Source organism: Hypanus sabinus, chromosome 4 (genome assembly GCF_030144855.1).
Source record: "Hypanus sabinus isolate sHypSab1 chromosome 4, sHypSab1.hap1, whole genome shotgun sequence".
Classification (NCBI taxonomy): Eukaryota; Metazoa; Chordata; class Chondrichthyes; order Myliobatiformes; family Dasyatidae; genus Hypanus; species Hypanus sabinus.
Genome location: NC_082709.1, coordinates 101,258,530 through 101,330,618, shown reverse-complemented (window position 1 = coordinate 101,330,618; position 72,089 = coordinate 101,258,530). Strand labels below are relative to the sequence as shown.

Below are 72,089 nucleotides of genomic sequence, written 5' to 3'. Positions count from 1 at the left end.
GTGACCACGTGGGTTTCCTGTAAGGAGTCTGTACGTTCTCTCCATGACCAGGTGGGTTTCCTGTAAGGAGTCTGGACGTTCTCTCCGTGAACACGTGTGTTTCCTGTACGGAGTCTGCACGTTCTCTCCATGACCACGTGGGTTTCCTGTAAGGAGTCTGTTCGTTCTCTCCGTGACCACGTAAGTTTCTTGTAAGTAGTCTGTACGTTCTCTCCGTGACCACGTGGGTTTCCTGTAAGGAGTCTGTACGTTCTCTCCATGACCATGTGGGTTTCCTGTAAGGAGTCTGTTCGTTCTCTCCGTGTCCACGTGAGTTTCCTGTAAGGAGTCTGTACATTTTCTCCATGACCACGTGGGTTTCCTGTAAGGAGTCTGTACGTTCTCTCCGTGACCACGTGGGTTTCCAGTAAGAAGTCTCTACGTTCTCTCCGTGACTACGTGGGTGTCCTGCAAGTGGTCTGTACGTTCTCTCCATGACCACGTGGGTTTCGTGTAAGGAGTCTGTACATTCTCTCCGTGACCACGTGGGTTTCCTTTAAGTAGTTTATACGTTCTCTCCGTGACCACGTGGGTTTCCTGTACGGAGTCTGTACGTTCTCTCCGTGACCACGTGGGTTTCCAGTAAGAAGTCTGTACGTTCTCTCCGTGACCACGTGGGTTTCCAGTAAGAAGTCTGTACGTTCTCTCCGTGACCACGTGGGTTTCCTGTACGGAGTCTGTACGTTCTCTCCGTGACCACGTGCGTTTCCTGTATGGGGTCTGTACGTTCTCTCCTTGACCACGTGGGTTTCCTGTAAGGAGTCTGTACGTTCTCTCCGTGACCACGTGGGTTTCCTATAAGTAGGGTGTACGTTCTCTCTGTGACCACGTGGGTTTCCTGTAATGAGTCTGTACGTTCTCTCCGTGACTACGTGGGTTTCCTGTACGGAGTTTGTACGTTCTCTCCGTGACCACGTGGGTTACCTGTAACGAGTCTGTACGTTCTCTCCGTGACCACGTGGGTTTCCTGTATGTAGGGTGTACGTTCTCTCTGTGACCACGTGGGTTTCCTGTACGGAGTCTGTACATTCTCTCCGTGACCACGTGGGTTTCCTGTAAGGAGTCTGGACGTTCTCTCCGTGAACACGTGGGTTTCCTGTACGGAGTCTGTACGTTCTCTCCGTGACCACGTGGGTTTCCTGTAAGGAGTCTGTACGTTCTCTCCGTGACCACGTGGGTTTCCTATAAGTAGGGTGTACGTTCTCTCTGTGACCACGTGGGTTTCCTGTAATGAGTCTGTACGTTCTCTCTGTGACTACGTGGGTTTCCTGTACGGAGTTTGTACGTTCTCTCCGTGACCACGTGGGTTACCTGTAACGAGTCTGTACGTTCTCTCCGTGACCACGTGGGTTTCCTGTATGTAGGGTGTACGTTCTCTCTGTGATCACGTGGGTTTCCTGTACGGAGTCTGTACGTTCTCTCCGTGACCACGTGGGTTTCCAGTAAGAAGTCTGTACGTTCTCTCCGTGACCACGTGGGTTTCCTGTAAGGAGTCTGTACGTTCTCTACATGACAATGCGGGTTTCCTGTAAGGAGTTTGTATGTTCTCTCCGTGACCACGTGGGTTTCCTGTAAGCAGTCTGTTCGTTCTCTCCTTGACCACGTGTGTTTCCTGTAAGTAGTCTGTACGTTCTCTCCGTGACCACGTGGGTTTCCTGTTATGACTCTGTACATTCTCTCTGTGACCACGTGGGTTTCCTGTACGGAGTCTGTACGTTCTCTCCATGACCACGTGGGTTTCCTGTAAGGAGTCTGTACGTTCTCTCCGTGACCACGTGGGTTTCCTGTAAGGAGTCTGTACGTTCTCTCCATGACCACGTGGGTTTCCTGTAAGGAGTCTGGACGTTCTCTCCGTGAACACGTGGGTTTCCTGTACGGAGTCTGCACGTTCTCTCCATGACCACGTGGGTTTCCTGTAAGGAGTCTGTTCGTTCTCTCCGTGACCACGTAAGTTTCTTGTAAGTAGTCTGTACGTTCTCTCCGTGACCACGTGGGTTTCCTGTAAGGAGTCTGTACGTTCTCTCCATGACCATGTGGGTTTCCTGTAAGGAGTCTGTTCGTTCTCTCCGTGACCACGTGAGTTTCCTGTAAGGAGTCTGTACATTTTCTCCATGACCACGTGGGTTTCCTGTAAGGAGTCTGTACGTTCTCTCCGTGACCACGTGGGTTTCCAGTAAGAAGTCTCTACGTTCTCTCCGTGACTACGTGGGTGTCCTGCAAGTGGTCTGTACGTTCTCTCCATGACCACGTGGGTTTCGTGTAAGGAGTCTGTACATTCTCTCCGTGACCACGTGGGTTTCCTTTAAGTAGTTTATACGTTCTCTCCGTGACCACGCCGGTTTCCTGTAAGGAGTCTGTACGTTCTCTCCGTGACCGCGTGGGTTTCCTGTAAGTAGTCTGTACGTTCTCTCCGTGACCACGTGGGTTTCCTGTAAGGAATCTGTTCGTTCTCTCCGTGACCACGTGAGTTTCCTGTAAGGAGTCTGTACGTTCTCTCCGTGACAATTCGGGTTTCCTGTAAGTAGTCTGTACATTCTCTCCGTGACCACTTGGGTTTCCTGTAAGGAGTCTGGACGTTCTCTCCGTGAACACGTGGGTTTCCTTTAAGGAGTCTGTACGTTCTCTCCATGACCACGTGGGTTTCCTGTAAGGAGACTGTACGTTCTCTCCGTGACCACGTGGGTTTCCTGTAATGAGTCTGTACGTTCTCTCCGTGACCACGTGGGTTTCCTGTAAGAAGTCTGTACGTTCTCTCCATGACAATGCGGGTTTCCTGTAAGGAGTCTGTACGTTCTCTCCGTGACCACGTGGGTTTCCAGTAAGAAGTCTGTACGTTCTCTCCGTGACCACGTGGGTTTCCTGTACGGAGTCTGTACGTTCTCTCCGTGACCACGTGCGTTTCCTGTATGGGGTCTGTACGTTCTCTCCTTGACCACGTGGGTTTCCTGTAAGGAGTCTGTACGTTCTCTCCATGACAATGCGGGTTTCCTGTAAGGAGACTGTATGTTCTCTCCATGACCACGTGGGTTTCCTGTAAGTAGTCTGTACGTTCTCTCCGTGACCATGTGGGTTTCCTGTAATGAGTCTGTACGTTCTCTCCATGACAATGCGGGTTTCCTGTAAGGACTCTGTACATTCTCTCCGTGACCACGTGGGTTTCCTGTAAGGAGTCTGGACGTTCTCTCCGTGAACACGTGGGTTTCCTGTACGGAGTCTGTACGTTCTCTCCGTGACCACGTGGGTTTCCTGTAAGGAGTCTGTACGTTCTCTCCGTGACCACGTGGGTTTCCTATAAGTAGGGTGTACGTTCTCTCTGTGACCACGTGGGTTTCCTGTAATGAGTCTGTACGTTCTCTCCGTGACTACGTGGGTTTCCTGTACGGAGTTTGTACGTTCTCTCCGTGACCACGTGGGTTACCTGTAACGAGTCTGTACGTTCTCTCCGTGACCACGTGGGTTTCCTGTATGTAGGGTGTACGTTCTCTCTGTGACCACGTGGGTTTCCTGTACGGAGTCTGTACATTCTCTCCATGACCACGTGGGTTTCCTGTAAGGAGTCTGGACGTTCTCTCCGTGAACACGTGGGTTTCCTGTACGGAGTCTGTACGTTCTCTCCGTGACCACGTGGGTTTCCTGTAAGGAGTCTGTACGTTCTCTCCGTGACCACGTGGGTTTCCTATAAGTAGGGTGTACGTTCTCTCTGTGACCACGTGGGTTTCCTGTAATGAGTCTGTACGTTCTCTCCGTGACTACGTGGGTTTCCTGTACGGAGTTTGTACGTTCTCTCCGTGACCACGTGGGTTACCTGTAACGAGTCTGTACGTTCTCTCCGTGACCACGTGGGTTTCCTGTATGTAGGGTGTACGTTCTCTCTGTGACCACGTGGGTTTCCTGTACGGAGTCTGTACGTTCTCTCCGTGACCACGTGGGTTTCCAGTAAGAAGTCTGTACGTTCTCTCCGTGACCACGTGGGTTTCCTGTAAGGAGTCTGTACGTTCTCTACATGACAATGCGGGTTTCCTGTAAGGAGTTTGTATGTTCTCTCCGTGACCACGTGGGTTTCCTGTAAGCAGTCTGTTCGTTCTCTACTTGACCACGTGGGTTTCCTGTAAGGAGTCTGTACGTTCTCTCCATGACCACGTGGGTTTCCTGTAAGGAGACTGTACGTTCTCTCCGTGACCACGTGGGTTTCCTGTAATGAGTCTGTACGTTCTCTCCGTGACCACGTGGGTTTCCTGTAAGAAGTCTGTACGTTCTCTCCATGACAATGCGGGTTTCCTGTAAGGAGTCTGTACGTTCTCTCCGTGACCACGTGGGTTTCCAGTAAGAAGTCTGTACGTTCTCTCCGTGACCACGTGGGTTTCCTGTACGGAGTCTGTACGTTCTCTCCGTGACCACGTGCGTTTCCTGTATGGGGTCTGTACGTTCTCTCCTTGACCACGTGGGTTTCCTGTAAGGAGTCTGTACGTTCTCTCCATGACAATGCGGGTTTCCTGTAAGGAGACTGTATGTTCTCTCCGTGACCACGTGGGTTTCCTGTAAGTAGTCTGTACGTTCTCTCCGTGACCACGTGGGTTTCCTATAAGTAGGGTGTACGTTCTCTCTGTGACCACGTGGGTTTCCTGTAATGAGTCTGTACGTTCTCTCCGTGACTACGTGGGTTTCCTGTACGGAGTTTGTACGTTCTCTCCGTGACCACGTGGGTTACCTGTAACGAGTCTGTACGTTCTCTCCGTGACCACGTGGGTTTCCTGTATGTAGGGTGTACGTTCTCTCTGTGACCACGTGGGTTTCCTGTACGGAGTCTGTACGTTCTCTCCGTGACCACGTGGGTTTCCAGTAAGAAGTCTGTACGTTCTCTCCGTGACCACGTGGGTTTCCTGTAAGGAGTCTGTACGTTCTCTACATGACAATGCGGGTTTCCTGTAAGGAGTTTGTATGTTCTCTCCGTGACCACGTGGGTTTCCTGTAAGCAGTCTGTTCGTTCTCTCCTTGACCACGTGGGTTTCCTGTAAGGAGTCTGTACGTTCTCTCCATGACCACGTGGGTTTCCTGTAAGGAGACTGTACGTTCTCTCCGTGACCACATGGGTTTCCTGTAATGAGTCTGTACGTTCTCTCCGTGACCACGTGGGTTTCCTGTAAGAAGTCTGTACGTTCTCTCCATGACAATGCGGGTTTCCTGTAAGGAGTCTGTACGTTCTCTCCGTGACCACGTGGGTTTCCAGTAAGAAGTCTGTACGTTCTCTCCGTGACCACGTGGGTTTCCTATACGGAGTCTGTACGTTCTCTCCGTGACCACGTGCGTTTCCTGTATGGGGTCTGTACGTTCTCTCCTTGACCACGTGGGTTTCCTGTAAGGAGTCTGTACGTTCTCTCCATGACAATGCGGGTTTCCTGTAAGGAGACTGTATGTTCTCTCCGTGACCACGTGGGTTTCCTGTAAGTAGTCTGTACGTTCTCTCCGTGACCATGTGGGTTTCCTGTAATGAGTCTGTACGTTCTCTCCATGACAATGCGGGTTTCCTGTAAGGACTCTGTACATTCTCTCCGTGACCACGTGGGTTTCCTGTAAGGAGTCTGGACGTTCTCTCCGTGAACACGTGGGTTTCCTGTACGGAGTCTGTACGTTCTCTCCGTGACCACGTGGGTTTCCTGTAAGGAGTCTGTACGTTCTCTCCGTGACCACGTGGGTTTCCTATAAGTAGGGTGTACGTTCTCTCTGTGACCACGTGGGTTTCCTGTAATGAGTCTGTACGTTCTCTCCGTGACTACGTGGGTTTCCTGTACGGAGTTTGTACGTTCTCTCCGTGACCACGTGGGTTACCTGTAACGAGTCTGTACGTTCTCTCCGTGACCACGTGGGTTTCCTGTATGTAGGGTGTACGTTCTCTCTGTGACCACGTGGGTTTCCTGTACGGAGTCTGTACATTCTCTCCGTGACCACGTGGGTTTCCTGTAAGGAGTCTGGACGTTCTCTCCGTGAACACGTGGGTTTCCTGTACGGAGTCTGTACGTTCTCTCCGTGACCACGTGGGTTTCCTGTAAGGAGTCTGTACGTTCTCTCCGTGACCACGTGGGTTTCCTATAAGTAGGGTGTACGTTCTCTCTGTGACCACGTGGGTTTCCTGTAATGAGTCTGTACGTTCTCTCCGTGACTACGTGGGTTTCCTGTACGGAGTTTGTACGTTCTCTCCGTGACCACGTGGGTTACCTGTAACGAGTCTGTACGTTCTCTCCGTGACCACGTGGGTTTCCTGTATGTAGGGTGTACGTTCTCTCTGTGACCACGTGGGTTTCCTGTACGGAGTCTGTACGTTCTCTCCGTGACCACGTGGGTTTCCAGTAAGAAGTCTGTACGTTCTCTCCGTGACCACGTGGGTTTCCAGTAAGAAGTCTGTACGTTCTCTCCGTGACCACGTGGGTTTCCTGTACGGAGTCTGTACGTTCTCTCCGTGACCACGTGCGTTTCCTGTATGGGGTCTGTACGTTCTCTCCTTGACCACGTGGGTTTCCTGTAAGGAGTCTGTACGTTCTCTCCATGACAATGCGGGTTTCCTGTAAGGAGACTGTATGTTCTCTCCGTGACCACGTGGGTGTCCTGTAAGTAGTCTGTACGTTCTCTCCGTGACCATGTGGGTTTCCTGTAATGAGTCTGTACGTTCTCTCCATGACAATGCGGGTTTCCTGTAAGGACTCTGTACATTCTCTCCGTGACCACGTGGGTTTCCTGTAAGGAGTCTGGACGTTCTCTCCGTGAACACGTGGGTTTCCTGTACGGAGTCTGTACGTTCTCTCCGTGACCACGTGGGTTTCCTGTAAGGAGTCTGTACGTTCTCTCCGTGACCACGTGGGTTTCCTATAAGTAGGGTGTACGTTCTCTCTGTGACCACGTGGGTTTCCTGTAATGAGTCTGTACGTTCTCTCCGTGACTACGTGGGTTTCCTGTACGGAGTTTGTACGTTCTCTCCGTGACCACGTGGGTTACCTGTAACGAGTCTGTACGTTCTCTCCGTGACCACGTGGGTTTCCTGTATGTAGGGTGTACGTTCTCTCTGTGACCACGTGGGTTTCCTGTACGGAGTCTGTACATTCTCTCCGTGACCACGTGGGTTTCCTGTAAGGAGTCTGGACGTTCTCTCCGTGAACACGTGGGTTTGCTGTACGGAGTCTGTACGTTCTCTCCGTGACCACGTGGGTTTCCTGTAAGGAGTCTGTACGTTCTCTCCGTGACCACGTGGGTTTCCTATAAGTAGGGTGTACGTTCTCTCTGTGACCACGTGGGTTTCCTGTAATGAGTCTGTACGTTCTCTCCGTGACTACGTGGGTTTCCTGTACGGAGTTTGTACGTTCTCTCCGTGACCACGTGGGTTACCTGTAACGAGTCTGTACGTTCTCTCCGTGACCACGTGGGTTTCCTGTATGTAGGGTGTACGTTCTCTCTGTGACCACGTGGGTTTCCTGTACGGAGTCTGTACGTTCTCTCCGTGACCACGTGGGTTTCCAGTAAGAAGTCTGTACGTTCTCTCCGTGACCACGTGGGTTTCCTGTAAGGAGTCTGTACGTTCTCTACATGACAATGCGGGTTTCCTGTAAGGAGTTTGTATGTTCTCTCCGTGACCACGTGGGTTTCCTGTAAGCAGTCTGTTCGTTCTCTCCTTGACCACGTGGGTTTCCTGTAAGGATTCTGTACGTTCTCTCCATGACCACGTGGGTTTCCTGTAAGGAGACTGTACGTTCTCTCCGTGACCACGTGGGTTTCCTGTAATGAGTCTGTACGTTCTCTCCGTGACCACGTGGGTTTCCTGTAAGAAGTCTGTACGTTCTCTCCATGACAATGCGGGTTTCCTGTAAGGAGTCTGTACGTTCTCTCCGTGACCACGTGGGTTTCCAGTAAGAAGTCTGTACGTTCTCTCCGTGACCACGTGGGTTTCCTGTACGGAGTCTGTACGTTCTCTCCGTGACCACGTGCGTTTCCTGTATGGGGTCTGTACGTTCTCTCCTTGACCACGTGGGTTTCCTGTAAGGAGTCTGTACGTTCTCTCCATGACAATGCGGGTTTCCTGTAAGGAGACTGTATGTTCTCTCCGTGACCACGTGGGTTTCCTGTAAGTAGTCTGTACGTTCTCTCCGTGACCATGTGGGTTTCCTGTAATGAGTCTGTACGTTCTCTCCATGACAATGCGGGTTTCCTGTAAGGACTCTGTACATTCTCTCCGTGACCACGTGGGTTTCCTGTAAGGAGTCTGGACGTTCTCTCCGTGAACACGTGGGTTTCCTGTAAGGAGTCTGTACGTTCTCTCCGTGACCACGTGGGTTTCCTATAAGTAGGGTGTACGTTCTCTCTGTGACCACGTGGGTTTCCTGTAATGAGTCTGTATGTTCTCTCCGTGACTACGTGGGTTTCCTGTACGGAGTTTGTACGTTCTCTCCGTGACCACGTGGGTTACCTGTAACGAGTCTGTACGTTCTCTCCGTGACCACGTGGGTTTCCTGTATGTAGGGTGTACGTTCTCTCTGTGACCACGTGGGTTTCCTGTACGGAGTCTGTACATTCTCTCCGTGACCACGTGGGTTTCCTGTAAGGAGTCTGGACGTTCTCTCCGTGAACACGTGGGTTTCCTGTACGGAGTCTGTACGTTCTCTCCGTGACCACGTGGGTTTCCTGTAAGGAGTCTGTACGTTCTCTCCGTGACCACGTGGGTTTCCTATAAGTAGGGTGTACGTTCTCTCTGTGACCACGTGGGTTTCCTGTAATGAGTCTGTACGTTCTCTCCGTGACTACGTGGGTTTCCTGTACGGAGTTTGTACGTTCTCTCCGTGACCACGTGGGTTACCTGTAACGAGTCTGTACGTTCTCTCCGTGACCACGTGGGTTTCCTGTATGTAGGGTGTACGTTCTCTCTGTGACCACGTGGGTTTCCTGTACGGAGTCTGTACGTTCTCTCCGTGACCACGTGGGTTTCCAGTAAGAAGTCTGTACGTTCTCTCCGTGACCACGTGGGTTTCCTGTAAGGAGACTGTATGTTCTCTCCGTGACCACGTGGGTTTCCTGTAAGTAGTCTGTACGTTCTCTCCGTGACCATGTGGGTTTCCTGTAATGAGTCTGTACGTTCTCTCCATGACAATGCGGGTTTTCTGTAAGGACTCTGTACATTCTCTCCGTGACCACGTGGGTTTCCTGTAAGGAGTCTGGACGTTCTCTCCGTGAACACGTGGGTTTCCTGTACGGAGTCTGTACGTTCTCTCCGTGACCACGTGGGTTTCCTGTAAGGAGTCTGTACGTTCTCTCCGTGACCACGTGGGTTTCCTATAAGTAGGGTGTACGTTCTCTCTGTGACCACGTGGGTTTCCTGTAATGAGTCTGTACGTTCTCTCCGTGACTACGTGGGTTTCCTGTACGGAGTTTGTACGTTCTCTCCGTGACCACGTGGGTTACCTGTAACGAGTCTGTACGTTCTCTCCGTGACCACGTGGGTTTCCTGTATGTAGGGTGTACGTTCTCTCTGTGACCACGTGGGTTTCCTGTACGGAGTCTGTACATTCTCTCCGTGACCACGTGGGTTTCCTGTAAGGAGTCTGGACGTTCTCTCCGTGAACACGTGGGTTTCCTGTACGGAGTCTGTACGTTCTCTCCGTGACCACGTGGGTTTCCTGTAAGGAGTCTGTACGTTCTCTCCGTGACCACGTGGGTTTCCTATAAGTAGGGTGTACGTTCTCTCTGTGACCACGTGGGTTTCCTGTAATGAGTCTGTACGTTCTCTCCGTGACTACGTGGGTTTCCTGTACGGAGTTTGTACGTTCTCTCCGTGACCACGTGGGTTACCTGTAACGAGTCTGTACGTTCTCTCCGTGACCACGTGGGTTTCCTGTATGTAGGGTGTACGTTCTCTCTGTGAGCACGTGGGTTTCCTGTACGGAGTCTGTACGTTCTCTCCGTGACCACGTGGGTTTCCAGTAAGAAGTCTGTACGTTCTCTCCGTGACCACGTGGGTTTCCTGTAAGGAGTCTGTACGTTCTCTACATGACAATGCGGGTTTCCTGTAAGGAGTTTGTATGTTCTCTCCGTGACCACGTGGGTTTCCTGTAAGCAGTCTGTTCGTTCTCTCCTTGACCACGTGGGTTTCCTGTAAGGAGTCTGTACATTCTCTCCGTGACCACGTGGGTTTCCTGTACGGAGTCTGTACGTTCTCTCCGTGTCTACGGGGTTTTCCTGTACGGAGTCTGTTCGTTCTCTCCGTAACCATGTGGGTTTCCTGTACGGAGTCTGTACGTTCTCTCCGTAACCACGTGGGTTTCCTGTACGTAGTTTGTACGTTCTCTCCGTGACCACGTGGGTTTCCTGTAAGGAGTCTGTACGTTCTCTCCGTAACCACGTGGGTTTTCTGTACGGAGTCTGTACGTTCTCTCCGTGACCACGTGGGTTTCCTGTAAGGAGTCTGTACGTTCTCTCCATGACAATGCGGGTTTCCTGTAAGGAGTCGGTACGTTCTCTCCGTGACCACGTGGGTTTCCAGTAAGAAGTCTGTACGTTCTCTCCATGACAATGCGGGTTTCCTGTAAGGAGTCTGTACGTTGTCTCCGTGACCACGTGGGTTTCCAGTAATTAGTCTGTACGTTCTCTCCGTGACCACGTGCGTTTCCTGTAAGGGGTCTGTACGTTCTCTCCTTGACCACGTGGGTTTCCTGAACGGAGTCTCTACGTTCTCTCCGTGACTACGTGGGTTTCCTGTAAGTGGTCTGTACGTTCTCTCCATGACCACGTGGGTTTCCTGTAAGGAGACTGTACATTCTCTCCGTGACCACGTGGGTTTCCTTTAAGTAGTTTATACGTTCTCTCCGTGACCACGCCGGTTTCCTGTAAGGAGTCTGTACGTTCTCTCCGTGACCACGTGGGTTTCCTGTAAGGACTCTGTTCGTTCTCTCCGTGACCACGTGGGTTTCCTGAACGGAGTCTCTACATTCTCTCCGTGACTACGGGGGTTTCCTGTAAGGAGTCTGTACGTTCTCTCCGTGACTACGGGGGTTTCCTGTAAGGAGTCTGTACGTTCTCTCCGTGACTACGGGGGATACCTGTAAGGAGTCTGTACGTTCTCTCTGTGACAACGTGGGTTTCCTGTAAGGGGTCTGTACGTTCTCTCCGTGACCACGTGGGTTTCCTGTAAGGAGTCTGTACATTCTCTCCGTGACCACGTGGGTTTCCTTTAAGTAGTTTGTACGTTCTCTCCGTGACCACGCCGGTTTCCTGTAAGGAGTCTGTACGTTCTCTCCGTGACCACGTGGGTTTCCTGTACGGGGTCTGTTCGTTCTCTCCGTGACCAGGTGGGTTTCCTGAATGGAGTCTCTACGTTCTCTCCGTGACTACGGGGGTTTCCTGTAAGGAGTCTGTACGTTCTCTCGGTGACTACGGGGGTTTCCTGTAAGGAGTCTGTACGTTCTCTCCGTGACTATGGGGGATTCCTGTAAGGAGTCTGTACGTTCTCTCCGTGACCACGTGGGTTTCCTGTACGGAGTCTGTTCATTCTCTCCGTGAGCACGTGGGTTTCCTGTACAGAGTCTGTTCGTTCTCTCCGTGACCACGTGGGTTTCCTGTAAGGAGTCTGTACGTTCTCTCCATGACCACGTGGGTTTCCTGTAAGGAGACTGTTCGTTCTATCCGTGACCACGTGGGTTTCCTGTAAGGAGTCTGTACGTTCTCTCTGTGACCACGTGGGTTTCCTGTAATGAGTCTGTACGTTATCTCCGTAACCACGTGGGTTTCCTGTAAGGAGTCTGTACGTTCTCTCCGTGACCACGTGGGTTTCCTGTAAGGAATCTGTACGTTCTCTCCATGACAATGCGGGTTTCCTGTAAGGAGACTGTATGTTCTCTCCGTGACCACGTGGGTTTCCTGTAAGTAGTCTGTACGTTCTCTCCATGACAATGCGGGTTTCCTGTAAGGAGTCTATACGTTCTCTCCGTGACCACGTGGGTTTCCTGTAAGGAGTCTGTACGTTCTCTCCATGACAATGCGGGTTTCCTGTAAGGAGACTGTATGTTCTCTCCGTGACCACGTGGGTTTCCTGTAAGTAGTCTGTACGTTCTCTCCGTGACCACGTGGGTTTCCTGTAAGGACTCTGTACATTCTCTCCGTGACCACGTGGGTTTCCTTTAAGTAGTTTATACGTTCTCTCCGTGACCACGCCGGTTTCCTGTAAGGAGTCTGTACGTTCTCTCCGTGACCACGTGGGTTTCCTGTAAGGACTCTGTTCGTTCTCTCCGTGACCACGTGGGTTTCCTGTAAGGAGACTGTTCGTTCTATCCGTGACCACGTGGGTTTCCTGTAAGGAGTCTGTACGTTCTCTCTGTGACCACGTGGGTTTCCTCTAATGAGTCTGTACGTTATCTCCGTAACCACGTGGGTTTCCTGTAAGGAGTCTGTACGTTCTCTCCATGACAATGCGGGTTTCCTGTAAGGAGACTGTATGTTCTCTCCGTGACCACGTGGGTTTCCTGTAAGTAGTCTGTACGTTCTCTCCGTGACCACGTGGGTTTCCTGTAAGGACTCTGTACATTCTCTCTGTAACCACGTGGGTTTCCTGTACGGAGTCTGTACGTTCTCTCCATGACCACGTGGGTTTCCTGTAAGGAGTCTGTACGTTCTCTCCGTGACCACGTGGGTTTCCTGTAAGGAGTCTGTACGTTCTCTCCATGACCACGTGGGTTTCCTGTAAGGAGTCTGGACGTTCTCTCCGTGAACACGTGGGTTTCCTGTACGGAGTCTGCACGTTCTCTCCATGACCACGTGGGTTTCCTGTAAGGAGTCTGTTCGTTCTCTCCGTGACCACGTAAGTTTCTTGTAAGTAGTCTGTACGTTCTCTCCGTGACCACGTGGGTTTCCTGTAAGGAGTCTGTACGTTCTCTCCATGACCATGTGGGTTTCCTGTAAGGAGTCTGTTCGTTCTCTCCGTGACCACGTGAGTTTCCTGTAAGGAGTCTGTACATTTTCTCCATGACCACGTGGGTTTCCTGTAAGGAGTCTGTACGTTCTCTCCGTGACCACGTGGGTTTCCAGTAAGAAGTCTCTACGTTCTCTCCGTGACTACGTGGGTGTCCTGTAAGTGGTCTGTACGTTCTCTCCATGACCACGTGGGTTTCGTGTAAGGAGTCTATACATTCTCTCCGTGACCACGTGGGTTTCCTTTAAGTAGTTTATACGTTCTCTCCGTGACCACGCCGGTTTCCTGTAAGGAGTCTGTACGTTCTCTCCGTGACCACGTGGGTTTCCTGTAAGGACTCTGTTCGTTCTCTCCGTGACCGCGTGGGTTTCCTGTAAGTAGTCTGTACGTTCTCTCCGTGACCACGTGGGTTTCCTGTAAGGAATCTGTTCGTTCTCTCCGTGACCACGTGAGTTTCCTGTAAGGAGTCTGTACGTTCTCTCCGTGACAATTCGGGTTTCCTGTAAGTAGTCTGTACATTCTCTCCGTGACCACTTGGGTTTCCTGTAAGGAGTCTGGACGTTCTCTCCGTGAACACGTGGGTTTCCTTTAAGGAGTCTGTACGTTCTCTCCATGACCACGTGGGTTTCCTGTAAGGAGACTGTACGTTCTCTCCGTGACCACGTGGGTTTCCTGTAATGAGTCTGTACGTTCTCTCCGTGACCACGTGGGTTTCCTGTAAGAAGTCTGTACGTTCTCTCCATGACAATGCGGGTTTCCTGTAAGGAGTCTGTACGTTCTCTCCGTGACCACGTGGGTTTCCAGTAAGAAGTCTGTACGTTCTCTCCGTGACCACGTGGGTTTCCTGTACGGAGTCTGTACGTTCTCTCCGTGACCACGTGCGTTTCCTGTATGGGGTCTGTACCTTCTCTCCTTGACCACGTGGGTTTCCTGTAAGGAGTCTGTACGTTCTCTCCATGACAATGCGGGTTTCCTGTAAGGAGACTGTATGTTCTCTCCGTGACCACGTGGGTTTCCTGTAAGTAGTCTGTACGTTCTCTCCGTGACCATGTGGGTTTCCTGTAATGAGTCTGTACGTTCTCTCCATGACAATGCGGGTTTCCTGTAAGGACTCTGTACATTCTCTCCGTGACCACGTGGGTTTCCTGTAAGGAGTCTGGACGTTCTCTCCGTGAACACGTGGGTTTCCTGTACGGAGTCTGTACGTTCTCTCCGTGACCACGTGGGTTTCCTGTAAGGAGTCTGTACGTTCTCTCCGTGACCACGTGGGTTTCCTATAAGTAGGGTGTACGTTCTCTCTGTGACCACGTGGGTTTCCTGTAATGAGTCAGTACGTTCTCTCCGTGACTACGTGGGTTTCCTGTACGGAGTTTGTACGTTCTCTCCGTGACCACGTGGGTTACCTGTAACGAGTCTGTACGTTCTCTCCGTGACCACGTGGGTTTCCTGTATGTAGGGTGTACGTTCTCTCTGTGACCACGTGGGTTTCCTGTACGGAGTCTGTACGTTCTCTCCGTGACCACGTGGGTTTCCAGTAAGAAGTCTCTACGTTCTCTCCGTGACCACGTGGGTTTCCTGTAAGGACTCTGTACGTTCTCTACATGACAATGCGGGTTTCCTGTAAGGAGTTTGTATGTTCTCTCCGTGACCACGTGGGTTTCCTGTAAGCAGTCTGTTCGTTCTCTCCTTGACCACGTGGGTTTCCTGTAAGGAGTCTGTACATTCTCTCCGTGACCACGTGGGTTTCCTGTACGGAGTCTGTACGTTCTCTCCGTGTCTACGGGGGTTTCCTGTACGGAGTCTGTTCGTTCTCTCCGTAACCATGTGGGTTTCCTGTACGGAGTCTGTACGTTCTCTCCGTAACCACGTGGGTTTCCTGTACGGAGTTTGTACGTTCTCTCCGTGACCACGTGGGTTTCCTGTAAGGAGTCTGTACGTTCTCTCCGTAACCACGTGGGTTTTCTGTACGGAGTCTGTACGTTCTCTCCGTGACCACGTGGGTTTCCTGTAAGGAGTCTGTACGTTCTCTCCATGACAATGCGGGTTTCCTGTAAGGAGTCGGTACGTTCTCTCCGTGACCACGTGGGTTTCCAGTAAGAAGTCTGTACGTTCTCTCCATGACAATGCGGGTTTCCTGTAAGGAGTCTGTACGTTCTCTCCGTGACCACGTGGGTTTCCAGTAAGAAGTCTGTACGTTCTCTCCGTGACCACGTGCGTTTCCTGTAAGGGGTCTGTACGTTCTCTCCTTGACCACGTGGGTTTCCTGAACGGAGTCTCTACGTTCTCTCCGTGACTACGTGGGTTTCCTGTAAGTGGTCTGTACGTTCTCTCCATGACCACGTGGGTTTCCTGTAAGGAGTCTGTACATTCTCTCCGTGACCACGTGGGTTTCCTTTAAGTAGTTTATACGTTCTCTCCGTGACCACGCCGGTATCCTGTAAGGAGTCTGTACGTTCTCTCCGTGACCACGTGGGTTTCCTGTAAGGACTCTGTTCGTTCTCTCCGTGACCACGTGGGTTTCCTGAACGGAGTCTCTACGTTCTCTCCGTGACTACGGGGGTTTCCTGTAAGGAGTCTGTACGTTCTCTCCGTGACTACGGGGGTTTCCTGTAAGGAGTCTGTACCTTCTCTCCGTGACTACGGGGGATACCTGTAAGGAGTATGTACGTTCTCTCTGTGACAACGTGGGTTTCCTGTAAGGGGTCTGTACGTTCTCTCCGTGACCACGTGGGTTTCCTGTAAGGAGTCTGTACATTCTCTCCGTGACCACGTGGGTTTCCTTTAAGTAGTTTGTACGTTCTCTCCGTGACCACACCGGTTTCCTGTAAGGAGTCTGTACGTTCTCTCCGTGACCACGTGGGTTTCCTGTACGGGGTCTGTTCGTTCTCTCCGTGACCACGTGGGTTTCCTGAATGGAGTCTCTACGTTCTCTCCGTGACTACGGGGGTTTCCTGTAAGGAGTCTGTACGTTCTCTCGGTGACTACGGGGGTTTCCTGTAAGGAGTCTGTACGTTCTCTCCGTGACTACGGGGGATTCCTGTAAGGAGTCTGTACGTTCTCTCCGTGACCACGTGGGTTTCCTGTACGGAGTCTGTTCATTCTCTCCGTGAGCACGTGGGTTTCCTGTACGGAGTCTGTTCGTTCTCTCCGTGACCACGTGGGTTTCCTGTAAGGAGTCTGTACGTTCTCTCCATGACCACGTGGGTTTCCTGTAAGGAGACTGTTCGTTCTATCCGTGACCACGTGGGTTTCCTGTAAGGAGTCTGTACGTTCTCTCTGTGACCACGTGGGTTTCCTGTAATGAGTCTGTACGTTATCTCCGTAACCACGTGGGTTTCCTGTAAGGAGTCTGTACGTTCTCTCCATGACAATGCGGGTTTCCTGTAAGGAGACTGTATGTTCTCTCCGTGACCACGTGGGTTTCCTGTAAGTAGTCTGTACGTTCTCTCCGTGACCACGTGGGTTTCCTTTAAGGACTCTGTACATTCTCTCTGTGACCACGTGGGTTTCCTGTAAGGAGTCTGTTCGTTCTCTCCGTGACCACGTAAGTTTCTTGTAAGTAGTCTGTACGTTCTCTCCGTGACCACGTGGGTTTCCTGTAAGGAGTCTGTACGTTCTCTCCATGACCATGTGGGTTTCCTGTAAGGAGTCTGTTCGTTCTCTCCGTGACCACGTGAGTTTCCTGTAAGGAGTGGGTACATTTTCTCCATGACCACGTGGGTTTCCTGTAAGGAGTCTGTACGTTCTCTCCGTGACCACGTGGGTTTCCAGTAAGAAGTCTCTACGTTCTCTCCGTGACTACGTGGGTGTCCTGTAAGTGGTCTGTACGTTCTCTCCATGACCACGTGGGTTTCGTGTAAGGAGTCTGTACATTCTCTCCGTGACCACGTGGGTTTCCTTTAAGTAGTTTATACGTTCTCTCCGTGACCACGCCGGTTTCCTGTAAGGAGTCTGTACGTTCTCTCCGTGACCACGTGGGTTTCCTGTAAGGACTCTGTTCGTTCTCTCCGTGACCGCGTGGGTTTCCTGTAAGGAGTCTGTACATTCTCTCCGTGACCGCGTGGGTTTCCTGAACGGAGTCTCTACGTTCTCTCCGTGACTACGGGGGTTTCCTGTAAGGAGTCTGTACGTTCTCTCCGTGACTACGGGGGTTTCCTGTAAGGAGTCTGTACGTTCTCTCCGTGACTACGGGGGATTCCACTAAGGAGTCTGTACGTTCTCTCTGTGACAACGTGGGTTTCCTGTAAGGGGTCTGTACGTTCTCTCCGTGACCACGTGGGTTTCCTGTAAGGAGTCTGTACATTCTCTCCGTGACCACGTGGGTTTCCTTTAAGTAGTTTGTACGTTCTCTCCGTGACCACGCCGGTTTCCTGTAAGGAGTCTGTACGTTCTCTCCGTGACCACGTGGGTTTCCTGTACGGGGTCTGTTCGTTCTCTCTGTGACCACGTGTGTTTCCTGAATGGAGTCTCTACGTTCTCTCCGTGACTACGGGGGTTTCCTGTAAGGAGTCTGTACGTTCTCTCGGTGACTACGGGGGTTTCCTGTAAGGAGTCTGTACGTTCTCTCCGTGACTACGGGGGATTCCTGTAAGGAGTCTGTACGTTCTCTCCGTGACCACGTGGGTTTCCTGTACGGAGTCTGTTCATTCTCTCCGTGAGCACGTGGGTTTCCTGTACGGAGTCTGTTCGTTCTCTCCGTGACCACGTGGGTTTCCTGTAAGGAGTCTGTACGTTCTCTCCATGACCACGTGGGTTTCCTGTAAGGAGACTGTTCGTTCTATCCGTGACCACGTGGGTTTCCTGTAAGGAGTCTGTACGTTCTCTCTGTGACCACGTGGGTTGCCTGTAATGAGTCTGTACGTTATCTCCGTAACCACGTGGGTTTCCTGTAAGGAGTCTGTACGTTCTCTCCATGACAATGCGGGTTTCCTGTAAGGAGACTGTATGTTCTCTCCGTGACCACGTGGGTTTCCTGTAAGTAGTCTGTACGTTCTCTCCGTGACCACGTGGGTTTCCTGTAAGGACTCTGTACATTCTCTCTGTGACCACGTGGGTTTCCTGTACGGAGTCTGTACGTTCTCTCCATGACCACGTGGGTTTCCTGTAAGGAGTCTGTACGTTCTCTCCGTGACCACGTGGGTTTCCTGTAAGGAGTCTGTACGTTCTCTCCATGACCACGTGGGTTTCCTGTAAGGAGTCTGGACGTTCTCTCCGTGAATACGTGGGTTTCCTGTACGGAGTCTGTACGTTCTCTCCATGACCACGTGGGTTTCCTGTAAGGAGTCTGTTCGTTCTCTCCGTGACCACGTAAGTTTCTTGTAAGTAGTCTGTACGTTCTCTCCGTGACCACGTGGGTTTCCTGTAAGGAGTCTGTACGTTCTCTCCATGACCATGTGGGTTTCCTGTAAGGAGTCTGTTCGTTCTCTCCGTGACCACGTGAGTTTCCTGTAAGGAGTCTGTACGTTTTCTCCATGACCACGTGGGTTTTCTGTAAGGAGTCTGTTCGTTCTCTCCGTGACCACGTGGGTTTCCTGTAAGGAGTCTGTACGTTCTCTCCGTGACTACGGGGGATTCCTGTAAGGAGTCTGTACGTTCTCTCCGTGACCACGTGGGTTTCCTGTACGGAGTCTGTTCATTCTCTCCGTGAGCACGTGGGTTTCCTGTACGGAGTCTGTTCGTTCTCTCCGTGACCACGTGGGTTTCCTGTAAGGAGTCTGTACGTTCTCTCCATGACCACGTGGGTTTCCTGTAAGGAGACTGTTCGTTCTATCCGTGACCACGTGGGTTTCCTGTAAGGAGTCTGTACGTTCTCTCTGTGACCACGTGGGTTTCCTGTAATGAGTCTGTACGTTATCTCCGTAACCACGTGGGTTTCCTGTAAGGAGTCTGTACGTTCTCTCCATGACAATGCGGGTTTCCTGTAAGGAGACTGTATGTTCTCTCCGTGACCACGTGGGTTTCCTGTAAGTAGTCTGTACGTTCTCTCCGTGACCACGTGGGTTTCCTTTAAGGACTCTGTACATTCTCTCTGTGACCACGTGGGTATCCTGTAAGGAGTCTGTTCGTTCTCTCCGTGACCACGTAAGTTTCTTGTAAGTAGTCTGTACGTTCTCTCCGTGACCACGTGGGTTTCCTGTAAGGAGTCTGTACGTTCTCTCCATGACCATGTGGGTTTCCTGTAAGGAGTCTGTTCGTTCTCTCCGTGACCACGTGAGTTTCCTGTAAGGAGTGGGTACATTTTCTCCATGACCACGTGGGTTTCCTGTAAGGAGTCTGTACGTTCTCTCCGTGACCACGTGGGTTTCCAGTAAGAAGTCTCTACGTTCTCTCCGTGACTACGTGGGTGTCCTGTAAGTGGTCTGTACGTTCTCTCCATGACCACGTGGGTTTCGTGTAAGGAGTCTGTACATTCTCTCCGTGACCACGTGGGTTTCCTTTAAGTAGTTTATACGTTCTCTCCGTGACCACGCCGGTTTCCTGTAAGGAGTCTGTACGTTCTCTCCGTGACCACGTGGGTTTCCTGTAAGGACTCTGTTCGTTCTCTCCGTGACCGCGTGGGTTTCCTGTAAGGAGTCTGTACATTCTCTCCGTGACCGCGTGGGTTTCCTGAACGGAGTCTCTACGTTCTCTCCGTGACTACGGGGGTTTCCTGTAAGGAGTCTGTACGTTCTCTCCGTGACTACGGGGGTTTCCTGTAAGGAGTCTGTACGTTCTCTCCGTGACCACGTGGGTTTCCTGTAAGGAGTCTGTACATTCTCTCCGTGACCACGTGGGTTTCCTTTAAGTAGTTTGTACGTTCTCTCCGTGACCACGCCGGTTTCCTGTAAGGAGTCTGTACGTTCTCTCCGTGACCACGTGGGTTTCCTGTACGGGGTCTGTTCGTTCTCTCTGTGACCACGTGTGTTTCCTGAATGGAGTCTCTACGTTCTCTCCGTGACTACGGGGGTTTCCTGTAAGGAGTCTGTACGTTCTCTCGGTGACTACGGGGGTTTCCTGTAAGGAGTCTGTACGTTCTCTCCGTGACTACGGGGGATTCCTGTAAGGAGTCTGTACGTTCTCTCCGTGACCACGTGGGTTTCCTGTACGGAGTCTGTTCATTCTCTCCGTGAGCACGTGGGTTTCCTGTACGGAGTCTGTTCGTTCTCTCCGTGACCACGTGGGTTTCCTGTAAGGAGTCTGTACGTTCTCTCCATGACCACGTGGGTTTCCTGTAAGGAGACTGTTCGTTCTATCCGTGACCACGTGGGTTTCCTGTAAGGAGTCTGTACGTTCTCTCTGTGACCACGTGGGTTGCCTGTAATGAGTCTGTACGTTATCTCCGTAACCACGTGGGTTTCCTGTAAGGAGTCTGTACGTTCTCTCCATGACAATGCGGGTTTCCTGTAAGGAGACTGTATGTTCTCTCCGTGACCACGTGGGTTTCCTGTAAGTAGTCTGTACGTTCTCTCCGTGACCACGTGGGTTTCCTGTAAGGACTCTGTACATTCTCTCTGTGACCACGTGGGTTTCCTGTACGGAGTCTGTACGTTCTCTCCATGACCACGTGGGTTTCCTGTAAGGAGTCTGTACGTTCTCTCCGTGACCACGTGGGTTTCCTGTAAGGAGTCTGTACGTTCTCTCCATGACCACGTGGGTTTCCTGTAAGGAGTCTGGACGTTCTCTCCGTGAATACGTGGGTTTCCTGTACGGAGTCTGTACGTTCTCTCCATGACCACGTGGGTTTCCTGTAAGGAGTCTGTTCGTTCTCTCCGTGACCACGTAAGTTTCTTGTAAGTAGTCTGTACGTTCTCTCCGTGACCACGTGGGTTTCCTGTAAGGAGTCTGTACGTTCTCTCCATGACCATGTGGGTTTCCTGTAAGGAGTCTGTTCGTTCTCTCCGTGACCACGTGAGTTTCCTGTAAGGAGTCTGTACGTTTTCTCCATGACCACGTGGGTTTTCTGTAAGGAGTCTGTTCGTTCTCTCCGTGACCACGTGGGTTTCCTGTAAGGAGTCTGTTCGTTCTCTCCGTGACCACGTGAGTTTCTTGTAAGTAGTCTGTTCGTTCTCTCCGTGACCACGTGGGTTTCCTGTAAGGAGTCTGTACGTTCACTCCATGACCACGTGGGTTTCCTGTAAGGAGACTGTTCGTTCTATCCGTGACCACGTGGGTTTCCTGTAAGGAGTCTGTACGTTCTCTCTGTGACCACGTGGGTTTCCTGTTATGAGTCTGTACGTTATCTCCGTAACCACGTGGGTTTCCTGTAAGGAGTCTGTACGTTCTCTCCATGACAATGCGGGTTTCCTGTAAGGAGACTGTATGTTCTCTCCGTGACCACTTGGGTTTCCTGTAAGTAGTCTGTACGTTCTCTCCGTGACCACGTGGGTTTCCTGTAAGGACTCTGTACATTCTCTCTGTGACCACGTGGGTTTCCTGTACGGAGTCTGTACGTTCTCACCATGACCACGTGGGTTTCCTGTAAGGAGTCTGTACGTTCTCTCCGTGACCACGTGGGTTTCCTGTAAGGAGTCTGTACGTTCTCTCCATGACCACGTGGGTTTCCTGTAAGGAGTCTGGACGTTCTCTCCGTGAACACGTGGGTTTCCTGTACGGAGTCTGCACGTTCTCTCCATGACCACGTGGGTTTCCTGTAAGGAGTCTGTTCGTTCTCTCCGTGACCACGTAAGTTTCTTGTAAGTAGTCTGTACGTTCTCTCCGTGACCACGTGGGTTTCCTGTAAGGAGTCTGTACGTTCTCTCCATGACCATGTGGGTTTCCTGTAAGGAGTCTGTTCGTTCTCTCCGTGACCACGTGAGTTTCCTGTAAGGAGTCTGTACATTTTCTCCATGACCACGTGGGTTTCCTGTAAGGAGTCTGTACGTTCTCTCCGTGACCACGTGGGTTTCCAGTAAGAAGTCTCTACGTTCTCTCCGTGACTACGTGGGTGTCCTGTAAGTGGTCTGTACGTTCTCTCCATGACCACGTGGGTTTCGTGTAAGGAGTCTGTACATTCTCTCCGTGACCACGTGGGTTTCCTTTAAGTAGTTTATACGTTCTCTCCGTGACCACGCCGGTTTCCTGTAAGGTGTCTGTACGTTCTCTCCGTGACCACGTGGGTTTCCTGTAAGGACTCTGTTCGTTCTCTCCGTGACCGCGTGGGTTTCCTGTAAGGAGTCTGTACATTCTCTCCGTGACCGCGTGGGTTTCCTGAAAGGAGTCTCTACGTTCTCTCCGTGACTACGGGGGTTTCCTGTAAGGAGTCTGTACGTTCTCTCGGTGACTACGGGGGTTTCCTGTAAGGAGTCTGTACGTTCTCTCCGTGACTACGGGGGATTCCTGTAAGGAGTCTGTACGTTCTCTCCGTGACCACGTGGGTTTCCTGTACGGAGTCTGTTCATTCTCTCCGTAAGCACGTGGGTTTCCTGTACGGAGTCTGTTCGTTCTCTCCGTGACCACGTGGGTTTCCTGTAAGGAGTCTGTACGTTCTCTCCATGACCACGTGGGTTTCCTGTAAGGAGACTGTTCGTTCTATCCGTGACCACGTGGGTTTCCTGTAAGGAGTCTGTACGTTCTCTCTGTGACCACGTGGGTTGCCTGTAATGAGTCTGTACGTTATCTCCGTAACCACGTGGGTTTCCTGTAAGGAGTCTGTACGTTCTCTCCATGACAATGCGGGTTTCCTGTAAGGAGACTGTATGTTCTCTCCGTGACCACGTGGGTTTCCTGTAAGTAGTCTGTACGTTCTCTCCGTGACCACGTGGGTTTCCTGTAAGGACTCTGTACATTCTCTCTGTGACCACGTGGGTTTCCTGTACGGAGTCTGTACGTTCTCTCCATGACCACGTGGGTTTCCTGTAAGGAGTCTGTACGTTCTCTCCGTGACCACGTGGGTTTCCTGTAAGGAGTCTGTACGTTCTCTCCATGACCACGTGGGTTTCCTGTAAGGAGTCTGGACGTTCTCTCCGTGAATACGTGGGTTTCCTGTACGGAGTCTGTACGTTCTCTCCATGACCACGTAGGTTTCCTGTAAGGAGTCTGTTCGTTCTCTCCGTGACCACGTAAGTTTCTTGTAAGTAGTCTGTACGTTCTCTCCGTGACCACGTGGGTTTCCTGTAAGGAGTCTGTACGTTCTCTCCATGACCATGTGGGTTTCCTGTAAGGAGTCTGTTCGTTCTCTCCGTGACCACGTGAGTTTCCTGTAAGGAGTCTGTACGTTTTCTCCATGACCACGTGCGTTTTCTGTAAGGAGTCTGTTCGTTCTCTCCGTGACCACGTGGGTTTCCTGTAAGGAGTCTGTTCGTTCTCTCCGTGACCACGTGAGTTTCTTGTAAGTAGTCTGTACGTTCTCTCCGTGACCACGTGGGTTTCCTGTAAGGAGTCTGTTCGTTCTCTCCGTGACCACGTGAGTTTCCTGTAAGGAGTCTGTACGTTCTCTCCGTGACAATTCGGGTTTCCTGTAAGTAGTCTGTACATTCTCTCCGTGACCACTTGGGTTTCCTGTAAGGAGTCTGGACGTTCTCTCCGTGAACACGTGGGTTTCCTTTAAGGAGTCTGTACGTTCTCTCCATGACCACGTGGGTTTCCTGTAAGGAGACTGTACGTTCTCTCCGTGACCACGTGGGTTTCCTGTAATGAGTCTGTACGTTCTCTCCGTGACCACGTGGGTTTCCTGTAAGAAGTCTGTACGTTCTCTCCATGACAATGCGGGTTTCCTGTAAGGAGTCTGTACGTTCTCTCCGTGACCACGTGGGTTTCCAGTAAGAAGTCTGTACGTTCTCTCCGTGACCACGTGGGTTTCCTGTACGGAGTCTGTACGTTCTCTCCGTGACCACGTGCGTTTCCTGTATGGGGTCTGTACGTTCTCTCCTTGACCACGTGGGTTTCCTGTAAGGAGTCTGTACGTTCTCTCCATGACAATGCGGGTTTCCTGTAAGGAGACTGTATGTTCTCTCCGTGACCACGTGGGTTTCCTGTAAGTAGTCTGTACGTTCTCTCCGTGACCATGTGGGTTTCCTGTAATGAGTCTGTACGTTCTCTCCATGACAATGCGGGTTTCCTGTAAGGACTCTGTACATTCTCTCCGTGACCACGTGGGTTTCCTGTAAGGAGTCTGGACGTTCTCTCCGTGAACACGTGGGTTTCCTGTACGGAGTCTGTACGTTCTCTCCGTGACCACGTGGGTTTCCTGTAAGGAGTCTGTACGTTCTCTCCGTGACCACGTGTGTTTCCTATAAGTAGCGTGTACGTTCTCTCTGTGACCACGTGGGTTTCCTGTAATGAGTCTGTACGTTCTCTCCGTGACTACGTGGGTTTCCTGTACGGAGTTTGTACGTTCTCTCCGTGACCACGTGGGTTACCTGTAACGAGTCTGTACGTTCTCTCCGTGACCACGTGGGTTTCCTGTATGTAGGGTGTACGTTCTCTCTGTGACCACGTGGGTTTCCTGTACGGAGTCTGTACGTTCTCTCCGTGACCACGTGGGTTTCCAGTAAGAAGTCTGTACGTTCTCTCCATGACCACGTGGGTTTCCTGTAAGGAGTCTGTACGTTCTCTACATGACAATGCGGGTTTCCTGTAAGGAGTTTGTATGTTCTCTCCGTGACCACGTGGGTTTCCTGTAAGCAGTCTGTTCGTTCTCTCCTTGACCACGTGGGTTTCCTGTAAGGAGTCTGTACATTCTCTCCGTGACCACGTGGGTTTCCTGTACGGAGTCTGTACGTTCTCTCCGTGACTACGGGGGTTTCCTGTACGGAGTCTGTTCGTTCTCTCCGTAACCATGTGGGTTTCCTGTACGGAGTCTGTACGTTCTCTCCGTAACCACGTGGGTTTCCTGTACGGAGTTTGTACGTTCTCTCCGTGACCACGTGGGTTTCCTGTAAGGAGTCTGTACGTTCTCTCCGTAACCACGTGGGTTTTCTGTACGGAGTCTGTACGTTCTCTCCGTGACCACGTGGGTTTCCTGTACAGAGTCTGTACATTCTCTCCGTAACCACGTGGGTTTCCTGTACGGAGTCTGTACGTTCTCTCCGTGACCACGTGTGTTTCCTGTAAGGAGTCTGTACATTCTCTCCGTAACCACGTGGGTTCCTTTAAGGAGTCTGTATGTTCTCTCCGTGACCATGTGGGTTTTCTGTCAGGAATCTGTATGTTCTCTCCGTGACCACGTGGGTTTCCTGTAAGGAGTCTGTACGTTCTCTCCGTGACCACGTGAGTTTCCTGTAAGGAGTCTGTACGTTCTCTCCGTGACCACGTGAGTTTCCTGTAAGGAGTCTGTACGTTCTCTCCATGACCACGTGGGTTTCCTGTAAGGAGTCTGTACGTTCTCTCCGTGACCACGTTGGTTTCCTGTAAGGAGTCTGTACGTTCTCTCCATGACCACGTGGGTTTCCTGTAAGGAGTCTCTACGTTCTCTCCGTGACCACGTGGGTTTCTTGTAAGGAGTCTGTACGTTCTCTCCGTGACCACGTGGGTTTCCTGTAAGGAGTCTGTACGTTCTCTCCGTGACCACGTGGGTTTCCTGTAAGGAGTCTGTACGTTCTCTCCATGACAATGCGGGTTTCCTGTAAGGAGTCTGTACGTTCTCTCCGTGACCACGTGGGTTTCCAGTAAGAAGTCTGTACGTTCTCTCCGTGACCACGTGGGTTTCCTGTACAGAGTCTGTACGTTCTCTCCGTGACCACGTGGGTTTCCTGTAAGTGGTCTGAAATTCTCTCCGTGACTCTGGGGTTTTCCTTTGGGTACTCCGGTTTGTTCCCACAGTCCAACGGTACCAGTTGGTAGTGTCATTGTAAGTTGTCCCATGATTAGACTAGGACTGCTGTGAAATGCCTATTCCGCACTGAATCGCAATAAAGTAAAACCCTGAATTAACACTAATCTAAAAATAGGACAAAATTCAATGACCCAGTCGGTCTTTGGATTGTGTGAGGATGTGAGGAAGGAGGACATCCCAAAGAAAATTCACAGATTGCACGGTTCAGGTGTATAGAGAATTCTTGCTGAGGATGATGGGGTTGAACACTGAATTCCAATATGCAGAGCTGTAAAAACATTGCACCTGGGCCCTAATTCATGATTTTCATAGTCCATTCAGTAATCTAATGGCAGAGTTGAAGAATTTGGTGCTAAATTGTTGAGTGTGTGTCTTCAACATGAGCAGAGGCCATATGGTGTGGGTTGTTAATGATGGTATTGTCTGCTGAAGATGCCCTCCGTGGTAGGGAGGTCAGTGCCCATGATGTAGCTGCCTGAGTTTACAATCCTTGCCAGTTTTTTCTGATCCTGTGCGTTGGTATCTCTATACCAGACAGTGGTACAACCAGTCAGAATGCTCTCCACAATATATCTGTACAAGTGTCCTTATTGACATACCAAATCGCCTGAAACTCACAATCAAATATAACAACTGGAGTGCCTTCTTCATTATTGCATCAATGTGTTGGACCCAGTTCCTCTGAAAGTACAAAAAAAACTTTGAGGCAAATAATGCATGCATTAAAAGTAATTAAAAGTAACCAAAAAGTAATGACACAAAAAATAACAAACATGGAGGCTATGTTTGATAAAATGACAAAGAAACAGGAAAAAATGGAAAAGAAAATTATAGATTTGGACGTCAGAACGGAAGATATGCAGGGAAGAATGAAGAAGATGGAAGATGATAATGACGCCTGGACATCAGAAAGAAAACAACTCATGGGAAAAATTGATAAACTTGAAAATTTTAGTAGACGCAACAATATTAAAATTGTTGGACTTAAAGAAGGTACCGAAGGAGAAGACCCAATAAATTTTTTTCAAAAATGGATTCCTGAAAAATTGGAAATGGGAGAAGAACCTTTAATTGAGATTGAAAGGGTGCACAGAGCTTTAAGACCAAGATCTCAAGATGATCAAAATCCGCGATCAATTTTGATAAGATGTTTAAGGTATCAGGATAAAGAAAAGATTTTGAGGGCGGCTGCCCAGGGTGCTAAAAGAAGAAAAGGTCCGTTGATGATAGCTGAGAAACCAGTTCTTTTTTATCCTGATATAAGTTATAACCTTTTGAAGAGAAAGAAAGAATTTAACCCAGCTAAAAAGGTTTTGTGGGAAAAAGGTTATAAGTTTTCAATGCGTCACCCAGCAACACTGATAATTTTTTTGGAGGAAGGAAAAAGATTTTTTTCTGACTATCAAGATGCGGAGGTGTTTGCACAAAGACTTCCATCTATTCGTTGATTAAAAGCGGAGATTTCTAAATGTAATGGTTAAAGACGAAGACAGAGAAAGTAAATGGAACTGATGGACATTTAAGGACGATATAAGGGAGAAAAGTAATATTTTAGAAATATTAATTGAGAATAGTATGTTTTTTTTTTATATATATATATCTTTCATGTTGCGGGGGGGCTGGGGAGCTTTGAATCGGTTACTGCGGGATTCACGTGTGTAATCATGGCGATTGCCATGACCCGTACAATAGAGGGGGGTAATGTTGTGTTTCTTTTTTTTCACAACATTAGTAGGGGGGTATTTTGTTTTTTTCTTTATTTTCTATTTTTCTTTTATTCTTTTGCCTGGATGATTGGTGGGGACACACATAGCAACATGGAGACTTCTAAAAAGTTTTCCCAGGATATAATGAGAGTTGAAAGATTAGGTATTATTATAGATTGGAGTAACATAAATAAAAATAATGACTAATTTATTGAATTTTTTAAGTTTTAATGTTAATGGGCTTAATGGACCAATAAAAAGAAAAAGAATTTTAACATACATTAAAAAAATGAAAATAGATATAGCTTTCTTACAAGAAACTCATTTAACGGATATAGAACATCAGAAATTAAAAAGAGACTGGGTTGGAAATGTTATTGCAGCTTCATTTAACTCAAAGGCAAGAGGAGTTGCAATTTTGGTTAATAAAAATTTACCAATTAAAATACAAAATGTTACTTGGAAATCGGATTCACATTTAAGTATAGATTCTTGGAAGAAAGAAATCTATGGTTGTATTCCATTAGAAAAAATTACTTATAATTTAAGAGATAAATATGAAACATTTTTGAAAATTTGGAGCCCTTATTTACAAAAGATAGGATTAAATATATAGATGCTTTTAAGATGAAACAATTGGTTATTAGGGGAAAGAAATAAATATACATATTAAAATTATTACGAACTCCATGGAGCATGTGGAGATCTTCCAACCACCAGGCATTCTTTCTTTCTTTCTTTCTTTCTTTCTTTCTTTTTTTTCTAAGGGGCAGTTAGGGGGGAGGGGTTAAGGGGAGGGGGTATGGGTTATATACATTGTTTTTTTCATACTTTGTAATCATTTAAAAATGCAATAAAAAATTATTTAAAAAAAAAAAAAAAAATGTGTTGGACCCAGTATAGATCCTCAGAAATGTTAAGACCCAAGAACTTGAAGCTGCTCACACTTTTCACTTCTGACCCCTCCATGAGGACTGGTGTGTGTTCTCTGACTTCCCAATTCTGAAGTTCATCATTCATTCCTTGGTCTTACCTTGAGTGCTGGCCAACCTATTTCACTCCTGTATGCCTCTCAGCACTATTTGAGTTCTGCCAATGGTGGTTGTATCATCGGCACCTTTATAGACGGCACGTGAGGTGTGCCTAGTCATGAATGCTTTGAGAGCAGTGCAGAGTATGGAGCTGAGAGCAGGCAATTCAGGTTCTGCATAAATTCATAGCTGCAGATCTGTGACAGAATCTTGTTACCCGTCACAGATCAACAGGAAGAACCTGGTTATAGGTACATTCTTTGACTGATTCCTGGGAGTTGCCCCAGTACAGACAGATAAGCCAACAGCACTGGCATCTAAAGCATTCACCTTGGCAGAGAAAAGACAGAAAATCTGCAGCACTTGTTTGCGGGGGCTAAAATCCACACCAAACTGCACAGCACACTTCACAGATCAAGAAATGCAGCACTGAAACTATCACCCCACAGCCCTAAAGCCCAACCCTAACCATTCAATTCTCCTTTGCCTTGCTCTCACTCGCACTCCTTCTCAATTCTGCACTTCCCACACCCTGCTGCACTTGCCTTATCTGGGAGTGGGATGTGAAAAGCTGAGAAGAGGTGGGGATAAAAGCAAGACACTCTGACTACACAATACCACTCTCACTTTTCAGAAAATCACAGGTATGATTGCGATAGAAGCATGCAAAAATTTTGTTTTCCAGGTCTAATCCATTAAATGGCAGAACATAGGGCAAGACTGAAAAAGCCACCACAGGGAGATACCATGCATCAGCGTCAACCCCTTGAAATAAGTTACCACTAGCTCAAGAAATATAACAGTAAACATCTACCCCTTTACACAACAGTCTCTACAGCAAATGGCAACACCTCAGCAGTGAGTAGGTCTCAGCCAGTGCAGTGACAAAGCCCAGAGTCTGGACATGTTTGATGACCCTTGGTAGGGGCAATGACAGGGGCAGATCTAACCTTCTCCCAAAGACACAGGCACTTTTACAGTGGCTGAACGTCTCACACAGCTGTAGCATTTAAGGACAATTACAAGTGATGTAAGTCATCGAACAAAGTGAAACTTAAACCAAGTCCATGGCTGATGAGCAAGTTCCAATTTTACAGTCACTTAGAAGTTAATTTCAGTGCTGGGTCCATTGATTTTTGTCATCTATATCAATGATCTGGATGATAATGTGGTAAATTGGATCTGTAAGATTGCTGATGATACAAAGATTGGAGGTGTAGTGGACAGTGAGGAAGGTTTTCAAAGCTTGCAGAGGGATCTGGACCAGCTGGAAAAATGGGCTGAAAAATGGCAGATGGAGTTTAACACAGACAAGTGTGAGGTATTGCACTTTGGAAGGACAAACCAAGGTAGAACATGCAAGGTAAATGGCAGGGCACTGACGAGTGCAGTAGAACAGAGGGATCTGGGAGTACAGATACAAAATTCCCTAAAAGTGGCGTCACAGGTAGATAGGGTCGTAAAGAGAGCTTTTGGTGCATTGGCCTTTATAAATCAACATATTGAGTATAAGAGTTGGAATGTTATGGTGAGGTTGTATTTTGATACAACCTTTTTGATACTCATCATTGATGAGGCCGAATTTGGGGTATTCTGTGCAGTTTTGGTCACCTAATTACAGGAAGGATATTAATAAGGTTGAAAGAGAGCAGAGAAGGTTTACAAGGATGTTGCCGGGACTTGAGAAATTGAGTTACAGAGAAAGGTTGAATAGGTTAGGACTTTATTCTCTGGAGCGTAGGAGAATGAGGGGTGATTTTTTACAGGTGTATAAAATTATGATGGGTATAGATAGAGTGAATACAAGTAGGCATTTTCCACTGAGGCCAGGGGAGAAAACAACCAGAGGACATGTGTTAAGAGTGAAAGGGGAGAAGTTTGAAGGGAACATTGGGGGAGCTTCTTCACACAGAGAGTGGTGGGAGTGTGGAATGAGTTGCCAGATGAAGTGGTGAATGCAGGCTCACTTTTAAAATTTAAGAAAAACTTGGACAGGTATATGGATGAGAGGGGTTTGGAGGGATTTGGCCCAGGTGCAGGTCAGTGGGACTGGGCAGAAAAATGGTTCGGCACAGCCAGGAAGGGCCAAAAGGCCTGTTTCTGTGCTGTAAAGTTCTATGGTTCTATGGTCAGTGGGTCCAAATCCTGGAACTCCTGATTGAACAACACGTCCACTGGTACAGATAAAGAAGGCCACTGCCTACCACCTTCTCAGGGGCCACTAGTCAAGGGCAACAAGTGCAGCCCAGATATGAATGGAAGAAATATTTTAGAAGCTGAGGTCACTTCCTGGACTGCAGGAGTTTATATTGTGTTGGGAAATTTGGTGGTGTGGGTGGGGGTGACTGATTTCCAGGTAGGAAGGTGAGAAGAACTACACTTTCCCTAGCTATGCCTCCCAGTGGAGGCATACAATGAATTTGGAGGAAGAGTGTTCTGTTCTTAAACTTGTGCCTTTACTTCACCATTTGCAAGAGGAAGAGTTCTTACGACTAGAAATCAGACAGGACTCTGGCAACGTGAACTGAGAATCAATAGGAATCAAGAGTTTTACTAATCTGGCCACCGAACTTTGAACTTTTGTTTATTTAGTCAGAGCACTGAAATTCAGATACAAGAAGCTTTAACAGAAACGGACCATGGCGAATCTTTTCTGGGCTATAAATCTTTTCCTTCTCATCATTAGTCTCACAGGAACTGAAAGTGAAGGTATTGTCTCTTGTTAAACTTTTTGTGCTAAATTTTTGGTGAGACACTTTAAAACAGGGCTCAGTGTTAATTTTCGACTTTGTAAACCTCACTTTAAGGAGGAAGAGCCACTGTCTTTTTAACGCTACTATCAAAGTTTACAATCTGAATGCTTCAGTATTTGAAACAATTGCTCACAGCTCTTGTTTAGAAGATCTTTTGGAGTTTGCTTAGTGTGAGGAATTGGAAGAATTTTAGTGAAGTAAGGCTTTCATTAAAAAGGCATCCATTGATGCAAAATACACAGTGATAATAATTAGTTAATCTCGGTTATAATTATTGTAAGTTTGTTCATTATTTTAGCTATTTCTTGAGTCAGCCTGCTCTTCTGCTATGTTTATAGAACATAGCACAACAGGTTCTTCAATCCAAGATGTCTGTGCTGAACATGACGCCAAATTAAACTAATCCCCTTGCCTGCACACCATCATATTTATGTGTCTTCATTTCCTGCATATTCATGAGCCTATCTAAAAGCTGCGTAACTTTACTATTGTATTTGTTTCCACAACCACTCCTGGCAGCCCGTTCCAGGCACCTATCACCCTCTGGGTAAAATCCTGGCCCACATATCTCCTTTCAATTTTGCCCCTCCCCCACCTCATCTTAAAGGACTGCCATCTAGTATTTCACACTTCTACCGTGAGAAAGAAATCTGACTGCCTATCTATGCCTTTCATCATTATATAAATTCCTGTTGGATCTCCTCTCAGGCAGCATCCTGGTAACTCTCTTATGCACCTCAGCCCAACTTCCTTGCCCTTCCTGTAATGGTAACCAGAATGGAACACAATACTCCAAATGCAACTATTCTCTTTTATTCATAACTGTATGTGGGGGAATGTCGAGAACCTGAACATGGTCACTGATACATTGAGCTTACTAATTACATTGTATGTATGCATTCATTATCTATACCTCATAGATTTACATATTAACACTGCGCTCCCATTTCATTCATTTTTCATGGTATGTATTGTTTATGCTACTCAAGAGAATTTTTTGTGTAGCTTTGATTTTCACAAGGGAACATGCAATGGTAGTCAATCCTAGTTAGGGGTATTTAACTTGTAATTTAGGAGAATTGTGTAAATGTTTTTCCACAGTTACCACTGGGTAAATTTCCAGGAAAGACTTATAAGGACACAATTCTTCAAAGTTTTCTTGCGCATCCCTTGCAGGAATTATGTGTACCTGTCTGACTTTATTTTCCTAATTGCACAAGATACCAAATCACATTACATGCCACAACTATTTCCTAATAGGAATGAAACCCCTTGTATATTTTTTTCTTCTTCAGTGCTTCTTTGAATACTCATTGTCTCTCAGCCATGCTAAGCCATGCTGATACAACAGTGAAGAAAACATTAGGTTAATACTATTTTGCTTCAAATGCTCTCAGATAGAAATGAACACAACTGATAACTGTTACCCAGCATTTCTGGTGACCCAGAAATCTTAATTTCTCATGAGTGCAGTATATTGAAATGGATCATGTTTTACCTTGATCCACTTTGGAGAAGATCTATAAATAAGACATCACTCCCCTCTTTGCAATAATCACCTTGTTAACCATTCTGATCTCTGTGAAGGTGTGTTCGATGTTTTGGATCTGTAATATTAGATCTTTAAGTAATCCAAATCTAGAATCATAACTCCCAACAGCTCCTCTAAGTTCACAATGCCATTCAAGGATCTCCAAAAATTTGTCTTCTCAATACACTTGGTATGATAAGTCAGTGTTTTCATATGACCTTGATTATCAACAACTCGCATTGTCTTCATCTGGACTAGCGTCCATCCATTCTTTCTCAGTAGACTCATTTTTTACCGATTTGGTTTTGTGTTTTATTATATTATTACTATTCTTGAAAACCATCTTTGACTGGTTCCAGTATGAAGGTCATGCTCTCTCTCCCTGACAAATGTACATGATAACCTTGACAATGCAGCTGCAATCATATTTTGTTTAGAAGTTCTAAGTTCAATCATGTAATCATATTGAGATAAGAGATAACACACTACTGCACAGTGGACACAGCCTTTGTTAGTATTTTGGTCTGTGCAGCAGGAGCTGCTAATATAGGCTTGCTTTCTGTGCCTAAGATAGATTGGTTTAAGAGAAGTAGATTAAACTTTTTCACCCCAAAGACAATTTCCAGTACTCCCTTCTCCATTTTAACATCTTTTTCCTTTCAAAGTTTGTATGATGTGAGTGATATTTTTATTGTAGCTCACAATTTGAAACATGACATGCAAATCTCAACAAATTTACCTCCTGGACTCCTTACATTACTGAAAATAATACTTGTTGTTCTTTGCTTGAATTTCTTCCTTTGCATGTTTGGCATCAGTGCTGTTGCAGAATCAGGTAACCCTTACACTGTGCCTAGAAACAACGTCCTTGCTTTCATTTGCTTCAGTGTTTTCTTATACTGGTTGAAATATGCTTATTTTTACTGTTACCTAAGGAATTATTTTTTCTGCATTAATGCTCTGCGGCTTCTTTTGAGGCTTAAATTCTCTTTACTGATCTTTCAGAGATTTTGTTCTTCAGCAGGATGCGAGGGAGCGGCAGTCCAATAGTTTAGTGTCATCTCTTCAGTACGTGAGACTTTACCAACCAATCTCTAATTACCTTGAACATTTTAAGCTAATTTATATGATCTTCATGGAAAACAGTGGGAAACTGCAAGTAGGGATAGGAAGCAGCTATTAAATTGTCTGGATGTAATGAGTGGTGTTCCATAAGGACTTCTGATGGCACAGCACCATACGTATAGTTGATTTAAATTATGGAAGAGGAAGTCACATACCGGGACTTACAGTTGTCAATAAGGATAGCCTGCAAGCAATTTTTGAGGCAGCATTAAAATGCAAAGAAGTCAGTCATTTTGGTCAAGATCAGTAGGACCAGTGTAATCCAAAGGAGTCCATCAGTGATAATGTCTTGGACAAGTATAGACAACAATCAGAAAGATGGCAGAATTTTGGCCTTTGTATCTAGGGGAAGGAAGAACAAAGGGGCCACTACACACAACCTGGGGTGGAGCATGGAAGGAGGACAGGAGGACAAGACAGTACTGATTTGAGAATATCATTTGTACTCCAAGGATAAATCACCATAACCAGAACATGTTTCCTAGAATTAACTTAAGATTTTCAGATTTTAATGGAAACAGATGGTGAAAGGGGAAGGATTTATTCCATACTCAGAGAATTTAAGACAGAAGTGCTAGAACCAGATTTTCACCACTAAGGTGGTGGAAATTTCGAATTCTCTTTAAAAAAAAGGATAACTGGTGCTAAACTAATTATTAATCTTAAATCTGAGATTAACATAATTTCTTAACAGAGGTGTGTAAATGAATCAGCAAAATTTTTCTGAATTGAGTAGAAAAATGTCCTTTTATTCAATTTTCCTTGTTCCTATATCAATGGTAGTCTGAAATCTAATGAGTCAGGACATAACCATGATGCTTGGGATAACTGACAGGTACATTATTTCACAGTCCAGACATATGCCCATAATCCAGCAGTTTAGGATGGGCCATGATCTCACAGGACTGGAATGTTGGTGCATTGACTGATATTTGAGCTGAGCCATGATACTGTATGTCAAAAATTAGATACGGATTCTGTAGCCCAGAAATAGCCCCTTGTGCCTGTACATCTAGAATAGATGATAATTCTATAAACTCAAGATATACCAAAGAAGATAGAGATTGGAATGGCTGAAGATTGTATAGTTCAGGAATAAGACTTTGATTCTAGAGCTGATATACGTCCCACACCTCAAATGGTCAAGGTAAACCAAAAACTTTATTGATCAGATTTAGGCCCATAATTCTATAATCTGTTAATAGACCAATGACTCTACAGGTTAGAGTAGGCCTGAGATTCTGCAGTTTGGGATAAACTCACAATTCCACAAGATTGATCTGACCGGGTCCCAGTCTCATACTATTGCTGACTGGAGGCTTAAATGACATTGAGCCACTATCATTGAGCCAGGATAATCACTAACATGGTCTGCTTCTGTTCAAGTATTTGTATCCAGTAAAAAGGCCAGCAACTTCTTAACCCGCCTAAGGCGTGAAAACAGCTTCTTTGAAGAACTGAAAGAAGGTAACTTGGAGAGGGAGTGCAACGAAGAGAGGTGCTCACACGAAGAAGCAAGAGAATATTTTGAAGATGACCAGCGAACTGTGAGTGTACAAGTTGGTTTGTGTATTCAGTTGCTGACTTTAGCTATCCTGATCATGAGTGTATCCACTGGTACTGGAGTAATGAAGTTCAGGGATGAACAGAAAGTGATACATCTAAGAGAGATTCCAGAAGAGAAGAGAGATGAAATCAAAGAGGAAATTGAAGATGTAAAGGATAATCACAGAAAATAGGGTTAAACTTCTCCCTACAAAAATCACCAGCATCCCATTAGCTTCCTAATTACTTGCTAGTTGTTTGTGTTTTTGGATACCTGGAGAACCAGACTTCTTTTGTAAACTCACTTTCTTTAAGTAATAATTTGCTTTTTTCTATTCTTCCTTCCGAAACAGGTAACCTCACATTTTTCCATCTTACGCTTCATCTGCCATTTCTGCTACTCACTAAATCTATTTGTAGGCTCCTCACAACTATTGACCCATTGTCCTTTGAATCAGCAAATTTGGCTGCAGTGCTCTTAGCTACTTCATCCAAGACATTAATACAGATTTTAAGTCATTAAGGCCCTAACTCTTATCATCGTTTTACCTCACCAGTTAATTCTGACAATCTGAAAATGATCTATTCATAGAACCTTAAAAAAAAACTACAGCACAGAAACAGGCCATTTAACCCACCTAGTCCATGCTGAAACTAGTTAAACAGCCTACTCCCATTGACGTGCACTGGGACCATAGCTCTCCATACCTCTACCATCCATGTACCTATCCAAACTTCTCTTAAATGTTGAAATCGAGCTCACATGCACTACTTGTGCTGGCAACTCAGTCCACACTCTCATGACAATCTGAGTGAAGAAGTTTCAATAGACAATAGGTGCAGAAGTAGACCATTCGGCCCCTCGAGTCTGCACCGCCATTCTGAGATCATGGCTGATCATTCACTATCAATACCCAGTCCCTGCCTTGTCCCCATATCCCTTGATTCCCCTATCCATCAGATATCTATCTAGCTCCTTCTTGAAAGCATCCAGAGAATTGGCCTCCACCGTCTTCCGAGGCAGTGCATTCCACATCTCCACAACTCTCTGGGAGAAGAAGCTCTTCCTCAACTCTGTTTTAAATAATTGACCTCTTATTCTCAATCCATGCCCTCTGGTACTGGACTCTCCCAACATCTGGAACATATCTCCTGCCTCAATCCTATCAAATCCTTTAATTATCTTAAACGTTTCAATCAGATCCCCTCTCAATCTCCTCAATTCCAGCGTGTACAAGCCCAATCTCTCCAATCTCTCTGCGTAAGACAGCCCTGCCATCCCAGGAATCAACCTAGTGAATCTACGCTGCACTTCCTCAATTGCCAGAATGTCCTTCCTTAAACCTGGAGACCAAAACTGCACACAATATTCCAGGTGTGGTCTCACCAGGGCCCTGTACAAATGCAAAAGGACATCCTTGCTCTTGTACTCAATTCCCCTTGTAATAAAGGCCAACATTCCATTTGCCCTCTTCACTGCCTGTTGCACTTGCTCATTCACCTTTATTGACTGATGAACTAGGACTCCTAGGTCTCTTTGCATTTCTCCCTTACCTAACTCTACACCGTTCAGACAATACTCTGCCCTCTTGTTCCTGCTTCCAAAGTGGATAACTTCACATCTATTCACATTGAATGACATCTGCCAAGTATCTGCCCACTCACCCAGCCTATCCAAGTCTCCCTGTATTCTCCTAACGTCCTCTTCGCATGTCACACTGCCACCCAGTTTAGTATCGTCAGCAAACTTGCTGATATAGTTTTCAATGCCCTCATCTAAATCGTTGACATAAATCATAAAGAGCTGTGGTTCCAATACAGAGCCCTGTGGTACCCCACTAGTCACCTCCAGCCAGTCCGAGAAACACCCATTCACTGCTACCCTTTGATTTCTATCTGCCAACCAGTTTTCTATCCATGTTGAAACCCTGCCCCCAATGCCATGAGCTCTGATTTTACTCACCAATCTCCTATGTGGCACCTTATCGAATGCCTTCTGAAAATCTAGGTACACTACATCCACTGGCTTACCCTCGTCTAACATCCTTGTTACACCCTCAAAAAACTCCAACAGATTAGTCAAGCATGATTTGCCCTTGGTAAATCCATGCTGGCTCGGCCTAATCCTATTACTGCCATCAAGATGTGCCACTATTTCGTCCTTAATAATGGACTCAAGCATCTTCCCCACGACTGACGTTAGGCTAACAGGGCGATAGTTCTCCGTTTTCTCCTTCCCTCCCTTCTTGAAAAGTGGGCTAACATTAGCCACTCTCCAATCTTCAGGAACTGATCCTGAATCTAAGGAACATTGGAAAATGATTACCAATGCATCTGCAATTTCCTGAGCCACCTCTTTTAGTACCCTCGGATGCAGACCATCTGGACCCGGGGATTTATTAGCCTTCAGTCCTACCAGTCTACTCATCACAGTTTCTTTCTTAATGTCAATCTGTCTCAATTCCTCTGATATCTTATGACCCTGGGCCATCCATACATCTGGGAGATTGCTTGTGTCCTCCCTGGTGAAGACAGATCTAAAGTATGCATTAAATTCTGTTGCCATTTCCCTGTTTCCCATAACAATTTCTCCCAATTCATTCGTCAAGGGGTCAACATTGTTCTTTACTATCTTCTTTCTCTTCACATAGCTAAAAAAGCTTTTGCTATCCCCTTTTATATTCCTGGCTAGACTGAGCTCATACCTGATTTTTTCTCTCCGTATTGCTTTTTTAGTTAAGATCTGCTGTTCCTTAAAACTTTCCCAATCATCTGTATTCCCACTCATCTTAGCCCTGTCATACTTCTTTTTCTTTAATGCTATACAATCTCTGACTTCCTTTGTCAACCACTGTGGCCCCTTCCCCCTCTTTGAATCCTTCCTTCTCATTGGAATGAACTGCTTTTGCATCCCCTCATGTTCCCCTTCAATTTGCACCTTTCATCCCACAGAGTCCAAGGGAACATTTTTTTCAGGCCTTGGGGATTTATCCACTCTATTTTGCTTCAGGGTAGCAAACACCTCCTCCTCTGTAATCTGTATAAGGTCCATGACCTCGCTGCTGCTTTGCCTCGGTTCAATAGATTGTGTCCATCTCCGGAGTAAATACAGATGCAAAAATTCCAGTTATGATCTCCCCCAGCTCTTTTGGCTCCACACATGGATTAACATTCTGATCTTCCAGAGGACCAATTTTGTCCCTTGCAATCCTTTTTCTCTTAACATATCTGTAGAATCCCTTAGGATACTCCTTACCTTATTTGCTAGGGCAACCTCGTGCCTCCTTTTAGCTCTCGTGTTCTCATACTTAGATTCTTCAAGTACCTAATTCTTTTCTATCTACCTATACCTACTATGCACCCCTTCTTTTTTCTTAACCAGGGTCTCATCTCTTGAAAACCGAGGATCCCTAATCCTATTATCTTTACCTTTTATTCTGACATAATCTTTGTACTCTTAAAGTTTCACTTTGAAGACTTCCCACTTATCAAGTATTCCTTTGCCAAAAAACAGCCTAAACCAATCCACACTCGCCAGGTCCTTTCCAATATCATGGAAACTGTCCTTTCTCCAGTTGAGAATCTCAACCCAAGGACCAGACCTATCCTTCTCCATAATTATCTTGAAACTAATGGGATTATGATCACTGGCTGCAAAGTGTTCCCCTACACAAACTTCTGTCACCTGCCCTGTGTCATTCCCAAATAGGAGATCAAGCATTCCACACTCTCTTGTTGGGACTGCTTTATGCCAATTAAGGAAACTTTCCTGAACACATTTGACAAACTCTATCCCATTTAGTCCTTTTGTAGTATAGGAGTCCCATACTACAAAGATCACCTACTATTACAATAGTCTGTAATCATTCTACAAATTTGTTTTTCTAAAGGAAGACGGGTTTGCTGTCCTGTGGCAAATTCACTGGTACTTTGCCTGCCACTAAGTACCTCTGCTAGGGCCCCTGCAATTTCTGTACTTGTCTCCCATAGGTTCTGGGGGGACATCTTGTCAGGCTCTGGAGACTTAGCCACCTCATTTTCCTCCTGGGTGCCAGGGTCTGGGATATCTCGGACTGAGTTCTCAGTATTAAGTGGGAGGGTGAGCAGCCAGGGGTCATGGTCCATGTAGATAAGTAACAATGATGTAGGTAGGGATTTGATCCAAAACATCCCCAACCCTGGCACCCAGGAATGTCTTTCTCATCCACAGAACCTCCTTTCTGTTCTCATAATTAACAAATCCCCCATCACCATAGCTTGCTTCATCTCTCCCCTTCCCTTCTGAACCATGGAGCCAGACTTAATGCCAGAGACCTGAACAGTGTGACTTTCCTCTGATGGACTCCCCCCCCCCCCACCCCCGCCCAACAGTATCCAAAGTGATATACCTGTGTTTGAAGCAGATGGCTACAGGAGTATTCTGCAGTGGCTGTTTAATCCTTTTCCCTGTCCTAGCTGTCACCAAGTCTCCCGTGTCCTGCAGTTTGTGTGTAACCACCTCTCTATATGTCCTATCCGTCACCCCTGAGCATTCCGGATGATCCAGAGTTCATCCAGTTCTAGCTCCAGCTCCTTAAAGTGGATTGTTAGAAGCTGCAGCTGGATGCACTTCTTGCTGTTGTAGTTATCAGTGACACTGGAGGTCTCCCTGCCTTCCCCCATCTGACAAGAGGAGCATTCCATTATCCTGCCTGGCATTCCTATTGTCCTAACTGAGCAAATACAAAGAAGGAAAAACAACGAATAATCTGGAAAAAATCCTGACTGAAAAGCAGTTCATACAAGCTTGAGTAATGTCTTCCATGTGGGAACATTGCAGCCTTCTGAATGCCATAATTTCAGGTAACTTAGTTTCACTAAAGCCACTCGTCTGTGATATGAACTAAGCTGTGAGTTTTTGTTTCTTTCTGGGAGTGAAGAACATGCCTACCCCGACTGGCATTTTGTAACTCTCTATGCTGTTGACCATGTCCCCTCTCTCACACTTCCTGCAGCTTAATGAGTGTCTTTGCACTCCTTCCCAGTTCTAACAAAAGGCCTTTCACTTGAAACATTGCCTCTGTTTCTCTTCCCACAGATGTGGGCTGACCTGTCGAGTATTTCCAACATTTCTTGTTCTACTTTATCCTGACTCTGTTTTCTGTTAGTCAGCCATTCTCCAGTGTGTTGCCCCAAATCCATGACCTTCCACATCCTATCAATCTCACTCTCACCTCTGTCCATTCACATTCCCAGCTCCCACCCACTGTCACTCCCATCTCTCAGCTATCATTTCCCTTTCTTACTGTGCCTTTTTACCCTACTGCTCTCCAACCAAGGTGATCCCCTGGGAAAAAAAGGAGAATTAGCTACAAATTGCAGCAGGTTGATGGAATAAAATAAGACAGATTGTTCTTGCCCTACCCAGGCAATTAAAATGTATCCATGACCACATTTCTTTGTCTGACCTCCAGCTATTTTTTTCTTAGACATTTACCGTCTCTTTCCCAAATCCCACTCTTTCAGCTTCCATTAAAATTCTAATTTTTTGTCCATTTCACTCCCCTCTTCCACAATTTTCTCCCCATTGCCCTTTTATCTCTCAGCCCGCCTCCTTCCAATTTCCTGGTCTTGCTGCAACCAACCTCAGCCTCACACTAAACCACTTTCACTGCCTCACCCATCACTTTTCCATGCCCCCTATCACATCAATTCCAGCTTTCAATCAAATTTCACTCCCAAATACAGCCAATTCCTTTATCAACTTTTCATATATCTCACCACCTATCCCAGCAAGTCTGGTGCTGAAACCCACATCTGCTCCATCTCCCTCCAGTTCCTTCCACAGTTCTTGCATTGCCACCTCACATCCAGCCTTTGTCTGCCGGCTCCTCCCACATTCGCGGCACCCTGTGGATTATCAGGAGGTTTTGGGCTGACTATGTAAATGATGTCAACATGATTAGATAGTCAGTGAAGACAGAAGTTGTTCGGGGAAATGCAAAAGTCTTCCCTCAGTTTGCTGGACCACAGGAAGTTCTCCAACTACCCAATTTGTAAGAGTTGCATGATACAGAGTGTGACACTGGTGAGTTTTCAGCTGTGCACCTCTCATTATTAACTGTCTGATTCAATGTTGCCTTTCCATTTCAGGATGAATTCTGGAATAAGTATGTAGGTGAGTAACCACAACACTTTATTTAATTCCATTTAGTTATGACTGCTCAGCTTGAGATTTTATCACAGTGGGGTTGAGAACTAAGGATCCTCCAATCTTCTCCAGTGGGTCTACAGGGCACTTGGATCGGGTTTCAGCAGAACTATCAGGAAGTTTTGTTGTCCAATCACAAACAAGAGAAAATCTGCAGATGCTGGAATCCAAGCAAAACACACACAAAATGCTGGAGGAACTCAGGCCAGGCAGCACCTATGGAAAAGAGTACAATCGATGTTTCGGGCCAAGACCCTTCATCATTTACCCTTTACTCTATTATATTCTCTCTAGTTGGCTTTGACTTCTCTTGTTAGCCTTGGTTGTGTCACCTTCCCTTTGGAATACTTCTTTCTCTATGGAATGTATATATCCTGTGTCTTCTGAAGTCACATGGACCAGATGGTGTCCACCGCAAGGCTCTGTAAGAGGTAGCTAAAGAAATTATGGAGGCATTAACAGTGATCTTTCAAGAATCACTAGATTCTGGAATAGCTCCAGAGGACTGAAAATTGTAAAATGTCATTCCAATCTTTAAGAAGGGACGGAGGCAAAAGGCAGGAAAGTTTACATCAGTTAGCCTGACTTCAATTGCTGGTAAAATGTTGAAGTCCGTTATTAAGGATTAGGTTTTGTGGTTCTTGGAGGCACGTGATAAAATAGGCCAAAGTCAGCATCATTTACTTAAGGAAATATTGCCTGAGAAATCTGTTGGAATTCTTTGAGCAAATAACAATCAGGGTAGACAAAGGAGAATTGGCTGAGGTGCCACACAAGGTACCTGCTGGACAAGATAAGAGCCCATGGTATTACAGGATAGATACGTGGATGGAGAGAAGATTGGCAGACTGGCAGGAGGCAAAGAATGAGAAAAGAAATGTGGATGGAATATAGTGTAGGGAAGTTATTGTCCTGCATTTTGGTAGATGTAATAAAGGTGTAGACTATTTTCTAAACAGGGAGCAAATACACAAATCAGTAGTGTAAAGGGACTTGGGAGTAATTTGCAGGCTGAGATAACATAGAATAGTACAGCATAACAACAGAACTTGCAGTCACAATGTTGTGTCGAAGCAGCTAAAAAGCAAATCAATAACACCCAAACACTAATCCTTCCTACCTATTCAATGTCCATATCTCTCCATCTACCTCACATTCATGTACCTATCTAAAAGTCTCTTAAAGTCTCAAATGTATTTGCCTTTATTCTGAATAAAAATCTTACTCCTCATATCCCCCTTGAACCTATCCTGTCTCACCTTCAATACTTAATACTTTACTTTATTGTCATCAAACAATTGATACTGGAGCGTACAATCATCATAACGAAATTTGATTCTGTGCTTCGCACTCCCTGAAGTACAAATCAAAGTAAATATAATAAAAATTTAAATTATAAATCATAATTAGAAAATAGAAAAGGGAAAGTAAGGTAGTGCAAATCAGGTCTGGATATTTGGAAGGTACGGCCCAGATCTGGGTCAAAATCAGTTCAGCAGTCTTATCACAGTTGGAAAGAAGCTGTTCCCAAATCTGGCCAAATCTGTTCCCAATATGTGCCCTCTGGTATTAGACACTTCAATCCTGGGACACAAACACTCCCTGTCTACACTATCCGTGCCACTCAATCTTAAAAATCCTCTATCAGATCTTCCCTCAGCCGCCGATGCTCCAGAGAAAACAACCTGTTTATTCAGCCTTTCATAACAGCATATGCCCTCTAAATCAGACTGTTGACTTTTGAACTCAGTGTCTCGACTAATATAAACAAGCATTCCAGAAACATAGAAACATAAAAGCATAGACCTTCTAAACCACTTTATCAACCTGTGTAGTCATTTTCAAGGAGCGGTGAACTTGGATCCCAAGATCTCTCTGCTCAGCAACACTGATAAGGATCTTGCCCTTGTCTCCTTGCATTTGCCCTACCGAGATGCAACACCTCTGAGTTAAACTCCATCTGCCATTTCTCAGCCCATACCTGCAACTGATCTATATCGTGCTGTATTCTTTGCCAGCCTTCTACACTATCCACAACTACGCTAATTGTGGTATCTTCTGCAAACTTACTAACACCCCCCATCTACATTTTCAGCTAAGTCCATAGAACATAGAACACTACAGCACAGTACAGGCCCTTCAGCCCTCCATGTTGTGCCAACCCATATAACCCTTAAAAAAAAAGTACTAAACCCACACTACCCCATAACCCTCCATTTTTCTTTCATCCATGTGCCTGTCCAAGAGGCTCTTAAATACCCCTAATGTTCCAGCCTCCACCATTATCCCTGGCAAGCCATTCCAGGCACTCAGAACCCTCTGTGTAAAGAATTTACCCCTGATGTCTCCCCTAAACTTCCCTCCCTTAATTTTGTACATATGCCCTCTGGTGTTTGCATTATTACATATCACAAACAGCAATGGTCCCAGCAGAGATCCTTGCAGAGCACCACTAATTACAGACCTCCAGCTCGAATAAGTTCCTTCAACCACTATCCTCTGTCTTCTAACCACACACCAGTTCTGTATCCAAACAGCGAGTTCACCACAGACCCCATCTACCTTAATCTTCTGGATTAGCCTCTCATGAAGGACTTTGTCAAACACCATTCCAAAATTCATGTAGACAACAACCACTGCCCTACCCTCATCAATATCTCCTATCACCTCGTCAAAAAATTGAGTTGATGAGGTATGGCCTGCCCGCACAAAGCCATGTTGACTCTCCCTAATTAGGCCATAGGTTCCAAATGCTCATAAATCCTTAAGAATTTTCTCCAGCAATTTCCCTATAACTGACACGAGACTTGTCGTTCTATAGTTCCCAGGCTTTTCTCTTCTTCCCTTCTTAAATAGAGCTACAACATTCACCACTCACCAGTCCTCTGGGACCTTGCCTGTGCTGAGAGGAGAGACAAAGATGCTGGTCATGGCCCTAGCAATCTTGTCTCTTGCCTCCTTCAACAACATGGGATAAGTCACATTAGACCCTGCAGATCTATCCACTTTAATAGTTATTAGTAGGCCCAATCTCCTTGATCTCTAAACACCCTAACACATTTATACACTCAGCACTGATCTCCTGATCCTCCATATCCTTTTCCAATCAAAGCACTCATTACATACATCATTTACTTTCTCTGCATCCAAACAAATGTCGTCGTCCCCCCTTATCCTTGAGTGGTCCTACCCTCTCCTCTTGCTCTTGACGCATGTACGGAATGCCTTGGGATTCACCTTAATCCAACTTGCCAAGGACTTTTCATGGCCCCTCCTGGCTTTCCTAATTCCCGACTTTAGTTCTTTTCTTGCTCATTACCCAACATCAGGTCCATAACAGCACTTCCTCTCATTGCACCTTTCACATATTGATTTAAGAAATCTTCCTGGATACACTTAACAACTTCGGCCCCATCGAAACCCTTTGCCCAAAGAAGGCATTAGTTTATATTCAGGAAGCTGAAATCTCCCATGATAACAACCCTATTATTTTTACATTTCCTTAATCTGATTACATACCGATTCCTCAATGTCTATTAGAGGGTTTGTAGTACAATCCCATCCGTGTGATTGCATCCTTCCTATTCTTGAATTGTACCAAAATGGACAGTGTCTCTGTTATGTCTCCCCTGAGTGCAGCTATAATATTGTCCCTTATTAGTAGTGCAACTCCTCCAATCTCTCTTTTACCTCCTCGTCTATCTTTTCTAAAACTTCAAATCATGGTATTTAATCACCCATTCCTGCTCCTCTCTCAACCAAGTTTCAGTAATGTTACAACATCGTAGTTCTGTGTACTGACCCATGCTCTAAGTTCATCACCCTTACCCATAATAGCATTTAAGTATACACACTTCAAACTATCCGACCCATCATACCTCTTACTTTGATTTTGCCTTTCAATACTTTTCCTCACATCTGCCTACGGGCAACACACACAAAATGCTGGAGGAAATCAGGCAGCATCTAGGAAAGGAGTACAGTCGACGTTTCGGGCTGAAACCCTTCAGTAGGACTGACGAAGGGTAAGCATGTGGTCGAAGAGCCTTCTACCTACCAGTCCGATTCTTCCCTTACTGACTGCAGCTCTTGTACCCAGCCCCCTACAAAACTAGTTTAAACTCTCCGGTGTAGCATAGACAAACCTCCCAGCCATGATATTGGTTCCCATCTTGTACAACCCATCCCTCTTGTCCGGGTCACACCTCCTCAAGAAAAGGTTCCTATAATCCAAGAACCTGAAGCCCTGTCCCCCGCACTATCTCCGCAGCTACTCCATGCTATCACCCCATTCCTACCTGTACTAGCCTATGTCATAGGCAGTAATCTGGAGATTACAACCTTGGACCTCTTCCTCTTTTCTGCACCACAACCTCAATTCCCCTTCCCCCTGGAGAATATCCTGCAGCTGCTCTGAGGTGTCCTGGGCCTTAGCACCACGGAAATAACACACCATCCTGGTGTTTCTTTTGCAGCCACAGAATCTCTTTCTGTCCCCGAAACTACTGCATCTCATATGAATTTAAAACCAGAAGACATAGGAGCAGTATTAGGCCATTCAGCCTATTGAGTCTGCTCTACTATTCCATCCCAGCTGATATCAAGCCCACTCGACTCCATACACCTGCCTTCTTGCCATATCCTTTGATGCCCTGACCAATCAGGAAACTATCGATTTCCACTTTAAGCATACCCATGGACTTGGCCTCCACCGCAGTCTGTGGCAGAGCATTCCACAGATTCACTACTCTCTGGCTAAAAAATTCCTCCTTACCTCTGTTCTAAAAGGTTGCCCCTCAATTTTGAGGCTGTGCTCTGTAGTTCTGGATACCCCCACCACAACCTCTCCACATCCATCTTATCTAGTCCATTCAACATTTGGTAGGTTTCAATGAGATCCCCATGCATTCTTCTAAATTCCAGCGAGTACAGGCCCAAAGCTGCCAAACACTCCTCATATGCTAGCCCCTTCATTCCCAGAGTCATCCCCATGAATCTCCTCCAGACTCTCTCCAATGATCCTTTCGGAGACATTGCTTTTGCCTTCTTTACCACAGACTCAAGCTGTAAACTGACCTTCTGGGAGTCTTGCACAAGAACTCCTAATCTCTCTGCACCTCTGATGTTTGAACCTTTTCCCCATTTAGATAATAATCTGCACTATTGTTCTTTTTACCAAAATGCATTGTCACACATTTCCCAACACTGTATTCCATCTGCCACCTCTTTGTCCATTCTTCCAATTTGTCTAACTCCTGCTGCAAACACATTACTTCCTCAGCACTGTCTACCCCTCCACCTATCTTCGTATCATCTGCAAACTTTGTCACAAAGCCATCAATTCCATTATCCAAATCATTGACAAACAATGTGAAAAGTAACGGCCCCTGAGGAACACCACTCGTCACCAGCAGCCAACCAGAAAAAGCCCCCTTTATTTCCACTCACTGCCTCCTGCCTATCAGTCATTTCTCTATTCATTGCGTGTATCTTTCCTGTAATGCCATAGGACTTTATTTTGTTAAGCAGCCTCATGTGTGGCATGTTATCAAATGTCTTCTGGAAATCCAAGTAAATGACATCCACTCCCTCTCCTTTGTCAACTCTGCTTGATACTTCCTCGAAGAAGTCCAACTGATTTGTCAGGCATGATTTCACTTTACAGAAACCATACAGACTTAGACCATTTATCATTAGTCTCCAAGTACCCTGAAACCTCATCCTTAATAATGGATTCCAACATTTTCCTAACCACTGAGGTTCGGCTAACTGGCCTACAATTTCTTTTCTTTTGCCTTCCTCCCTTCCTAAAGAGTGGAGTGACATTTGCAATCTTCCAGTCCTTCGTGACCATGCTGGAATCAAGTGATTCTTAAAAGATCATGACCAATGCATCCGTTATCTCTTCAGCAACCTCTCTCAGGACTGGGATGTAGTCCATCTGGTTCAGGTGACTTATCCACCTTAAAACCTTCCTGTTTGGCGAGCACTTTTTCCTTTGTAATAGCAAAAGCACTCACTCCTGCTCCCTGACACTTCCCCATAAGTACCATACTGCCTGACCTTACCCTTCCCTGCTGAGGCTCAGAGCTGGCCACATTGCCACCAGCCTGGTAGCTGCTGCTGTGATCTGACGGGTCATTACCCCCAGCAGTATTCAAATTGTTGCTGAGGGGAATGGCCACAGGGGAAACCTGCACTGACTTCTTAATCCCCTTACCTCTCGTGGTCACCAATCTTCTGTCCAAAATCTGTACTCTCGGTGTGACCACCTCTCCAGAAGTCTCGTCTATAATATCTTCAGCCTCCTGAATGATCCTGTGTACATCCAACTCCAGCTCCAATTCCTTGACCTGGTCCCACAGATGTAATCATCAGGAAAACTGTCAGGTATCCCAAATTCCCACATCTAACAGGAGGAGCATTCCATCCTGACTACTCTATACTAAAAAAAAACTTATCTCTTCTTAATTGTGCATCTGCCTTTTCACACCGAAGCCTGTTAAGCCAAAGCCTTCACACTCTATCACTGGCACACTCTGACAATGGCTGCTCCACTTGAGCCTGCTCTTCTTTTACTTGCAGCTGAGATTAGTCAAGTCATCACTTTTATTGTCATTTCGATCATAACTGCTGGTACAGTAAATAGTAAAAATGAGACAACGTTTTTTCAGGACCATGGTGTTACATGACACAGTACAAAAACTAGACTGAACTACGTAAAAAACAACACATAAAATAACTACACTAGGCTACAGATCTACCCAGGACTGCATAAAGTGCACAAAACAGTGCAGGCATTACAATAAATAATAAACAAGACAATAGGGCAGTAAGGTGTCAGTCCAGGCTTTGGGTATCGAGGAGTCTGATAGCTTGGGGGGAGAAACTGTTACATAGTCTGGTCATGAGAGCCGGAATGCTTCGGAGCCTTTTCCCAGACGGCAGGAGGGAGAAGAGTTTGTATGAGGGGTGTCTGGGGTCCTTCATAATGCTGTTTGCTTTGCAGATGCAGTGTGTAGTGTAAATGTCCGTAATGGCAGGAAGAGAGACTCCAATGATCTTCTCAGCTGACCTCACTATCCGCTGCAGGGTCTTGTGATCCGAGATGGTGCAATTTCTGAACAAGGCAGTAATGCAGCTGCTCAGGATGCTCCTCTCAATACAACCCTGTAGAATGTGATGAGGATGGGGGGGTGGGAGATGGACTTCACTCAGCCTTTGCAGAAAGTAGAGATGCTGCTGGGCTTTCTTTGCTATGGAGCTGGTGTTGAGGGACCAGGTGAGATTCTCCGCCAGGTGAACACCAAGAAATTTGGTGCTCTTAACGATCTCTACCGAGGAGCCGTCAATGTTCAGCAGAAAGTGATCGCTCTGTGCCCTCCTGAGCTCAACAACCATCTCCTTTGTTTTGTTCACATTAAGAGACAGGTTGTTGGCTCTGCACCAGTCCATTAGCCACTGCACCTTCTCTCTGTAAGCTGACTCGTCGTTCTTGCTGATGAGACCCACCATGATCATGTCATCGGCGAACTTGATGATGTGGTTCGAGCTGTGTGTTGCAGCACAGTCGTGGGTCAGCAGAGTGAACAGCAGTGGACTGAGCACACAGCCCTGGGGGGCCCCCGTGCTCAGTGTGATGGTGTTGGAGATGCTGCCTCTGATCTGGACTGACTGAGGTCTCCCAGTCAGGAAGTCTAGGATCCAGTTGCAGAGCCCAGTAGGCTCAGCTTTCCAATCGGTTTCTGAGGGATGATTGTGTTGAATGCTGAACTGAAGTCTATGAACAGTATGTGTGTTTTCTGTCCAGGTGGGTGGGTGAGGGTGGTGGCAATGAGATCATCTGTTGACTGGTTAGGACGGTACGCAAACTGCAGGGAGTCCAGTGAGGGGGGCAGCAGGGTCTTGATGTGCCTCATGACAAGCCTCTCGAAACACTTCATGATGATGGATGTAAGTGCAACAGAACGGTAGTCATTTAGGCAGGACACTGAAGACGCCTTCGGCACGGGGACGATGGTGGCGGCCTTGAGGCACGTTGGAACGGTGGCGCTGCTCAGGGAGATGTTGAAGTTGTCAGTGAGAACATCTGCTAGCTGGTCTGCACATCCTCTGAGCACTCTACCAGGGATGTTGTCTGGTCCAGCAGCCTTCCGTGGGTTGACCCTGCACAGTGTTCTTTTCACGTCGGCCACGGAGAGACACAGCACCTGGTCATTTGGAGGAGGGGCGGATTTCCTCGCTGCCACGTCATTTTCCGCCTCAAAACTGGCATAGAAGTTATTCAGCTCACCTGGGAGGGAGGCATCACCCGCACAGTCAGGTGATGTTGTCCTGTAGTTAGTGATGTCCTGGAAGCCCTTCCACATGAGCCTCTGATGCTGACACTTACTGCACAGCTGTAAAAGGTTGGCCTTGCCCTAATCTGCACCTTTTATCCTTTCCCTCCTGACTTCCACAGAGTCCTGACACCAACACTCCCACTGCCTGCAACTTGAGCCACTGAAAAGATGGCTTGTCTGGAGCCCGCTCTCTGACTCCAACACTTTCCGGGCCTGCGTAGCCCAAGAAGACCAGCCTCAGAATCAGAATCAGATTTATTATCATCGGCATGTCTCATGAAATTAGTGAACTTAGCAGCAGCAGCTCAATGCAATACATAATATAGAAAAAACACAAATAAATCAATTCAGGTATACATATATTGAAAATTGTGCAAAAATCAAATAATATATATCAAAAAGTAAGGTAGTATTCAGGGGATCAATGTCCGTTTAGGAATCGGATGGCAGAATGGAAGAAGCTGTTCCTGAATCGCTGAGTGTATGCCTGCAGGCTTCTGTACCTCCTACCTGATGGTAACAGTGAGAAAAGGGCAAGCCCTGGGTGCTGGAGGTCCTTAATAATGGACGCTGCCCTTCTGAGACACCGTTTCCTAAAGATGTCCTGGGTACTTTCTAGGGAAGTACCCAAGATGGAGCCAACTAAATTTACAAACCGCATCAGCTTCTGTTGGTCCTGTGCAGTAGCCCCCCCTCCCCCCGCCCCATACCAGACAGTGATGCAGCCTGTCAGAATGCTCTCCATGGTACATCTATAGTTTTTGAGTGTATTTGTTGACATGCCAAATCTGTGCCTTTTTATACTCTCTCTCTGGACTTCGACAGAACTCTGACACCGAAACTTGAGCCTAAGACATCCAAAAAAGACTTAACAAATTCTGCCCCATGTAAACGCCTTGCACTAAGAAGGTCCCTGTTTATCTTAAGGACATTGAAATCCCCCATGACAATAACCCTTTTATTTTTACACATTTCCTTAATCTGTTTACATATCTGTTCCTCAATGTCCCGGTGGGTGTACAGGGGTCTGTAGAACAATCCCATGAGTGCGATTACACCCTTCTGATTCAATGTTTACATATCTGTTCCTCAATGTCCCGGTGGCTATACGGGGGTCTGTAGTACAATCCCATGAGTGTGAGTACACCCTTCTGATTCAATGTTTACATATCTGTTCCTCAATGTCCCGGTGGGTGTACAGGGGTCTGTAGAACAATCCCATGAGTGCGATTACACCCTTCTGATTCAATGTTTACATATCTGTTCCTCAATGTCCCGGTGGGTGTACAGGGGTCTGTAGAACAATCCCATGAGTGCGATTACACCCTTCTGATTCAATGTTTACATATCTGTTCCTCAATGTCCCGGTGGGTGTACAGGGGTCTGTAGAACAATCCCATGAGTGCGATTACACCCTTCTGATTCAATGTTTACATATCTGTTCCTCAATGTCCCGGTGGGTGTACAGGGGTCTGTAGAACAATCCCATGAGTGCGATTACACCCTTCTGATTCAATGTTTACATATCTGTTCCTCAATGTCCCGGTGGGTGTACAGGGGTCTGTAGAACAATCCCATGAGTGCGATTACACCCTTCTGATTCAATGTTTACATATCTGTTCCTCAATGTCCCGGTGGGTGTACAGGGGTCTGTAGAACAATCCCATGAGTGCGATTACACCCTTCTGATTCAATGTTTACATATCTGTTCCTCAATGTCCCGGTGGCTATACGGGGGTCTGTAGTACAATCCCATGAGTGTGAGTACACCCTTCTGATTCAATGTTTACATATCTGTTCCTCAATGTCCCGGTGGGTGTACAGGGGTCTGTAGAACAATCCCATGAGTGCGATTACACCCTTCTGATTCAATGTTTACATATCTGTTCCTCAATGTCCCGGTGGGTGTACAGGGGTCTGTAGAACAATCCCATGAGTGCGATTACACCCTTCTGATTCAATGTTTACATATCTGTTCCTCAATGTCCCGGTGGGTGTACAGGGGTCTGTAGAACAATCCCATGAGTGCGATTACACCCTTCTGATTCAATGTTTACATATCTGTTCCTCAATGTCCCGGTGGGTGTACAGGGGTCTGTAGAACAATCCCATGAGTGCGATTACACCCTTCTGATTCAATGTTTACATATCTGTTCCTCAATGTCCCGGTGGCTATACGGGGGTCTGTAGTACAATCCCATGAGTGTGAGTACACCCTTCTGATTCAATGTTTACATATCTGTTCCTCAATGTCCCGGTGGGTGTACAGGGGTCTGTAGAACAATCCCATGAGTGCGATTACACCCTTCTGATTCAATGTTTACATATCTGTTCCTCAATGTCCCGGTGGGTGTACAGGGGTCTGTAGAACAATCCCATGAGTGCGATTACACCCTTCTGATTCAATGTTTACATATCTGTTCCTCAATGTCCCGGTGGCTATACGGGGGTCTGTAGTACAATCCCATGAGTGTGAGTACACCCTTCTGATTCAATGTTTACATATCTGTTCCTCAATGTCCCGGTGGGTGTACAGGGGTCTGTAGAACAATCCCATGAGTGCGATTACACCCTTCTGATTCAATGTTTACATATCTGTTCCTCAATGTCCCGGTGGCTATACGGGGGTCTGTAGTACAATCCCATGAGTGTGAGTACACCCTTCTGATTCCTGAGTTCTACCCAAATGGACCCTGTGTCTGACCCCTCTAGTACATCTCTGCTGAGTGCAGCTCTGTTATTGTCCCTCATTAGTTGTGGAACTCACCAACCCTCCCACCTTTTTTACCTCCTTCTTTATCTTTTCTAAAACTTCAAAAACCTGTTACATTACCATCCATTGCTGCCCCCTCTAAACCTGGTTTCAGTAATTACCACAACATCGTAGTTCCATGTACTGATCTATGCTCTAAGTTCATCACTGTCACCCGTTAAAATATATATCCTTTGAACTATCTGACCCATCTTACTTGTTACTTCAAATTTGCTTTTCAATACCATCCCTGTCTATCTACCAGTCCGATCCTTCACTTACTGACCTGGTGCTCTTGTTCACAGTCCCCAACAAAACTAGTTTAAACCCTCCTGAGTAGCATTAGCAAACCTCCCAGCCAGGGTATTGGTCTTCCTCCGGCTAGTCATAAGGACGGCAAATGCAATGTTGGTGTTCATTTCATGAGGGAGTTTAATGCTGAGAAGTGTGGGGTGCTACATTTTGGGAGGAATAATCCAAATAGGACATACATGGTAAATGGTAAGGCATTGAAGAATGCAGCAGAACAGAGTGATCTAGGAATAATGGTGCATAGTTCCCTGAAGGTGGAATCTCATGTGGATAGGGTGGTGAAGAAAGCTTTTGATACGTTGGCCTTAATAAATCAGAGCTTTGAGTACAGAAGTTGGGATGTAATGTTAAAATTGTACAAGGTATTGGTAAGGCCGAATTTGGAGTATTGTGTACAGTTCTGGTCACCGGTCAAAAAAATAGAGTACAGAGGAGATTTACTAGAATGTTACCTGGGTTTCAGCACCTAAGTTACAGGGAAAGGTTGAACAAGTTAGTTCTTTATTCTTTGGAGTGTAGAAGGTTGAGGGGGGACTTGATAGAGGTATTTAAAATTATGAGGGGGATAGATAGAGTTGACGTGGATAGGCTTTTTCCATTGAGAGTAGGGAAGATTCAAACAAGAGGACATGATTTGAGAGTTAGGGGCAAATGTTTAAGGGTAACACGAGGGGGAACTTCTTTACTCAGAGAGTGGTAGCTGTGTGGAACAAGCTTCCAGTAGAAGTGGTAGAGGCAGGTTCAGTATTGTAATTTAAAGTATAATTGGATAGGTATATGGACAGGAAAGGAATGGAGGGTTATGGGCTGAGTGCAGGCCAGTGGGACTAGGTGAGATTAAGCGTTTGGCATGGACTACAAGGGCCGAGGTGGTCTGTTTCTGTGCTGTAATTGTTATATGGTTATATGGTTTATATATAAAATCAAAAATCAAGGGTGTAATGGTGAAACTTCATCAGACCGCACTCGATGTATTGTGAGGTGAGCAGTTTTGGGCTCCTTATCCAAGAAAGGTGTGCTAGCATTGGAGGGGGACCAGAAGAGGTTTATGAGAATGGCCCTGGGAATGAAAGATTTAATGTATGGAGAGCATTTGATGGATCTGGGTCTGTACTCACTGGAGTTTAGAAGAATGAGTGGTGAACTCATTGAATATTGAAAAGCCTAGATAGAGTAGACATGCTTCCTTTGCTGGGGGTTTAGGACCAGAGGGCACAGGCTCAGACTTCAATGGCTGCAGCACACTTTAGTACGCCCAAAATGGGATGTGAGTTGCTTTTAAGTGTGAGTCCACAATTGTCATGAGCAGTAATGTGATAAAATGCAAGAAAATGATTTGTTAGAAATGTTGACTGAGCAAAAATTATTTGCTAATTCTTTGAGATTGATAGCATGTTTGCCTCATCTATACACAACAACCAAAAATGTACTTCAGATTCATAGAGTCCTTCTTCAGTAGAACAGTGATTTATGGATCTTCGGATGATCATCCAAAAATGGCACATTTCTGTCTCCCACCTGAGTTCCAGATTCATACCACTGTCCACCAAATGTCAAAGATTTTTATTTCAGTTCCTCTCTAACAATGTTCCCTCAGCTTTTCCAAAATACTGCCATGTGAGGCAGGCCTGGAATTAATGTCTAACAGACAAGTTATCCAGAACTACGATGGAGTGCCAACCAAGAGTTTTCCGCTAAAATCCCAGGGACTTGGAACCACCCACCAAAGAGACAAGACTGTAACCAGCACTCAAAAAGATGTTACATGGAGGTTTGGGGAGCAATAAACCATGATAGTTCACTGTTTCTATAAATAATATTTTCCTCCCATATTTACAATTGCTTTAAATTAGTTTCCTTTTGTTCCACAGAGATCGATAATTAGGAATCATTCATTGCGTGAATTGATCTACTGGGTAGAGAAAGAAATTCCATAAACATATTTCATATTCATGTCTCTCCCTGTCCCTGCAGATGGGAACCAGTGCGAATCCAACCCCTGCAAGAATCAAGGCCGCTGCAGTGACGGCATCAACCTGTATAAGTGCACCTGCCTAGAAGGTTTTAAAGGCATCAACTGTGAAATTGGTAAAGTGCAGGAATTTTCAATATTATCCAAGTCATAGAGTCATACCACTCCTTCAGCCTCACAAGCTCAGACTAACCATCTAGCTCTCACTTACACTAATGCTGTACTAACCCCATTTCAATCTTCCCACATTCCCAGCAATTTCCCTCACACAAAATGCTGGAGGAACTCAGCAGGCCAGGCAGCATCTATGGAAACGAGTTCAGTCGATGCTTCAGGCCGAGACCCTTCAGCAGGACTGGGGAAAAGAAGCTGAGGAGCAGAATTAAAAGGGTGGGGGAGAGGGAGAAACACATGGCGATAGGTGAAACCAGGAGGGGGAGGGGTGTGGAGTAAAGAGCTGGGAAGTTGACTGGTGAAAGAGATACAGGGCTGGGGAAGGGGACATCTGATAGGAGAGGACAGAAGGCCATGGAAGAAAGAAAAGGGGGACAGGAGCACCTGAGGGAGGCGGTGAGCCGGCAAGGATATAAGGAGAGAAGGAAAAGGGATAGGGAGGGTGGGAGGACATTATAGGAAATTCATGCCATCAGGTTGGAGGCTACACAGATGGGATAAAAGGTGTTGTTCCTCCAACCTGAGTGTGGCCTCATCACAACAGTGGAGGAGCCATGGATAGACATATTGGAATGGGAATGAGATGTGGAATTAAAATGGGTGACCACTGGGAGATCCCGCTTTTTCTGTTGGAGCTGCTCAGTGAAATGGTCTCCCAATTTACATCGGGACTCACTGATATACAGGATGCCACACAGGGAGCACCGGACACAATACATGACCCCAACAGACTCACAGGTGAAATGTCATCTCACCTGGAAGGATTGTTAGGGGCTATGAATGATAGTGAAGGAGAAGGTGTAGGAGCAGGTGTAGCACTTGTACCATTTACAAGGATAAGTGCCAGGAGAGCCAGGGAGGGACAAATGGACAAGGGAGTTGCATAGAGAGTGATCCCTGTGGAAAGCAGAAAGTGGAGGGAGAAGGAAAGATGTGCTTGGTGGTGGGATCCCGTTGGAGATGGTGGAAGTTTCGGAGAATTATGTGCTGGATGCGAGGGCTAGTGGGGTGGTAAGTGAGGACTTGGCAGAAGATGGGGTAAGAGCAGATGTGCGTGAAATGGAAGAGATGCGGTTGAAGACAGCACTGATGGTGGAGGAAGGGAAACCCCTTTCTTTGAGAAAGGAGGACATCTCCTTCATTCTAGAATGAAAAGCCTCATCCTGAGAGCAGATGCGATGAAGACGGAGGAATTGAGTAAAGGGAAGACATTTTTACAGGTAACAGGGTGGGACGAGGAATAGTCATCTAGATGTGAGAATCCATTGGTTTATAATCGACATCACCAAATAAGCTATCTCCAGAGATGGAGACAGAGAGTTTGAGAAAGGGGAGGAGGTGTTGGAAATAGACCAGGTAAATTTAAGGGCTGGCTGTAAGTTGGATAAAATCAATGAGTTCAGCACGAGTGCAGGAAGCAGCACCAATGCAGCGTAGGAAAAGTGCAGGACGATCACCTTTGTAGGCTTAGAACATGAACTATTCTACATAGCCCACAGACAGGCAAGCATAGCTGGGACCCATGCAACATCCCATGGCTACACCTTTTGTTTGAAGGAAGTGGGAAGAGCCAAAGGGGAAATTATTGAGAGTGAGGACAAGTTCTGCTAGGTAGAGGAGAGTGGTGGTGGAGGGGAACTGGTTGGGTCTGGTGTCCAGAAAGAAACAGGGAGCTTTGAGGCCTTCCTGGTGTATAGGGACTGGACATCCATAGTAAAAATAAGATGATGGGGCCCAGGGAACCTGAAATCCTTGAAAAGATCCAGCGCGAGTGAAGAGCCACAGATGTAGTAGGAAGGGTCTGAACTAGGAAGGATAAGACAGAGTCGAGGTATGCAGATATCAGTTCAGTGGGCAGGAACAAGCTGAGATAATGAGTCTACCTGGACAATTCAACTGGCAAAACTAGGTAGTGGCTTTTTAAATAATCCAGTTTTGCTACCTTCTAGAAATCTTCATTGCTCCAAAACTGAATAGGGAACAGGGCCTTCTTTACCAAAAGTCAGCTGTTCTGCACCCCAGGCACAGACTCCCCCAAAACAGATTGGAGTATTGCTGTCACTAACTGAACCTCTTCAGAATACTCCCTCTGGAACCTGCTGTCACTGGTTGCCTCCTATGTGATCTTCCAACACATCTCACTGGGAGAGAGATGAGGCTGGAAGCCTGATCTCTGGGCCACTTCACCAGAACACAGTGAAAATTAGGTCCCAGCTCCAGATGATGTTTATATCTTTCAGAAATTCCAAAGCTCTGCAATCTGAACAATGGAGGCTGCCACCACTACTGCCGAGCCCAGCACGGCCTGGCTAGGTGTTCCTGTGATTCTGATTTTGTACTTGCTGAAGATGAAAAATCCTGCATTCCTGCAGGTAGGCACATGGCATGCTTTTGCAATTTTCTGCATCTTGGAATTTTTGCCAGCACCATCGATGACTGAGAAAAGTGGAGAAAGCTAAGTGTATGTTCTTCATTGTTTATTTCATTCTTCAGTTCACTTAAAGTCAAACCCAAGCCAGTCACTTCATTTGCTCTCTTCGCTCCAGCTTTATCTAATTCTCATATGGAGTGGATAAAGTGGCATAATCTGGTTGTAGATGCAGAGTTCACTGTCCTCAGAGACATGATGTCACTGAGAGTAAAATAGTAAAATATAAGTTGGTCTACTTAAGTCTTATGTTGCTTTCTCTGAGAAAATTCATTGTAATTTGATAAAAGCACAAACTAGATACTAGAAACTGATAACTATCACCCATCAAGGGATACTTCCACAGATATAAACAATCTTGATCCAATTTTGTAAAAACCATACCCATAAACAATAAGCATAAGTATTCGAGTTGCTGGTGGTGGAGGGTGGCCTCTACTCAGATGCACCCAACCCCTACACAATCATTCAAACCTCATCATTCCCTTCCTCTCTAGCCTTCACCAACCCACCTACCTTTCCAAAAATTCATAAATGATCGAACACACCCTTTTATGTTTCCTCTCCTTTCTAACCCTCCACTGGCATCTGTGCACCAACAGTGAACAAACTGGGCATGCTCCTCACTATTAACAAGCTTGCTGTGCATCTTTAAATGTTCAGCTGAATACCAGCTTCATATCTTTCTGAGGTAAGACTTTCAGCTTTCCATTTCTCTTTATTTGAGGTGTGCTTCCACAAAAATCCTGGAAAGGTGTTATTGGTAACAGTAGGAGATGGATAACTAGGTTACACATGTCCCCTCACTGGCAATATAGAGTGCAACTGTCTGCCTCTCTTCCCTTCTGTAACATGAGATACAGGAGGAGAATTAGGCTGCTGAGTCTGCTCTGCCATTTCATCATGGCTGATCTATTTTTTCTTTCAGTTTCAATCTCCTGCCTTCCAAACCCCATCCCAGTATCACTTCATGCTCTGACAAATCAAGAATCTATACACAAAGACTTGGCTTCCTCAGTTCCTTATGGCAACAAATTCCACAGGTTCACCTCTTTTTGGCTAAAGAAATTCCTCCTCATCTCTGTTCTCAAAAGGATACCCCTCAATTCTGAGGCTGTGTCCTCTTGAGGAAACCATGCTGACTATGGCCCATTTTGTCATGTGCCTCTATGTACCTCAAAATCACGTCCCTTATGTATCATAAGAATCTTTTGACATCCTGTTTAATATTATGGGTAGCTTACTTTTGCATTCCATCTTTACCTTAATAACTTTTTATTTGCTTCCTGTTGGTTTTTAAAAGCTTCCCAATCCTCTAACTTCCCATCAATTTTTGCTCTATTGTATGCTTTGGCTCTTATGTTGGCTTTGACGTGTCATGTTAGCCACAGTTTTGCCATCTTGCCTTTAGAATACTTCTTTCTCTTAGGGATGTATGTAAGATGGAATTTGACAAATCTGAAAACCAGGTCCTTTTTCAAACCTGTCATTATTTTATTTGCTGTTATTCATCAGCCTCATTCTAGTCCCCACATTTACCTTAGCTGCGCTCATCCTATTCAGATCCAAGCAATTCATTTTAGACAATGAGACAAAGAAACGTAAATCTGAGCTGCTGCTCAGAAGACAGGTGAAATTGCTAGCTGATCTATTGAGTAGCAGAAAGAGGACAGCTTCCAAAAGCCAATAATAAAACAAAGACAGACCAAAGTGCAAATAAAAGAAAATCAATTATTACAACAGCCATGCCAAATCCTTAACTGACGGGTGGATAGGACACATAATGTATACATATGATTCAACCATGAAAACACAGAAACAAGCAAAATTCATCAATAAATCCAATATCTCAAGATTACTGAAACGGAGATAGGCAGTTAAAGAGGTAGAGGAAGGGAAATATATTACTAATGCATAAATAATATATAGAATAAAAATGATTTTCAGCAAGCTATATCAGTTGATCATCCAATAAATAATACCAATTTATCATGATAAAGAGAGAACAAGTATGTATATATAGTAATATATACTAAATATATTGCTCAGCATAATTTTGTGCAATGCTTAGCAGTAGGGTGTTTTGTACAACTGAATTTATGGGATCACCTGACAAGCTAAGATTTGGAGCTGCAAGATTAAAGACAGATCTTAGTCAGAATCTCAATAATAAGGGGTACGCCATTAAATACACATGTAATACCAGAGAATTTTAATTTGAAATAACTTGGAAAACATCTGGGGGATTGGAGGAAGGTGAGATGGAGAAGTTGGATGAATGAGCTATTGAATAAAGTTGTTAAATGGTTTGCTTTGTTCCATGATCTTCAGACTATACACTCCACTCGACAGCTCTCAATCTGAGGAACTCCGCAATCGGCTAAAGGGCAAAGATGTTGTACTGAAGTCAGTCATAAAGGGCTTGTATCTGAAGTAAACACTTTCTCTATTCCTTTGATCAGTACGTAATCCGTGTGGGACAGTTGGCCCACTGCTCTTGACTGATCCTGTGCCTACGAACAGCAGTATGGTAAATGACACTGATGCTGACCTGGATGGAGAAAGTGGCAGCAATCCACTAATCAGAATCGTGGGAGGCCAGGATTGCCCACCGGGACAGTGTCCATGGCAGGTACTTACCATACATCCAAGAATACAAATTAGAAATAAACAAGTTTCCACTTCACTTTGAATTCTTTCTGAACTCAAACAGTATAGTCACTCCATTCCCAGCACAGTACAAACCCTTTATTCTGCATGGGTTACTTCCAAATTAAATCCTTATTGCAGTCCAAGACTTTTACTCAGCCTAGTTTCTTTATATTGCATCCATTTAATACTTACCTTTTAATTTCCTCACCAGATCAACTTCACTCGACAGTTCTCTCCACATGGTCCAATACTTACTCACTACATCTGGTTTAATACTTTCATGCTCACGTCCATACTCTTTAACAACCCACCCAGACTAAATCATTTCCCTCACCTTTACTGTCCAACTCAGTATCATCCACTGGCCTGTTCTGTCCTCATACCTTTAATAACTACTTTAATCCCATTTGCTTTGATCCATACCCAGACATACTGTACTCAGACTGAACACCACATCCTTTAGATTCCAAACAGTCTCAACCCTCTCATCTACTCTATTTCCATATCAAAAGAAAGATGTAAATCTCCTTCAGCTTCTAAGAAAGTAGAAGTACTGCTACGCCTCCTTTGTGACTACATGCATGTGTTGCACCGAAGACAGGTCATCCAAAATACTGATGGCCAGAAATCTGACATTTCTAACTCTCTCCTCCTGAGACCCGCCAATGAAAACTGGCATGTGATCTCCCAAATTCCCTTTTCTGAAGTCAGTGATTAGTTCCTCAGTTTTGATGACACAGACCATTGTCTATTGCAGCATTGCACCTGCAAGAAGAGATTTGCCTATAGCATTGGAGCCATGCTTAGCCACATGATCGTGGGGGTAAAGGGCTGAGCACGCAGTAATATTCATGCAATCTCTCAAATTGAGTATGATGTTCTAGATGAGTTGTCATTCAACCATGCATGAATACCCTGAATACAGCCAAACAAAACTTTCCCCTGGGGTCAAGGTGAAAACCACAGTACCAACAGTCATACACAACATAAGGAACATATAGCATAAATAAGATAGCAGTAAACATACAGTCACATAAAAATATATAATATAGCCAAGTCCCTGAGTGACATGTCCTGTAGATTGATGGTTGTTGGCCAGAATAAACCCTCAGCAATCTGCAGACAAATGCATGTATGCATGCAATCCACCTTGTCTTTCACCAGGCAATCACTGAAGAGCAGCAACAACAGGAGGGACCTGCCCCAATCCAGCAAGGATGCCACGCCACAGTGCCTGTTCAGTCTCTCCTTCCGAAGCTGTGACTCCACTTGTTCTCTGCAGCACAGCAGAGGTCACTCTCGTGTAGAGTAGCTCCCTCTGGAACAGATTTCCTCCAGCTCTATCTTCCAGTGTCTTCCCAGTTTTTAGATGTAATGTTGAATTTCTTCAGGCTAATTGTGATGGTACTTTGCCCACCGGAGGCTTGCTGATGTCCCTTCAACTCGGAGTAAAGGATCTGTTTGGGGAGTCATGAGTTGGCCATCCGGATGACATGACCTATCCATTGGAGTTGGTGTTGCTTTATCATGCTGGAGATACTGTTGATGTTGGCCTCCTCCAGTATGCTAGTGTTCATGCGTCTGTCCTTCCAGCTGATCCTCAAAATCTTTAGTGGTAATTTTCCAGCACCTCCAGGTGCCAAATGATTCTGCTCTGTACAATAATGTAGGAAAGATGGCTACTCTATAGACCAAAAGTTGTGTTTGGACTCATAGGTCATGGTCTTCAAAGACTTTTTTCCTTAATCCTGCATAGATTCCACCAGCACCACCCAGGCGGTGGTTGATCTCCGAGTCAATGTCTGTTTTTGAGGAGAGAATGCTGCCAATGCAGGGAAAGTGGTCTACATTTTCAAGGGCAATAGCATCAATTTTTATGGTGAGCTGGATAAATGAACGGTTGAGTAATGACTTATTTAGGGCCTAAGTCTTTTAATATTCAAAACAAGCTACAGGTCACTGTATGCTTTGGCAAAGGCATTCAGGACATATTGGAGGTCTTCTGCAGAGCGTGCTGCAATGGTGTTGTTGTCTAGTTACTGAAGCTCCATGATAATGGTGGTGCTGACCTTGAACCAGCTGAGTTTGAAAAGACATGATCCATGATCCAAAAGTCCATGATCAGGATTGCTTGTGGCAGGTTTTGACCAATGGGGTGAAGAAGCAATAAAGATGGTAAATAAGGTGGGTGCAATGATACAGCCCTGTTTGACTTCCGTCTTCACAGTGAAGGGTTCTGATCCAGCACCACTAATACAGAGTACTGTGGCTGACATACCATCATGCAATCACTTCAGTATTTGAAAATACTTGTCAGGACCGCCATATCTTGATAGTATATGCCAGAGAACTCGGCCGTCTACTGCATGTCAAATGCAGTAGACTTTGTCAAATCTATGAAAGCTAAGTACAGTACAAGGATTGCCTTTGTTCACAGCATTTTTCCTGTAATTGGCGGGGTCTGAAGATCATGTTAGCAATACCTCTAGATGGACGGAAACGACACAGAGATTCTGGGGGTACTTCTTCAGATAGCGAAAGGAGTCAGTTGACAAGGATACATGCAAGCACATTGCCTCTTGTTAAGAAAAGGGAGATGCCTCTGTAATTGCCACGATTTGCCTTCTATCCTTTCTTAACCATGGTCACTACTAGAGCATCCCTGAGTTCTGAGGGCAAGAGTTCCTTTTCCTAGACCTTCAGGACCAGGGCATGTAAATGGTGCAGGAGTGCTGGTCCACCTTCCTTGAAGATCTCTGCTGGGATCCCATCAGGACCAGTGGCTTTGTTACTTCTCAAGCTCCCAATGCCATATTGGACCGCTTACATAATGCGAGCTTCCCCCATGTCTTCTCTCACACGTCTCTGGAGGGTTTGGTTAGTAAGCTCTGGTTCAGAAGTTCTTGAATATGCTCTCTCCATCAATTGTTAATATCCTTCTGACCCTCTGACAAATCCTTCCCATCCTTTGAGCACAGGGGATTTAATCCACAGTACCTGGTGCCATAGATTTCTGTGTTGGTACTGGAGAAGCATCTCACTTTACAAGAGTTTGACAGTCTCTGAATTTCCAGTGCTTTCTCAGTTCTTTAGCTGCTTCACCCTGTACTGGACATTTGCCTTGGCTCTGAAGTAAGGCTTTGTTCTTATGCTGATGTAATTCTGTCAAGCACAAAGGTTTTCCTTTTCTTGGAGATAAGTTGTTCTATCTCTAAGTCGTTATCATCAAATCAATCTTGATGTTTCTTGGACTCATGCGCAAAGGTGTTTTTGTAAATATGGAGGATGGTGGATTTAAGCAGAGCCCCGTCTTCTTCAATATTCTCCAAATATTAGTGGTTAGTGCTTTTCCCCAAATGAGGGCTGAAGGTGATGCTGGGTGGCAGTGTCAAGCAGGCCCTTGAGTTGTAATATTGTCCTGGTCTGCTTCTGTGAACCCTCCTCTTTCTCATGAGTGTGATAGGCATGGTGGAGCAGATAATCTGTCCAACAGTCATCTGTGCCAATCATGGCCTTTGTGATGTTCACATCACAGTGGTCCCTGGCTCACACAATAACATAGTCAATGAGATGCCACTGCTTAGATCGAGGGTCATGCCAAGATGCCTTAAATTTGCTTTTCTGATGGAGGTGAGTGCTCATGATGACAAGAGTGTGCTCAGCAAATATGGTGAGAAATAGTACTTTGCTTGAGTCGATCTTGCCAACGCCTGCCTTTCCTATGGTACTCTTCCAAATGTTGAAGTCCTGACAGACCCTGACATTGAAGTTCCCTGAGAGAATTACCTTATCCTCCTCGGGGATGCTCAACAGTGTCATGTCTAGATAGCATAGGAGGCTTCTTTTACAGGTTCATGTGGGCCCAGGGTTGGTGCATTAGCAATCATGATGGCTGCCACATGGTTGTTGGCAAGCACCAAATGGATTGTCATGTGACATTCACTGATCCCCATGGGAAATTCAGAGAGTTAACTGACAAGGAAATAAATGTAATTAGTCTAAGATTAGTGAAAATAGGTCTTTGAGAATGACAATGATTAGTGGATCAAATTCAATACATTAAATATTGTGACCTCGAGGAAACCCCCTCTCCCCCTGAGGAACAGGCACCTTGTCTGGCCGCAGCAGAGGCAGGGAGGATCCTAGCCAGGGTAAACCCAGACCAAGCTGCAGGGCCAGACAACATACCTGCTGAGATGCTGAGGGATTGCACCCCACTGCTAACAGATATCTTTAATATCTCTTTGTAACAATCCACTGACCCTGCAGGCTTTAAGACAGTGCCAAAAGAGGTAGAGTAACTGGCCTAAATGACCACTACCCACTTCAGCAATCATGAAGAGCTTTGAGCAGCTGGTAACTGATCATGTAAAATCCCATCTTTCAGTTGCATGGGACCCTTTCCAGTTCACCTACCGCTCAAACCAAACGCTGTTCCTCAGCTTCAGCTTGAGTTTAATGCAATCGTTGCTCAACACCCTTCTCTGTACCTGGCTCTTGGGCTTCTTGACAAAAAGACCCTAATCAGTGCAAGTTAGCAGCATCATCCCAAGCTCCACTGCAGTAAGCACTGGCATCCCCCATGGCTGTGTGCTCAGCCCGCTGCTGTTCATGCTGCCGATCTATAACTGCACTGCTAGATGCAGTCCGAACACATCACCAAGTTGGCCGATGATGCAGCAGTGGTTGGCCTGATCAGCAACAATGATGAGTCGGTATTCAGAGAGGAGGGAGAGAAGCTTGTCAAATGGTGACAGAACGACAAACTGAGTCTCAATGTACACAAGGCAGAGGAAATGATTTTGGACTTCAATCAGGTGCAGGCTGAGCACTCTCCATTCCACATCAATGGCCCTTCTGTGGAGAGAATGAAGAGCACTGAGTTCCTTTTCTTTAGTGTGCACATAACAGACAATCTAACCTGTCCCACAAACCTCCTTATTACTCAAAAAGACACAGCAGTGTCTGTTCTTTCTGAGGATATCGAGATGAGCAAGGTTCCCCGCCCCCATTCTAACAGCTTTCTGAGAACCATGGAGACTGTCCTGTCCTTGTGAGGTAAGGATGCTGCAAAGCATCAGACTGCAAGACCCTACAGAGGATAATAAAAGCTGCCAAGAGGATCACCAAGGTCTCCCACCCTCATATTTGTGGCATTTACCGGGAGTGTTGTATACGATAGAGCCTGAAGTATTGTTGAGAATTCCTATCATCCATCCCATAATCTCTTTGACCTACTGCTGTCAGAAAGAAGGTACAGGAGCATCGACACTAGGACTGCCAGACTGGGTAACAGTTTCTTCCGTCAACCTGAGACGAATGAATATCCTACCTGCGGCACAGCAACAACGGCTATGTGCACAGGAGCATTTCAGTTGCTGCTCACTCACACAGTTTAGAGGGAACAGTGATTAGGTAAAGGAACCCTTAGGAGACACTGATCAGAATATGATAGAATTCAAGCTGCAATTTGAGAGGGAGAAGCTAAAACTGGATGTATCAATATTACAGCTGAGAAAAGGTAACTACAGAGGTATGAGAGAGGAGCTGTCCAAAGTTGATTGGAAGGGGGGACTAGCAGAGATGACGGTACAGCAGCAATGGCTGAATAATGGGAGTAATTTGGAACACACAAGATCAGTTCCTCCCAAAGAAGAACTGTATCTTAGAAGGAAAATTACATAACCATGCCTGACAAGGGAAGTCAAAGATAGCAAAAAGCAAAAGAGATGGCATACAATACAGCAAAAATTAGTGGGAATTTAGAGAATTGGGAAGTTTTTAAAAACCAACAAAAGGCAACTAAAAAGCAATAAAGAGAGAAAAAATGAAATATGAAAATAAACTAGCCAAAATGTAAAAGATGATATCAAGATGTTTTAAGATATATGAAGAGTAAATGAAAGGCCAGAGTAGACAGTGGAAAATGATGTGGGAGAGGTAGTAATAGGCAACAAGGAAATGATCATTTTGAGTCGGGTATTATTGTGGAGGACACTGGCAGCATGCCAGAAATTCATGAATGTCAGGGGGCAGAAGTGAGTCTAGTCATTGTTACATTGTGCTTGGGAAGCTGAAAGATAGGTCACCTGGACCAGATGGACTACGCCCCTGGTTTCTGTAGAGGGTAGCTAAAGAGGTTGACATTAGTAATAATCTTTTATTGATCACTAGGTTCTGGAATGATTCCACAGAAATTAAAAATTGTATATGTCATTACTCTCTTTAAAAAGGGAGGAAGGCAAAAGGCAGGAAGTTATAAGCTTGACTTCACTGGTTGGCAAGATGAGAGTCCGTTATTGAGAAGTTGGAGGCTGAAGTCAGCATGGTTTCCTTAAGAACAAATCTTGCCTGACAGATCTGTAGGAATTCCTTGATGAAACAACAGGCAGGATAGACAAAGGAGAGTCTGTGAATGTTGTTTGCTTGGATTTTCAGAAGGTCTTGACAAGGTGCTGCATGTGAGGCTGCTAAACAAGATAAGAGACCATGGTATTACAGAAAAGTTACAAGCATGGACAGAAGATTGTTTGTCTGACAAAAAGCATTGAGTAAGAATAAAAGAGGCCTTTTCTGCTTGGCTGTCAGCAGGGGTCAGTGCTGGGTCTGCTACTACTCACATTGTATGTTAATAATCTGGCTGATGAAATGAAACAACAACACACAAAATGCTGGTGGAACACAGCAGGCTAGTCAGCATCTATAGGGAGAAGCGATGTCGACGTTTCGGGCCGAGACCCTTCGTCAGGACTAACTGAAAGGAAATGAAAGGCTTTTTCTACATGGGGAGAATAGATAGAATTGATGTGGAGAGGAAGTTTCCATTAGTGCGAGACTCTAGCACCAGACAACACAATCTTTGAATAGGACATCCCTTTAAAACAGAGAAGAGGAGGAATTTCTTTAGCCAGATGGTGGTGAATCTGTGAAATTCTTTGCCTCAGACAGCTGTGAAGGCCAAGTCCTTTGGTATATTTAACGAAGAAGTTTTTAGGTTCTTGATTAATAAGGTTATCAAAGGTTACAGGGCAAAGGCAGGAGAATGGGGTTGAAAGGGATAATAAATCAGCCGTGATTGAATGGTGGGATGAATGATCTAATTCTGCCCCTCTCTCTCATGGTCTTCTTAATGGGTACTTGACCTTGCTATTTAAATCATGAATTAGTAGCAGGACTCCAGTTTTAAGGCCTGGGCAATCCACTGTACTCTCTCAGTCATTACAGCCCAGCTTTGAATCTAATATTACCTTTTTTTGGATCCCAAGGGCATTTGCCCACCTGACCAGTCAAACACATTGCTGAAATCCACATTTACTAGATCACACACCAGTATATGGTAATATGCCACACCGAGCAGCCCTCCTTGGTTCCTCTTTCAAAGTTAAACTGTTCTTCAGTTATGAGCTTCCCCAAAACAAAGTGAATGTCCTTGAATAACGTTGCTCGTCCAGCAGAAACTATAATTGACTCAGACTGGAAAATCAGTACTCTTCTTTTTGTTTTCTGCTTCTCCTCCATTTGAACATGCAAGTCCACATGAGAACACCAAGGCATCTCCTCTTAACTATCACCCAGATTCTGTTCACCAACTGCATGATCGTGTCCTTGAGGAACGCAACTTCAATTTCAGTATTTGTGAATGGATCTCAGCGGCTGAGCAACCAGCTGCAGGTCCTGAACTGAATGAATTTCAAAGGCCCTAATTAAGGCTGGCAGTTCACCATGACTCTCAAACCATTTGTGACCTGCTGGCTGTAGTTTCACATTGCCCTCAGTGCAAAATAATGATTTTATATTAATTAACCAACAGATCCTATTAGAATATTATAATTATAACATTGTAAATCCTATTAAAATAATCATCTTGATGTAATATATTAATTAACCAACAGATCCTATTACTTGATGAAACTGACACAGTATTTTGTGGAGCCACGATTCTAAATGAACGGTTACTAGTGAGTGCAGCCCATTGCCTTAACCACACCAAGGCTATCACTGCTGTTGCTGGTGAGAACTCTTTTTCTACATTGCTTTATTGATAAATTGTGATTCTTATTTCAAATACAGTGGAAAATGTTAAGAAGTTTCTCTGATTTATTCTGTGTTTCATGCTTTTCCTGTAAAATCCATGTTTCTTCAATTTTTTTCTAACATCTAATTTTTAACTATTGCTCTTCCTACAGGTTAAAGATTAAACATGGTCTTTCTTTGTTATGTGTACTTTGAATGTTAAAGTGAAAAGTGCTGTTTGGGTCAACGACTAACACAGTGAGGGCAGCTGGCAGGCTGCCAACATAGCACGTCCATAACTTACAAACTTTTCCTAATCCAAACACCTTTGGAATGTGAGGGGGTTACTGGAGCACCCAGTGGAAGCATGCATGGTCATGGGAAGATGTACAAATTCCTGAAGTCAGCGACGGGAATTGAACCCGATCGCTGATGCTGTAAAGTGTTACACTAGCCTCTACGCTACTGTTCTGTCTGTACACCATTGTGCCACCCACTTATAGACAAAAGGATTATTACCTCGTTGTCAACTTCACTAAATGCAGAATTTTTCTACGAATTTAAGATTTCAGCTGTAGGTGGCACTTTCCGTCAAATTCCAGCCCTGAGTTTCAATTAAACAGACAGACTGGTCAATTGGAATTTGCGACAAGCTGATGAGTGAGCCGCCTGGTTGTCCTGTTTGTCCCCGTGACCGATTGCGTGGGTTTTCCCGTGTTGCTCCTGTTTCCTAGCACTTCTCAGGATATGCAGGTTTATAGGTTAACTGACAGTTGTAAATCATTCCTAACATAGGTAAGTGACAAGCCAATCAAAAGGCAGTTGAAAGAACTAACATAGGAGCAGTGTAAGTGGGTGTTTGGTGATCTGAGCACTGGTGGGATCATTTCCATGATGCATGATTCCATTTTTACATCTAGTTCTCTTCTTTCAGGCAATGTCACCCTTTTATCTTAAACAGAGCCACAGCACCATGCAGGCCCTTCAGCCCACAATGCTGTGCCTACCTTTTAAACTACTCCAAATTTAATCTAACACTTTCCTCCCACAAATAGACTTTTAAATGTCCCTAATGTATCTGCCTCTACAACCAACACTGGAAGTGCATTAGTGCATTATCATTTTACTCACCTCTATTAAATCACCTCCTTTGCTCCAAAGAGAAAAGACCCAGCTTGCTCAATCTTTCTGCATAAGATATGTTCTCTAATCCAGGCAGCATCCTGGTAAACCTCCTCTGCACCCACATCCTTCCTATGATGTGGCAAACAGAAATGATCACAGTACTCCAAGTTGTCTAACCAGAGTTTCAAAGAGCTGCTACATTACCTCATGGTTCTTGAATTAAGAAGCCCAGCTAATGAAGACAAGTGCACTACATGCCTTCTTGATCATCCTATCAACTTGCTCGGCAGCTTTGAGGAATCTCTGAATGTGGAGCCAAGATCCTGGTGTCCCTTCCACATTGGAATCCTGCCAGAACCTTGCACTCAGCCTTTATGTTCAACATTACAAAATGAATCACTTCACCCTTTTCCACATTGACTCCAGCTCTGCACCCGATCAATGTCCCATCGTAATCTACAACAACCTTCTATACTACCCACAACATCACTAAACTTTGTGTCACCTGCAAATTTACTAACTTTCCCTTCCACTTGCTCATCGAAATCATTTATAAAATCACAAAGAGCAGGGGTCACAGAATAGATTCGTGAGAACACCACCGGTCACTGAGTTAAAGTTAAAGTCTGTCCCGAGCCTTATAGGCTCATCAGGCCGATGCTTATGCCAGTTTCCGCGGCGTGAAGTGACTGAGAGTACGAGACTCTTCCCCACCGCCGGATAGGGTGCCAGTTTATCGCGAGGCTAACCTCCAGCACTTTGCCGGTACCCAGTTGTAAAACCACTAGATTTCTGCTCTGGTTTGCAGAGTAGAATCCATAACTTGCAAATAATTTGATAGAAACTTAACCATTAACTAAAGATTCAAAAGATCTTATTTGGATATTTCTATTGCTTCCTGCAGGTGAATTTGATATCAATTTGGACGAAGGTACAGAGCAGCGACAAGAGGTTACGATGTTAATCTCCCATCCTCAATTCGAAAAATACACATTTGATAATGACATTGCAATTCTGGTTTTGAAGAACCCGCTACAACTCAATCAGCATGTTGTACCAATTTGTATTCCCCATAAAAACTTTGCGGAACAAGTTCTGATGAATCAGCCCAACGCGTTAGTTAGTGGCTGGGGCCGTCTCCAAGACCACGGTGTGACATCCACCAAGCTGCAGCGGCTCACTGTGCCTTACATCGATCGGGCCAAATGCATCGAATCCAGTCGGTTCCCTGTGTCTCAGAACATGTTCTGTGCTGGCTACAGTAATGAGAACAAAGACTCCTGCCGAGGGGACAGTGGCGGCCCTCATGTCACCAAACACAAGAACACTTGGTTTTTGACTGGGATTGTGAGCTGGGGAGAAGGATGTGCACAGAAAGGGAAATATGGCATCTACACAAAGGTGTCAAAATACATCAAATGGATTAAATATGTTATGAAAGAAATGTCTACTTACCCACTCACACATAATTAGATTGAAAATGCATTTCATTTTAATATGTGCAGGCTAGACACCCCACTTTGCAAATATATTACAAAGTTTGACTTCCTTACCATTAATTCCAACATACAGTACATCAGAGCTGAACATAGAAATTAAATGCAGTCTTTGTGACATAATTAAAATTAGACCTATTATCAATAGTTGGCTCCATTTATCTACATTAGGGTTACAAAGGAAATATAAATTTTTTAAAGATTTTTGTATAATTACACTACGTCATCTTTTTCCCACGTTATAGTTTAATGCTGTATGTAAAATATGAACCAGCAAGCAGTTGTCCCAGAGTGTACATGCCATCTCTGAAAAGTGCACCAATAATATTCAGAATAAAAATTACCATCAAAATGTGACTATATCTGGAAGGCAAATGGTATATATCATCACACCAATGCACACTGAAGACTGTTTAATTGTGGCAGACAAACTAAATTATGTGAGTGTACAGAAACTGGTTGACTGAAATGTACAGTGGCAGTGGATGAACAAAATTGTGCTACTTACAATGGTAACTGTAACGCGGGAGAGCGGGTTCAAGGATCTAATCAATGAAGCAGGAGAATCTGATTTAAAGACGGGTGTTTGGGATATTTATTTCACAAACAGTGGAACGCTAAGTCGGGTATCTAGCTAAGCAAGTATTTGTCTAAGGTATTCAAAACCCCTGCACCGTACGTTCAGCTGCCCTTTAAATGAACAGATACACTACTAAATCTCCCCCATCTATAAAACCAAGAAGTAAGCATGCTATGCATAAATGCTTAATTAAACAAACCACGGTGGGGAGTCGGGGTCTATGTCGGCAATGCTGTCTCTCAGTGGTCCTTCAGGACTGGTTGCAAATTCAGCCTGAAGTGGCAGAAAAGAAAGAGAGTGAACCCTCTGCACATGCCATCATATATACCCCCAGGGTGCCCAGAACCAGAGAAGGGCTTTATTGCATCCAAAAACCAACCAATGGGAAAAGAGTACCGCAGACTTTAAACAAACTAATCAACATGATGGAAATGGCTTTTGAATAGAAGAAGCTACACCCCCGAGAACAGTAACCAGTACACTTAGCAGAGCAGGTGTCCAATAGTGACAGATAAACTGTACAAGATAATTAGACACCAAAATACATTACATAATGTAAGTGACATACCATACAATACAGCTGTACCTAAGTTACAAATACATTGGACCGTACACATATCCAAATATGCTATTGT

At 45.6% G+C, this 72,089-nt stretch overlaps 1 protein-coding gene across 2 annotated transcripts; it reads left to right on the top strand.

The window, feature by feature from the left end:
- The first annotated feature begins 30,890 nt into the window (after window positions 1–30,890).
- Window positions 30,891–71,323, top strand: LOC132393033 (coagulation factor X-like). 2 transcript variants are annotated; one of them, XM_059967756.1, is made up of 8 exons: window positions 30,891–31,173; window positions 35,260–35,420; window positions 41,551–41,575; window positions 54,989–55,102; window positions 57,401–57,532; window positions 60,051–60,220; window positions 68,133–68,250; window positions 70,283–71,323. In XM_059967756.1, exons 1-8 carry the CDS (start codon window positions 31,104–31,106, stop codon window positions 70,849–70,851), a joined length of 1,359 nt encoding a protein of 452 aa, XP_059823739.1. In that variant the 5' UTR covers window positions 30,891–31,103; the 3' UTR covers window positions 70,852–71,323. The 2 variants fall into 2 exon arrangements, with proteins under 2 accessions (XP_059823739.1, XP_059823740.1); XM_059967757.1 differs by lacking the exon at window positions 57,401–57,532.
- The last annotated feature ends 766 nt before the right edge of the window (window positions 71,324–72,089 follow it).

Bases quoted from the DNA above. Each gene is read 5' to 3' on its own strand.
- LOC132393033 (XM_059967756.1), top strand. From the start codon at position 31,104: ATGGCGAATCTTTTCTGGGCTATAAATCTTTTCCTTCTCATCATTAGT. The intron at 31,174-35,259 runs GTATTGTCTCTT...CTTCTGTTCAAG, and splicing joins CACAGGAACTGAAAGTGAAG to TATTTGTATCCAGTAAAAAG. The intron at 35,421-41,550 runs GTGAGTGTACAA...TTTCCATTTCAG, and splicing joins TTGAAGATGACCAGCGAACT to GATGAATTCTGGAATAAGTA.